The 72,089-nt window shown below is 38.2% G+C and overlaps 2 protein-coding genes across 2 annotated transcripts; one reads left to right on the top strand and one right to left on the bottom strand.

The window, feature by feature from the left end:
• The first annotated feature begins 14,464 nt into the window (after positions 1-14,464).
• On the top strand, positions 14,465-62,045 carry itga10 (integrin, alpha 10). The gene is made up of 31 exons (XM_052144163.1): positions 14,465-14,838; positions 15,309-15,546; positions 21,812-21,923; positions 22,231-22,340; positions 22,444-22,532; positions 26,205-26,319; positions 27,396-27,523; positions 31,674-31,822; positions 35,833-35,983; positions 42,788-42,953; positions 43,627-43,700; positions 43,777-43,921; positions 44,251-44,399; positions 44,787-44,930; positions 46,995-47,198; positions 47,664-47,794; positions 51,409-51,575; positions 51,737-51,879; positions 52,541-52,651; positions 52,757-52,842; positions 52,967-53,108; positions 53,404-53,496; positions 53,595-53,671; positions 56,460-56,549; positions 57,321-57,405; positions 57,500-57,613; positions 57,725-57,832; positions 60,203-60,316; positions 60,474-60,569; positions 61,567-61,680; positions 61,897-62,045. The coding sequence occupies exons 2-31, from the start codon at positions 15,495-15,497 to the stop codon at positions 61,951-61,953; spliced, it is 3,516 nt and encodes a 1,171-aa protein (XP_052000123.1). The 5' UTR covers positions 14,465-14,838; positions 15,309-15,494; the 3' UTR covers positions 61,954-62,045.
• Positions 62,046-62,990: 945 nt separating this feature from the next.
• Positions 62,991-71,168, bottom strand: polr3c (polymerase (RNA) III (DNA directed) polypeptide C). Its single transcript, XM_052144164.1, has 15 exons — positions 71,033-71,168; positions 69,761-69,907; positions 68,998-69,262; positions 68,631-68,834; positions 65,621-65,703; positions 65,432-65,533; positions 65,148-65,240; positions 64,914-64,994; positions 64,761-64,812; positions 64,464-64,524; positions 64,239-64,389; positions 63,772-63,873; positions 63,472-63,521; positions 63,240-63,389; positions 62,991-63,139 (listed from the first exon to the last, which is right to left on the bottom strand). The coding sequence occupies exons 1-15, from the start codon at positions 71,105-71,107 to the stop codon at positions 63,058-63,060; spliced, it is 1,698 nt and encodes a 565-aa protein (XP_052000124.1). The 5' UTR covers positions 71,108-71,168; the 3' UTR covers positions 62,991-63,057.
• Between the last annotated feature and the right edge of the window lie 921 nt (positions 71,169-72,089).

Raw genomic sequence — 72,089 nt, 5'->3', positions numbered from 1 at the left:
ACAGACCGAACACAGACCGTAAAACCACACGTATATACACACATACAAGCACTCACTTTCCATACTGGGCCCTAATGTGGCACAAACACTCACATATTTAATCATTCAGTTCAAAGGCACATAAACAGGTACCCTACCCTCTCACATACACGCACACACAAGCTCAATTTGCCCAGCAATGCACAGGGCAGGTATGTCTGGAATAACAATATTGATCACGTCATCCATGCGTACTTTTGACAAACACCTATCCTGTTTGCTGTTGTTTTGGCTGGCAGGAAATTTGACAGTATGAGCAGTCAGGCAACAGAGCACACACTTGCACATTCAAAAATACATTCAATGAAACCTAAAGGAATGGTTCAACTAACATTTTCTCATCATTTCCTCACCCTTAAACGTGTATGATTGTCCTTATGCGAAAACGTGAAAACATGCAAGCCACTGGGAACAAGCTTTTCTCATGCACTCATGACCATGCAATGGATGTCAATTTTTTCCACTAAACATTTACTTAAACTTGGATTGTTTCACATTAAAACCCACAAGTTGCATGGACCACTTTCATTATACCTTTGGAGTTTTTTAAGCTTTAAAATGAGTCACTATCAAATGCTATTGTATTGAAAAGATACAATTTAACTTATTGTACATGTCAAAAATGCTTAATAAATACACTAATTCATCTATTATACATTAAAACATAAAATGTCCTAATTGATGATTAACAGTATGTTACAATGCAGCAAAAATAGATTATAGTGAGATTAAAAAACTGGGATTATTTAGTTTCTCTAGAGTCCTGTTTGTGTTTATTAATTACTGTAGTGTTTTGACTCACTTGTTTTGTGACTTTCCTTGTCACGTTGATGTCAAAAGAATGGTGGTACCCCAAGTGGTGTCCCAACTGATCTAGTCCTAGATACCAAAGTCATGCTCGTAATCACAGCATATATCATATAATAAAGCACGAGGACCATTAAATACAGAACTATATGCACAAAGGTTACTAATGTTAAGTAAGTGTTATTAAACATTTACATATAACATATGAGGTAAAATGGCTCACTATTTGGCAAGCATTGCATGAAAATCACACTTTTTGTGCATGCTTATAGCAGCATATCAAAGACTTATAATGTTTCTGTAAAATAATTATTTGTCATTAAATGAATATTCCAGGTTCAATACAAGTTAAGCTCAATCAACAATATTTGAGGCATACTGGTGATTACCACAAACATTTATTTCAACTCATCTCTCCTTTTCTTTAAAAAAAGCCAAAATCTGGGTTCTAGTGAGGCACTTACAATGGAAGTTAATGAAAGTTAATTCTTCTGTGAAAACACATATTTGAACAGTAAATTTGTTTAAATCATAATTTTTACAGTAGTTTTAATGTTTTAGGGTTTGTTGACATTGCATCGTCATGGCAACAAACTTGTAAAATTGGCCTCAACTTTACAGAAAAGGTTAGAAAGTGATTTTATCAAACTAAAATCATTTTAACACTCATATTGTATGTTTTGTGTCTTTAATTTTGAAACTGTGAGTATTTTAATGTCCATTAACTTCCATTGTAAGTGCCTCACAGGAACACAGATTTTTTCTTTACTTTTTTAAATAAGATGCGCAAGTCAAAATTAATTTCTGTGGTTATCAGTATTATCTGACAAGTGCTGTCGATTGAGCTTAACTTGTATTGAACCTGGAATATTAATTTAATGAGCCCCTTTATAAACCCTTTAAGATAAGGGTTTCCAAACTGGGCTCCAGGGGTGCCTAGGGGTTCTAGGGGGTCTGTGGAAATTTTCAGAAAAAAAGTATTGTATTTTTGTATTATTGTATTTTATTTTTAAAGTATAAAATTTTACATTTATTAGTCAGAAATCATGAGATTATTCGCAAAATTAAAAGTTTCTCCTCACCACCATCATCTTTAGCTTGCTCACTAGGGGTTTTAAAACAATATACTCTGTAAAGCTGCTTTAAGAATAAAATAAAATTGTATTGAATTTAACATTTTTCTCATCAGGTATGTACAACAATAATAATGGGCAAATATTATATATATATATAATATTTACCCATTAATATAATATGCATTTATATATATTATAGTATATTTATTTAATTAAAATATATATTCTGTTTATAAATAATTTCTTTATATATTTATTATTAAATTATTACATATTATTATTATTATTATATATAAATTTATATGATTATTTTTATAATTATTATCATTATTATTATTATAAGCTAATGCCCATAAATATTTTTATATTTACAAAGAACACTAAACATAAAAAAATAAATAAATATTTTGTGTGACCACCTCATGCCTTTAAAACAGCACCAAATATCCTAGGAACACTTTCGCACAGTGAGTCTCAACTCATACTTGTCACAGTATGAAGTCTCAATTGCTTCTGTCTCTTCAAAATTCTTTTCAAAACAGCTTTCTGAAAACACCCCATCTGTCACTGATCAAACAAATAGATAGTCCCATCCCCAATGCCATTGGTCGAGTCAATGTTTTTGCCTCTTTTGAGACGGGTCGCTCAAAACAAACAGGAATTTTCATAGCACCGCAGAGACACAGTGTTTACAGTTTTCAAGAAAGTTAACCTATGAATGGCTTACTTTGAATGCTGCTTCTTATAACAATATTATTAGACACAGATTGCACACCTTGCTGAATAATGCACATGCCTGACAGAAACACAGGAAATAAGTTATGAAAAATATTGTTTTGTGGCTATTTGTGTCTTTGAGACTGATATTGTGTAAAGGATAGCTGAAACAGAGCTTGTCAAATCATTATGGATTTTCACGTTTTTTAAAGAATAATCTGCTGGGTAAGGAATTAAAACACCACAGTGGTCACTGAGTGACCATATGAGCAATTTATCTGGAAAATAATCAAACTATCTGTAAAGATCTCTGCTCTCTAAAAGGCATATGTTTATTCTTTACATTTGTTTACAAATATATATTTCGAGGTGTTGTGTTTATAGGCCCTATTTAAAATATGTAATTTTACTGTTACCCAGAAATTATCATACATGCAGTTTCCATGACCTCATATTAATTGAGACACTGGTTTATTTGTACTTCTAGAAAAAAGTTGAAAGGTGATCAAAATAAGGCAATAAAAATATGCATATTCCCTTATGCATGCATGTTAACCTAATATCTTCATATTGGGAAAATAAGCTATTGGACACATTATTTTTCATCTACAGAGCTATACAGTATAGTGCTTCTTTTTTAGTGCTTTCTATAAAAAATATCTGCTCCTCATGTTTGCAGTGATTCTATGGATATTTTAAAGTTATGACAATTTTCACACTGGGGGGCTCATTTTCATGATTTCACCTAGGGCCCCACAAACCCACAGGCCGGCCCTGAATCTAACAGTATGGTGTGATTCAGGATCAGATTATTCACAAGTAAATATATGGACAGCCAGTCGGCTGCACAAGACTTTGTGACGGACAGAAAGATTTATATTGCGTGTGTGTGTGTGTGTGTGTGTGTGTGTGTGTGTGTGCGTGCGTGCGTGCGTGTGTGTGTACATTTATACTACATTGTGGGGACCAAATTTCCCCACAAGGATAGTAAAACCTGAGATCACCTACCTTGTGGGGCCCAGCCACCCATGAGGGAAATGGTTTAGTAAATATTCTAAATCATGATTTTTTGAAAATGTAAAAATGCAAAAAGTTTTTTGTGAGGGGTAGGGTTATGGGATAGAAATTATCGTTAGATCTGTATCAAATCCATAAAATGCATGGAAGTCTATGGAGAGTCCTCACAATGATATAAAAACAAGTTTGTGTGTGTGTGTGTGTGTGTGTGCGTGCGTGCATGCATGTATGTGTGTGTGTGTGTGTGTGCGTGCGTGCGTGCGTGCGTGTTTGAGTGTGAGTGTGCCTAGGGCACTTGACATAACAGCGAGGCACTTGAGCGTCAAGAGTGGAAAAGAGGTTGTGTGAGTGTGTGTGTGTGTGTGTGTAAACTGTGTTGGTATTGAGTTTTCCAAGTGTGACAAGTACAAGTGTGTGTGTGTGTGTCATGCAGTTAATAGTGAGAAATGGCCTGGAGACAGCACACTCCAACAAGGCCCTTTGGGCTTAAAGCAAAGCATTATTGGTCAGACCTACCATTGTTCCCTGATTTTTGGACCACGCACCTGCATTTTGTGATTTGGCCCTGATCCACGAGCCCTAAGGGCAGTCTATGAGATACTTACACACATGCACAAAAGTAAACAGGGTTATGATTGACAAATTCACACCCATCACCCCAGACCTTTGAATGCACACTGCCAAAGAGGGCAGGGGGAAGTCAAACTCCATACCTACACACACACATACACACACACACACACACACACACACACTTGGGCATTTAATTCCAGCAGAAAAAAGCAAACTGTCTGATACATTTCTCACAGTGGTGCTGACTCAAAGTAAGCAGGCAAAAGAGATTCCAAGATTCCAGACATGCGGAAAGAGTGAGTCCCACACTAAGGTGTGGAGGGCAGAATCAAACGGAAACAGTCTCAGCTCATGGCAGCCCTCTGAGTCAACTGTGACAGATTCAGCCTCAGTATGGTTCTAGGAAGATAAAGGACAAATTAAAAACAGCATTGTTGCCCCTGAAGGGCACTGCAGGAAGGGGACGCTACTCATGGGGTCTTTCCAAATGAAAGGAAGCAACTGAATTCCTTCACACAAAACCCTTCATCAAAGCCATTAGCAAAGGGTTCATATGATGGTCAGGAAGTAATTGTGCAGTTTATGGTCACATGATTCAGGGTAGCATGTCATCATGATTCATTTTGAGACTTCAGATGATTTTTTTTATGTTACCTGGGATTTAAACAAAATCCCTTTTGGCAAGTCCGGTCATTCAGTGACCAGATGGGCAACAATTTTCTTTTCATACAAGTTCAGCTCCTTTCAACTTGAACTTGTGCTTTTTTTATTTAATTATTTATTTTTAGCTCAAATCATGCGAATATGCAATTTTTAAGGCTTGGCCAGCTAATGCGCATCTGCGTCCTTAAGAAACAGGAATTGTCTCTATCAAAAAGACTCTCTGAATCTATCTGGATTTAAACCCCTCAAAAGCCCTCAAACTGTCCCGGGCGATCAGAGAGGCAAAGCGCGCACACGCACAGAGATTCCACAGTCACTTCCAAGACAGCGGTGACACGCGGCGCATGTGGCAGGGCATCCAGGCCATCACCAACTACAGGAAAACATCAGTTGCCTGTGACAAAGATGCCTCCCTTCCAGATGCTCTGAACGACTTCTATGCTCGGTTTGAAGTGCAGAACGACGTGGTGGCGAGGAAGACCACCCCTCCTCCCAACGACCAGGTGCTCTGTCTTACCATGGCGGATGTGAGGGAAACTCTGCGTAGAGTCAACCCACGGAAGGCTGCTGGACCAGACAACATTCCTGGCAGAGTGCTCAGAGGATGTGCAGACCAGCTAGCAGATGTTCTTACCGACATCTTCAAGATCTCTCTGAGCAGCGCCGTCGTTCCAACGTGCATCAAGGCCACCACCATCATCCCCATGCCAAAGAAGTCTTCAGTGTCCTGTCTCAACGACTACCGCCCCGTTGCACTCACATGAAGTGCTTCGAGAGGCTTGTCATGAGGCACATTAAGACCCAGCTGCCCCCCTCACTAGACCCACTGCAGTTTGCGTATCGTCCAAACCGTTCAACGGACGACGCCATCGCCACAACCCTCCATCTGGCCCTCACCCACCTAGACAAAAAGGACTCATACGTTCGAATGCTGATCATAGATTTCAGCTCAGCATTCAACACGATAATTCCTCAGCACCTGATTGGAAAGCTGAACCTGCTGGGCCTGGACACCTCCCTCTGCAACTGGATCCTGGACTTCCTGACTGGGAGACCTCAGTCAGTCCGGATCGGGAACAGCATCTCCACCACCACCACACTGAGCACTGGGGCCCCCCAGGGCTGTGTGCTCAGTCCACTGCTGTTCACTCTGCTGACTCACGACTGTGCAGCAATGCACAGCTCGAACCACATCGTCAAGTTCGCCGATGACACGACCGTGGTGGGTCTCATCATCAAGAATGACGAGTCAGCATACAGAGAGGAGGTGCAGTGGCTAACGGACTGGTGTTGAGCCAACAACCTGTCCCTGAATGTCAACAAAACAAAAGAGATGGTTGTTGACTTTAGGAGAGCACAAGGTGAACACTCTCTGCTGAACATCGACGGCTCCTCTGTGGAGATCGTCAAGAGCACCAAATTCCTTGGTGTTCACCTGGCGGAGAACCTCACCTGGTCCCTCAACACCAGCTCTATCACCAAGAAAGCCCAGCAGCGTCTCTACTTTCTTCGAAGGCTGAGGAAAGCACATCTCCCACCCCCCATCCTCACTACATTCTATAGAGGGACTATTGAGAGCATCCTGAGCAGCTTCATCACTGCCTGGTTTGGGACTTGCACCGTTTGGGACCGCAAAGCCCTGCAGAGGATAGTGAGGACAGCTGAGAAAATCATCAGGGTCTCTCTTCCCTCCATCAAAGACATTTACAAAAAACACTGTATCCGCAAAGCAACCAGCATTGTGGATGACCCCACACACCCCTCACACAAACTCTTCACCCTCCTGCCGTCTGGCAAGAGGTACCAAAGCATTCGGGCCTCATGGCCAGACTGTGTAACAGCTTCTTCCCCCAAGCCATCAGACTCCTCAATACTCAGAGACTGGTTTGACAGACACACACACACACACACACGTGTCCTGAGTTGCTCTTTAATTACTGTCACTTTATAACTGTCTGCTACATCAATAACTGCTATGTGCATAGAACACTATCTCATAGTATGTAATGTTTACGTTTTTAGAAACTGTCATCTTTTTGCACTACTGTGTGCTGGTCGGCGCTGCACTGTCTCTTACTGTGCCTATAGTCGTGTTCATTGTCAGAAATTTCTTGTACTGTCCCGTACTTTTTGCACATGCACTTTATATAGGTATATATATATATATCAAGTCAAGTCAAGTCAAGTGGTTTTTATTGTCATTTCAACCATATACAGTTAGTACAGTACACAGCAAAACGAGACAACGTTCCTTCAGGACCATGGTGCTACATAAAAACAACAAAGGACCAAACATAGGACCACATGAGACTACACAACGAAATAAAATACCTATATAAACTACCTATATATACCTATATAAAGTGCACGTGCAAACATGTGCAAAAAGTACAGGACAGTACAACAAATTACTGACAATGAACAGGACAATAGACAGTGCAGCGCCGACCAGTACTCAGTAGTGCAAAAAGATGACAGTTTCTAAAAATGTAAACATAACATACTATGAGATAATGTTCTATGCACATAGCAGTTATTGAGGTAGCAGACAGTTATAAAGTGACAGTAATTAAAGTGCAACTCTGGACACGTGTGTGTCAAACCAGTCTCTGAGTATTGAGGAGTCTGATGGCTTGGGGAAGAAGCTGTTACACAGTCTGGCCGTGAGGGCCCGAATGCTTCGGTACCTCTTGCCAGACGGGAGGAGGGTAAAGAGTTTGTGTGAGGGTGTGTGGGGTCGTCCACAATGCTGGTTGCTTTACGGATACAGTGTTTTTTGTAAATGTCTTTGATGGAGGGAAGAGAGACCCCAATGATCTTCTCAGCTGTCTTCACTATCCTCTGCAGGGCTTTGCGGTCCGAAACGGTGCAAGTCCCAAACCAGGCAGTGATGCAGCTGCTCAGGATGCTCTCAATAGTCCCTCTATAGAATGTAGTGAGGATGGGGGATGGGAGATGTGCTTTCCTCAGCCTTCGAAGAAAGTAGAGACTCTGCTGGGCTTTCTTGGTGATAGAGCTGGTGTTGAGGGACCAGGTGAGGTTCTCCGCCAGGTGAACACCAAGGAATTTGGTGCTCTTGACGATCTCCACAGAGGAGCCGTCGATGTTCAGCGAGTGTGTTCACCTTGTGCTCTCCTAAAGTCAACAACCATCTCTTTTGTTTTGTCGACATTCAGGGACAGGTTGTTGGCTCTACACCAGTTCGTCAGCCGCTGCACCTCCTCTCTGTATGCTGACTCGTTGTTCTTGCTGATGAGACCCACCACGGTCGTGTCATCGGCGAACTTGATGATGTGATTCGAGCTGTGCATTGCTGCACAGTCGTGAGTCAGCAGAGTGAACAGCAGTGGACTGAGCACACAGCCCTGGGGGGCCCCAGTGCTCAGTGTGGTGGTGGTGGAGATGCTGTTCCCGATCCGGACTGACTGTTTCTCCCAGTCAGGAAGTCCAGGATCCAGTTGCAGAGGGAGGTGTCCAGGCCCAGCAGGTTCAGCTTTCCAATCAGGTGCTGGGGAATGATTGTGTTGAATGCTGAGCTGAAATTTATGAACAGCATTCGAACGTATGAGTCCTTATTGTCTAGGTGGGTGAGGGCCAGATGGAGGGTTGTGGTGATGGCATCGTCCGTTGAACGATTTGAACGATACGCAAACTGCAGTGGGTCTAGTGAGGGGGGCAGCTGGGTCTTAATCTGCCTCATGACGAGCCTCTCAAAGCACTTCATGATGATGGGTGTAAGTGCGACGGGACGGTAGTCGTTGAGGCAGGACACTGAAGACTTCTTTGGCATGGGGATGATGGTGGTGGCCTTGAAGCACGTTGGAACAACGGCGCTGCTCAGAGAGATGTTGAAGATGTCGGTAAGAACATCTGCTAGCTGGTCTGCACATCCTCTGAGCACTCTGCCAGGAATGTTGTCTGGTCCAGCAGCCTTCCGTGGGTTGACTCTACGTAGAGTTTTCCTCACATCTGCCGTGGTAAGACAGAGCACCTGGTCGCTGGGAGGAGGGTGGACTTCCTCGCCATCACGTCGTTCTGCACTTCAAACCGGCGTGAAGTCGTTCAGCGCATCTGGAAGGGAGGCATCTTTGTCACAGGCAACTGATGTTGTCCTGTAGTTGGTGATGGCCTGGATGCCCTGCCACATGCGCCGTGTCACCGCTGTCCTGGAAGTGACTGTGGATTCTCTGGGCGTAGGCGCTTTGCCTCTCTGATTGCCCGTGACAGTTTGGCCCTAGCTGTTCTTAGGGCTGCCTTATCGCCTGCTCTGAAGGCGGAGTCTCGGGACCTCAGCAGCGTGCGCACCTCCGCAGTCATCCGCGGCTTCTAGTTGGCGCGTGTGGTGATGGTCTTGGAGAAAGTGACAACATCAATGCACTTGCTGATGTAGCTGGTCACTGATGCTGTGTATTCCTCCAAGTTGGTAGAATCGCCATATGTTGCAGCCTCCCTGAACATGTGCCAGTCAGTACACTCAAAACAGTCCTGAAGAGCAGAGATAGCTCCAGCTGGCCAGGTTTTCACCTGCTTCTGAAGCGGTTTTGTGCGTCTGACGAGCGGTCTGTATGCTGGAATTAACATAACAGAGATGTGGTCTGAGTAGCCGAGGTGGGGGCGGGGCTCCGCCCGGTACGCGCCTGGGATGTTTGTGTAAACAAGATCAAGCGCGTTCGCCCCTCTCGTTGCAAAGTCCACATACTGATGGAATGAAACCATACTTCATGGTTGAAATCTCCGGCGACAATAAACAGTCCGTCGGGGTGAGCGTTCTGCAGTTCGCTCATAGCCCCATACAGTTCACAGAGCTTCCTTAGCGTTAGGCTGGGGAATGTAAACTCGGTTATGTAAACAGTGGTGAATTCCGTGGTAGATAAAAAGGTCTGCATCTAACAGTCACAAGCTACCTATATATATATATATATATATATATATATATATATATATATATATATATATAGGTATTTTAAATAGGTATTTTATTTAGTTGTGTAGTCTCATGTGGTTCTGTGTTTGTCCTATGTTGTTTTTATGTAGCACCATGGTCCTGGAGGAACGTTGTCTCGTTTCGCTGTGTACTGTACTAACTGTATATGGTTGAAACGACAATAAAAACTAGGGATGTCCCGATCAGGTTTTTTTGCCCTCGAGTCCGAGTCATTTGATTTTGAGTATCTACCGATACCGAGTCCCGATCCGATACTTCTATAATACATTAAAAAAAAAAGAATAAAGAAGAGCGAAAAAACAGATCCAGGATGTTCCTTATTTTTTATTGAATTCACCTTATTTTAACATTCAACAACTCTGTTAACAAACAGAGCACTTCTGTGAGGTAGCTTGAAAAATCAAGTAATAAATAACATAAATTCTTCACTTTTGGACTTTAGTGCAACAGTAAATATAAAAAAGTCTAACATAAAAACAAATAGCCCCTCAACTTAAAAAACCTGGCAGGCATGTAAACAAATAAAAAAATAAAAGTGCCACAGTGTTTGCAAACCAGTAATGTGCTTTTAGGAACTGCACTCCTAACTCTTACTGTCATCACAGTAGTAAGTTTCACAGAAGGAAATGTATGTTTCTCTTAATGAACATTTTCAGGTTTGAGCCTGTTTCTGTTCTCATCAAGGACGTTTGCAACGGCACTAAAAAGTCTCTCACTGTCCACAGAGCTGCAAGGGGGACTGAGATACTGGGTTGCAACATCAGCTAAAGAGGTAAACTGATTAGCATATTCTTTCCAGTACTGAAGTGGGTCGCTTTTCTTAGGGGTGTTTTTTTTTTTCAACTTTATAATATCTCCAGACCGCAGACATACTCGTGCTTTCCGCTTCAAGCTGCTTCCGTATTCTACTTCGCCTGCATTTAACCAATAGCGTCTCTGAAACAAAGTGATGTCATGCCACATGCGTTGCTGTTTCTGTGTGGAGTCAAAGGGTCTAACTCTAAAGGGTATAACTATAGATGTGTTAAAAAATAATGAGAATATATATACATATATATCCGAGTCCTGATCGGGAGGTAACGTCCGATTCCGATCGAGTCTGAAACCACGTGATCGGGCCCGATTTCCGATCACATGATCGGATCTGGACATCCCTAATAAAAACCACTTGACACTTGACTTGACTCATGCATCAAAGGACAAATATTCCTTCCAAATATTCATTTTTCATATTTATACACTGTGTATCAAATCAAACATTCAGAAAAACCATTACAATTTTTACCTGCTAATCACATATGACTCATGTGATATATTTCATGTTTTCTAAATTAATACGAAATGTTGTGTGGGTAACAGCCCTACAGACCAAAATTGCACATGTTGTCGGCCAATGACTGTGTTTTGAGACACAAAGTTTTATTCCTGCAGGGGGAGCTTGACGCTCTGAAACCCGAACCTTCGGATCCCATTTTTAAATCTCAGAACGTTATATATCCGTTTGGAGACATTTTATATTGAAAAGTTATTTTTAATATAAACTGATAATTGCAAGAATACTTACATGTGAATGGAAACCCACCTCAGCATTATCTATAAAAGTATATTTAAAAATCCTCATCCATTAATTATAAATGACTGTAATTGGCCCATCTTTGCCAGTGGCGAGAAAACTAACAGGTACCACGTGACACCGCCATTGCTAGAGGGGGATTGTGCGACACTATTTGGGCGATATGAAATCGTACAATGGAGATTAGACTACACCAATGGTTTGCATGTTTTTAATAAACTGCCACATGGAGAGATAGTACATATGTTGAAATTTTAACTGAAGACACAAAGATGCAATATTTGAAGCATTATTTGTTTCATTTGCCACAGTAATAAACAAGAATTTTGCTGCTATGTTATCAAGTTAATATTCAGATTCAAATTAAGTGGCTGTGACATATGTCTTCCTGTGGGGTGGTCCAAATAACATATGAGACAATATTGCACCCTTCCAAGTGTGCACTTCAAGTGCTCTCATTTGTGATGCTCAATTTCAAATAGAATTCGCCCAAAGAGATGTGCTGATATCTATTCACATGACTTGTAAAAGCATCCTTTTTGCAACATAACTTCAGGAGAGCACAGATCTCTCTGAGCAGTTGCATGAGTATTGCGTTAGGGAAATTATGGATGCCCAAAAGGGTAGATGAGATCAGCAGACATTACCAAAAGATCCCAGTGTTGAACTTAATGACTCACTGTGGTTTTTATAGGGTAAGATATCATTACATGAAACTCAACACACTGAGGGGGGAGAGTGCAGATCTGTGGTGTTTTCTTACAGAGAGTCACAAAGACATAAACAACATATCTTCACACATCCATCCATCACCACTCATACACTACTGAGTGGAGTCCCAATCTATAGGTTCCATGCAATGCTGTATTTCACTATAGTGTGTTGTATATCTGTGGGAGGCCACATGTCTTCAATTGCTGGTAGGCAGCTGAGGGTCAGTGGACTGCTGGGTACTGATTAGTGCAAAGAATTCCCGCAGAAGAAAAGAAACAGCCAAACAAGCCTGCTTCAGACAGCTTCCAACATCTGACCCTTTGTTAGAATATGTTTTGGCCTCAACGCTCACTCTTTAATTGTAGGAGTGTTTGTTTGTGTGTGTGTGTGTGTGTGTGTGTGTGTGTGTGTGCATGCGTGTATGTGTGATCGTGTATTTATCACTTTGTGGGGGACCAAATGTTCCCATAAGGATAGTAAAACCCAAAATGTTTAACGTTGTGGGGACAATTTGTCGGTCCCCATAAGGAAAACATTATACTTATAAATCATACTAAATTGTGTTTTTTGAAAATGTAAAAATGCAGAAAGTTTTCTGTGAGGGTTAGGCTTAGAGGTAGGGTTAGGGGATAGAATATAAAGTTTGTACAGTAAAAAAAACATTATGTCTATGGAAAGTCCCCATAATACATGGAAACCTAACATGCGTGCGTGTGTGTGTGTGTGTGTGTTACACCCTTGTAAGTTTTTTATTACATAAGAATGAGTCAGAGGTAAAATCCTGTTAGTCCAGCTAATACAATATAATTTTGATTGTAACATTTGCATGTTCTGTAGAGGACAAGTGTTTGCATGTGGGAATTTGGGTTACTGGTGTTTTGATAATATCACGCTTATTAAGAGAGAGAGAGAGAGACAGAGAGAGACAGAGAGAGAGAGAGAGAGAGAGAGAGAGAGAGAGAGAGAGAGAGAGAGAGAGAGAGACGTTAATAACAGGGCGTAATTGTATTTGTTTACACCCCCGCATAAATGTTACCTGTGTTTTGCTTAAGTGCTCCATCACAAATTCCCACAGGTGCATTACACAATTTTATGCGGTTACAAATATGTAGAAAACACTCTTGGCAACATCCTCGCAAACGGCCGACAATCACATGGTTGTTTCACACAGTTGATTATCAAGAAAAAAACAAATAAAGTCAAGAACTGTGAACCGTACGAAAAGCGCAACAGCACCACCTTGAGGATTCTTGCGGAAGCGTCTCAAAATCAGTGACATGACAAAAGGGTTACTGTGTCGCCCTCTGGTGGACAAATATTACCTGTACAAGCTCGACTGAAATTCACTGTCTTGCCTGTTACCATACTCAACCAAAGCTCTCGGGGGAAAAAAGACAGACAAGACAAATAGGACATAATATTAATACTAATATTGATATTGTAATACCATTCTGGAATATAACAGTATTTTTAATTCTTCGTTAATGAAGCATTTAAGCGCAGACTGTTACTGAATAATTGACAAATTAGCTAGTATGATCCACATCATAATTAATGGAAAGGGTTGCTTATATGTTAATTATTAACATGTTATTATAGGTATGAACAGGCAAATAATAATAATAATAATAATAATAATAATAATAATAATCCCAGATGTTATAGCATGATCCATCCCATTTCATTAAGTTTTTATAACAATGGATATGATTCTTCTTATTTTTGATGTCAGTGATGTACATTGGAGTGTTCTATGTTAAATTTGATGTGGTATATTTCATGTTTAAATTACATTATTTTAGTGTCACTCTGATGGTGTTTTGTGTGAGTTAGATGTGTCTCTACATGTATATTATTTATTAATTATCATTTAATAATATAAACGGTAGTGAACCATTTTATATATGTATATATATATAAAAATACAAATAAAAGTCTGAAACATGGTTAATGTATTTTTTTACTGGACATTTCTGGCAACCACAGCTGCCGGTATTTTACCGTCATTTTAACATATTTTGTCTTTGTAAAACTCCCCTATGACCTTTAAATAAATAAATAAAAAAACTCAATACAAACAACAATAAAATATACCGAAATAATATTTCATAACAACATCTCAAAACCTCTCTCTTCAGTGGGTTGGCATAAGACGCAAAAAAAACTGTAGGCCTATTATTCGTCAACTCGTAGTAAGTATCCACAGTCAATCCACTTTTTACACGCCCTTTTATCATATGTAGTGGATCGAACCCTCAAGGAGAGAGAGAGAGAGAGAGAGAGAGAGAGAGAGAGAGAGAGAGAGAGAGAGAGAGAGAGATTTGGGACATCTCAGAGTTTAGATCCAGTTGACTGAGGGAGACTGAGAGTGAATGTCTTCTTGCAGAATTAAGACTCCCTTTCATTTTTCCTTCTACATCTATTGGAGACCCGTTTCGGTCGAAAGGAAGCGGCAAGAAACTTGAGATAAATTATCACTTTACCTTTACCTCAGGACAGTTAGCTATAGATAACACGTTTGGTCATTTCCACATATTTAAAGCGTCTCGTTCATCATTGACAACTTTTTTTTTTTTGACAGAATATCATAGAACACAATCTTTTGTGATATTTTTGCGAATGTAGTTATTGTGGAAGCTGTTCATTTGTAATACAGCAGGTGTTGCGGCTGCGCAAACCTGGATTTTGAACGTTGTTTAGTTGGCGGAGACAAGGTAACTACAGTGTATCATTTATTTTGTTTAATATAATTTTGACTGATACGAATGAACTTCACATTTAATGTTTTATTAGTTTCTGTAATAAATAGCTGCTTGCAATTTCACATTGTTGTTGTTATTTGTCAAGTAGCCTAATTAATTATATAAATTAACGTTATGTGCAAATACACTGTAATGTCAAGCTGCCGTTCTCACCGAACGTGTCCGTCCGTGCTGACTCAGTGTTAAGTTCAAAAGAACAGTTAAAAAGCTTCTGAAGACAGGCTTTTTAGCTTTATTTCAGTCTAGCTTTTTAAACGCAAGGATGTGATTGATGTGAAAGGCCACTTAACCACAGCTAGGAAACGTGGTTGAACATGTTTAGCTAAAACTGGTAGCTGATTGGGCCAAAAACGTAAAAAGATTTTTTTTACAAACTTTTCTACCATGCCAGAATACTGTACAGTAATGTCTTTCACGCACAGGCAATGTAATAGTGGCCCGTGTGTACCGCACTCCAATATGATCGCGTGAGTTATGCCACTAGAAGAGAAGCTCCTCTCTACCTGAGAAAATACGCACACGCACGGATGTGTGCGCATGCTCACGTGCACGCGCTGCTCTTAAAGAGGGGAAAAGGACTAAATCACTTCGTTGAATAAAAGGAAAAAATGGAGATGCAGAAGTGCCTGCTGTTATTGAAGATCACAGTTCTTCTCAATGGTGAGTTTAACCTATTTTGTTCATGTGTCTAATTATTGTCATTCATTTGATTATTATTCATGCTTTCTGACTCCTTAATCACTGTTGTTTCTAGCAAAATAATACTTTGTTTTAAAAAAAATGAAATTATGCTGCGATTTATGGCATCTTTAATGTCATGAATCTAGGCATACACACAGTATTAATTTGCTTAGTTATAAACCCTTTCATACCAGAGATTCTGTTTGTATGATACAGTAATTAGTGATGTGTCTCAGTTAAGTTTAAGTACCCTCTATACTGTATATGATGAGATGAAATTCAAATGTAGTGCTTGAAAATTTAATTTTTTTGTTCTAATCATAACTACATCTCTTTCCTCCTCCTCTTTTTTTTTAATTGGAATTATTTGGGCTGTCACAAGCGTGACCTTCAGTGAGGTTTGCATTACAACTAGCCTCTAATAAGACTTCACAAAGACATCAACAGGTCAAGATAAGGAGGCTGTGAGGGAATCTTTTGTTCAAATTCAGGACTGTAAGAAGCTGTAAGATTTTAGATAAAATGTTGCCTACTTATCTTTGCACTACATAGTATTAAAACGTCACACGTCTGGACAAATTATGGTAAACGCTAAGTACTGCTTTAATGGACCACAACATTTTGGCGGTTGAAATATTTCCAGACTGTAGTCAAGTGTAACACCACAAGTTGTTTGCTAAGTATGACAGAATAAAAGTCCAAGATGTGTATGTGTTTATATGCATCTGTGTGAGTGCATACCAGTATCAGATTCAGGCATAGTATTATACTGTAGGTGTATGTTTTTGAGCATGTATGCTGCTGCTAATGGATTCTGCAGATTCTCTGTGATGAGCAAGCTCTCTTGTGTTTAGCAATGTTCTGCTGTGCTTTAGATGGAGAACACAGGTGTGGGCTTTGGGAATTCAACCCCCTTGCCCCCTTTATCTAAATGTTTCCCTGCATTTCTCACTCTCAAGCCTTCCGCCCCCACCACTTGGAGTTGATTGAGACAAAACATGTAAAATAGAAACATCATGAGGCAGAAATCTAAAACAGTTCATAGTGGAAACCCAATACAACTGGATTTAAAATGAAGCCAACACGTGTAGAAAAGATTGTGTTTTAGATTAGAGAGAAAGCAAAGGCTGACATGAGAAGTGAAATGGGGAAAAACAAGCAGATTTAATGTAGATGTGTGCCTGCTTGAACTCAATAGTGAAAATAGACTGACAGAAACAAAAGAGTTAGAGAAAATTAGAGTGAGAGAGAGATTAAGAATAACTATCTCAGATTAAATGTGTCATTTCTAACGTTATTGTCATAAAATTGTTTTCCATTTCATCGATCTTAGTAATATGTTTTCTCTCTCTGTAATATGTCCCATATGGTGCAGTATTTAAAGTTTAAACATTTAGGCATGGTTGAATTGTACATTTTCATGAAAAGACGTCCTTCCTTGGGTGAGTGAGAATGTCTGCATCTCAACATGGTGTGGGTATGCATTCATGTGTGTATTTATGTCTACAGTGTATTGGAGATTGTAGCCTATGTGTTTTTGTATGCATAGAGTGAGAGAATCTGGCTTGCTTCTCCACCACCAAGCTACATAAATGTTTACAGTTGTCATGACAAGGCCCTGGAGGCAGGGACCAAGAAAACACAGAGCTGAAACAGAGGACCAAGGATACTGTAGTTCTCACTTTCTCACAAACTGACATTAAAGAATGAGCGCAAAATACTAGTGTACATTAGAAGAGGGGAATATTTAGAGTGTACATTAGGATGAAGGTAATAGTTTGAGGGTGATATACACCAATAAGACACAACATTAAAACCATCTGCCTGATATTGTGTAGGTCCCCCTTGCGTCTCCAAAACAGTGCCAACCCACATCTCAGAATAGCATTCTGGTCTGAAAGACTTTACTAACTTCAAGACACCCTCCCCTAACACTGTAGGGAACCAACAACTGGCTGACGACTTAAATGTGTTTACTGTAGATTAGAAAATCCCAGTCTCACACCCCATACCCACTCTGACCTTCACTTCACACAAACATGAACACCTCTTGCAACCCCCCTCCTCCCCTCATCTGTTAGTCAACCTGCACTTAAGCTCTATGAAGAGCAGGTGTGCTGTGTCTTCCGGAAACAAAAGACAAGGAAAACACTGGGCCCAGACGGTGTTTCACCCACTTGTCTAAAATCTTGTGCTGGCCAGCTGGGACTAAATGTCACACAGATCTTCAATAACTCAATGGAGCAGTGTGAAGTTCCCTGCTGCTTAAAACGCTCCACCATTATTCCTGTCCCAAAGAAACCCAAAATCACAGGACTAAATGACTACAGACCCGTCGCTCTGTTGTATGTGGTCATGATGTAATTTGAGAGACTGGTGTTGGCCCTCCTGAAGGACATCCCTGGATCCCCCTCATTTTGTATATCGATCAAACAGGTCTGTGGATGATGCAGTCAACATGGGATTGCTTCATATCTTGCAACATCTGGACAGACCAGGGACATATGCAAGGATCCTTTTTGTGGACATCAGTTTGGCTTTCAACACCACCATACCAGCTGTTCTTTGGACTAAATTACACCAACTCTCTGTTTCCAGGTCTATCTGTCTGTGGAATACCAGCTTTCTGACGGACAGGCAGCAGCTAGTGAGAAAGGGGAAATTCACTTCCAGCACATATATGATCAGCACTGGTGCACCCAGGGTGTGTGCTCTTCCCACTACTCTTCTCCCTGTATACCAAAGACAGCACCGCCAAAAACCCCTCTGTCAAGCTCCTGTAGTTTGCAGACAACACTACTGTCATCAGCCTCATCCAAGATGGTTATGTGTCTGTATACAGAAAGGAGGTTAAACGGCTGGCTCACTGATGCAATCAAAACAACCTGGAGCTGAACACACTGAAAACGGTGGAGATGATTGTGGACTTTAGGAGGAACACCCCAACATTGGCCCCCTCACCATTCTAAACAGCACTGTGGCAACAGTGGAGTCGTTCAGTTTCCTGGGCACTACCATCTCACAGGACCTGAAGTGGGAGACACACATTGACTACATTGTAAAAAAAAGGTCCAGCAGAGGTTGTACTTCCTTCACCAGCTGAGGAAGTTCAACCTGCCACAGGCGCTGTTGATACAGATACACTCAGCAGTCGATGAGTCTGTCCTCTGAACTTTAATAACTGTCTGGTTTGGTTCAGCTACGAAATCGGACATCTGAAGACTACAAAGGACTGTTCGGACTGCTGAGAGGATTATTGGTTACCCCTGCCTTCCCTTCAAGAAATGTACACTTTCAGAGTGAGGAAAAAGGATGGAAAAATCACTCTGGACCCCACTCACCCAGCCCATTAACTTTTTGAACAGTTGCCTTCTGGACAGGACTACAAAGCACTGAGCACCAGAACCGTCAGGCACAGGAACAGTTTTTTACCTCAGGCTATCATCTCATGAACTGTCAAAACTTACTGAGCAATAATTATGTGCAATACACAGCTTGGTCTATTTATATTTATTCAACATATTAGGATGTTAAATCCCAGGAGATCAGCAGTTACAGAAATACTCAAACCAGCTCATCTGGCAACAACAATCATCAATGCAATTATCTTATCAGCTAATCATGTAGATACAGGTTTCACACACAACAGTCTCTAGAACTGACTCCGAATGGTGCCAAAAACCAAAAATTCTGGTGAGCAGAACACCTTGTTGATGAGAGAGATCAACAGAGAATAGCCAGACTGGTTTGAACTGACAAAGTCTAATGTAACTCAGATAACTGATCTGTACAATAGCGGTGAGAAGAATAGCATCTCACAATGCTATTCTGAGATGCGAGTTGGCGCTGTTTTGGCGGCACGAGGGAGACCTACACAAAATTATACAGGTGGTTTTAATGTTGTGGCTGATCGGTGTAAGAGTAATGGGGAATAGATTGAAGAATAATGGCAAGACAGCTGATGAGACTAACAAACACAGTGTAAAAATGAGATGGGTGCAGAGAGCAGGGGTGTAAAGTCAAAATTGTAAATTAACTTGATTACTATACTTAAGTTTTAAATTGGGGAATTTGTACTTTGAATAACTGAATGAATAACTGTTCTCTTAAGTACATTTCCAATTCACTTTGTTGAACAGATTGTCTATCCATCCCTCCGTCTATCTGTCTGTCTGTCTGTCCTCCCATCCATCCGTCCGTCCGTCTATCCATCACATAAGATGTTTCACAAAAGCATTTGGCTTAAGATGGTTATTTATATCTTCAGCTTTAGTGTGTCAGTAGGAAATATTAATGTTACTGTAGACTCACAAACATTACTTTTGCAAATATAAAAGATTAGAATAGAAGAACAGGGCGCTCTGCAACAGATAATGTTCAGTAGGGGGCCCCCACAAAGCCCCCTACTGAACATTGTGTCAGTCTGAATTTACATAAAGAGACAGAAGCATTTGAGACAGCCTAAATAGATAGAAGAACAATAGCAAATTCTCCAAGAAGATTGGAACATCTTATCTGCCAACAACCAAGACTGTGTCCAGGTGTACCTATGAGTATTGGTGCTGTTTTAAAGGCAAAGGTGGCCACACCAAATATTGATTTAGCTTTTTTATGTTTACTGGACTTTGTATTACATTAAGTGATAGATTAAAACTATTTATGTCATTATTTTTGAAGACATCCACACTATGCAACATTTTTCACAAATGTCTAAAACTTTTGCACAGTACTGCATATGTCTGTCTATCTATCTACCCATCCATCCGTCTGTCCCTCTGTCTCTCTGTCTGTCGGTCTATCTATCTATCTGTCCTTCTGTCCATTCGTCCATCAAATTTGCACACATTGATTTTACCTTTATGTGTTATGCTATTTTAACTTGAATCATTTAAAAGAAATTGGCTTTTTACCTTAAGTCAAAATTAAATGTAGAAATATGTACAATTTTACTCCGGTATTTTATTGGATATATTATTAAACAGAATGCATACTTAAACATTATGAAGAGTATAATTTCTCTAGACTTTTAACACCTCTGACAGAGAGAGATTTGTGGATAGGCAAGTTAGGTTTTGTGAACAGTTAGAGAAAAAAGGATAAATGAATGAATTACATTGCGTATCCCATTTCTTCTTTGATCCATTTGGATCCCCCAGTGTTCTCATTCCACTGGAAAGAGAGAGAGAGAGTGAGGATGTGAGATTGAGAGGGAGAATTGCAGGCACCCGATTTGAGGTCTGTGGGGTTTGGTTCTCTGCCTGCTCCCTTTCTGAAAGCCTATTACTTTATGTAGGTCTGCACTCTGGGTAAACAATCCGATGAAATCCACTCAGCACACAACTTCACCCAAAGTGAATAAGACTTCAGTGTACGTCTGGGTTTAAACCTGTATAACACTGTAGAGCTCACAAAACTGATAATTCCCCTCAGATAGGTTTCATTGATTTAAATGTTTTTTTTTTTGGTAGGAGTATGACTGACTGATCCTCTGTGTTGCTCAGTTTAGGCTATTTAGGTTGTTTTGATTTACATTTACCCCCCCCCCTCCCCTCTCTCTCTCAGTCATATAAAAGGCTGGTCTGTATGTCATAACAGGGAAGTACTATGTTTGGTAGTTATTACAACTGTCACCCTTTACTAACGTTTTGCCCCTCTTCCTCTCTTTTGCTCCCTAACTTTCATTTTCCTGTCTGTCACTCCATCTCTGTTTTTATTCATCGACTGCAGTGATCACTCTTCTTTATTGTTCTTACTCTGCAGTTTGTGACACTTGAGATCTTCACATAATCATTAGTTTGATGTCGGAATAAATCCATTTTGAGTTAATTCAAGGTTTAGAAGGTGTAGAAATCTGAAAATAGAAATGAACAGTCACTTCAAGACAGCAATCAAAATGTTTCCATTGTCACTGTTGAACTAGTATTCCGGTGGAAACTATTGTTACTAAGGCAAAGTTTGGTAAGGGAAGTACTGTGTTACATGTTGTACATTATGTGTGATGTATATTGAAAATAATATTTCTAAAACATATACATGTCTAAAAATGCATTACTGAACTATTGACTACCATATCTCAAATAATTTTATACAATAATCATTATTCTGACAGAAAACTAAATCAAAGACAGAAATTGTTGTGATGTAGCCATACTAATGAATTTACAAGCCATGTCTAGAATAGATTGTTTAGAAGCTGCATTAGACACATTACTCTGAACAGTAAGACACAATCTCTTTCTCTTAGGGTTGTGTGAGTGTTTTAACATTGATGCGAAGAGGCCACGGATCTTCAGTGGGCCTGAAGATGCTCTGTTCGGCTTCTCTGTGCTACAGCATGACGACAATGGAGAGAAATCGTGAGTATTTGTAAAAGCTGTACAGCACAGATAATGGGGTGATTTGATAATGATAGTCTCACACATTTAAAGGATACTGAAAATTATTAAGTACCATGTGAATTGTGAATATTGCCCTCAAAATTGTATAGTGCTGTTGTGATAAAGAACGTATTATTTTTCAAAGTGTGTATGTTTCATCATATTGTGGTGCAAACAGGTGATCGCAAACAATAACAAAATACAGTAAGTGCATAAACACAGATATGTTTTGAGTCTTCTTTAAAGGTCTTAAACTAGTTTGTATTACTTTTTTTTTGTGCTACAGAATTCTGGTTGGTGCTCCATGGGATGGACCATCCAAAAACAGAAAGGGAGATATTTACAAATGCATTGTGGGAGATGAGATAAATTCTAATTGCTCAAAAGTTCACTTAGGTACTTCCTAGCTATTGAAATTTTCATTCAATATTGGCTCTTTGGTGTACATGAATATTACAGTAAGTGTTCACAGCATATTCTTGTGTTATTTTGTGTAAAGGTGAAATTGCATTTCAGAATGTGTCTCGAAATCTAAAGAATTCTCATTTGGGGATGACGCTGACGCCAGCTGCTTCAGAAGGTTTCCTGGTGAGATTATATTTGAAACTATCTAGAGAGGGATTGTATTAAAGGTAAACAGATCGCACATTTGAACACTAAAGTCACAAAAATGTTTCTTAAGAATTATTCAGCCATGTTTATGTTTTTATATGTGTGAGTATGCATTTGAGGTATGAGTGGCTCTGAAATACCGCTAATGTCTCACCCAACCATCACCATCTGTTGTGACCACAGTTTATATGAACATAACAGCCTGCAATACAGACGGATACATATATATATACACTCACCTAAAGGATTATTAGGAACACCTGTTCAATTTCTCATTATTGCAATTATCTAATCAACCAATCACATGGCAGTTGCTTCAATGCATTTAGGGGTGTGGTCCTGGTCAAGACAATCTCCTGAACTCCAAACTGAATGTCAGAATGGGAAAGAAAGGTGATTTAAGCAATTTTGAGCGTGGCATGGTTGTTGGTGCCAGACGGGCCGGTCTGAGTATTTCACAATCTGCTCAGTTACTGGGATTTTCACGCACAACCATTTCTAGGGTTTACAAAGAATGCCGTGAAAAGGAAAAACATCCAGTATGCGGCAGTCCTGTGGGCTGAAAATGCCTTGTTGATGCTAGAGGTCAGAGGAGAATGGGCCGACTGATTCAAGCTGATAGAAGAGCAACTTTGCCTGAAATAACCACGCGTTACAACCGAGGTATGCAGCAAAGCATTTGTGAAGCCACAACACGCACAACCTTGAGGCGGATGGGCTACAACAGCAGAAGACCCCACCGGGTACCACTCATCTCCACTACAAATAGGAAAAAGAGGCTACAATTTGCAAGAGCTCACCAAAATTGGACAGTTGAAGACTGGAAAAATGTTGCCTGGTCTGATGAATCTCGATTTCTGTTGAGACATTCAGATGGTAGAGTCAGAATTTGGTGTAAACAGAATGAGAACATGGATCCATCATGCCTTGTTACCACTGTGCAGGCTGGTGGTGGTGGTGTAATGGTGTGGGGGATGTTTTCTTGGCACACTTTAGGCCCCTTAGTGCCAATTGGGCATCGTTTAAATGCCACGGCCTACCTGAGCATTGTTTCTGACCATGTCCATCCCTTTATGGCCACCATGTACCCATCCTCTGATGGCTACTTCCAGCAGGATAATGCACCATGTCACAAAGCTCAAATAATTTCAAATTGGTTTCTTGAACATGACAATGACTGAACTAAAATGGCCCCCACAGTCACCAGATCTCAACCCAATAGAGCATCTTTGGGATGTGGTGGAACGGGAGCTTCGTGCCCTGGATGTGCATCCCACAAATCTCCATCAACTGCAAGATGCTATCCTATCAATATGGGCCAACATTTCTAAAGAATGCTTTCAGCACCTTCTTGAATCAATGCCACGTAGAATTAAGGCAGTTCTGAAGGCGAAAGGGGGTCAAACACAGTATTAGTATGGTGTTCCTAATAATCCTTTAGGTGAGTGTATAGAGATAGAGAGATAGATTCAAATGTTCCGTTTTTTGGAGATAGAGTTTATTTTGTAAAAAATGTTGTATTTGTGCCATAAAATCTGTGAACATGCGGTAATTTAACGTTGTGCAAAATCTTCTGCCTTTTTCCAGTGGACTTTTTTTAATAATAGAATCAAATGGGTAGTTTCAATTCATATCAAGCTTTATTGGCAAGATAAACTGAAGTGTACTTTCCAAATTCATTATTAGACACTATACAGATATAAAACTAATTTTTAAATCTCAAACTATTATTTTCTCTAGCTACCGGTCTCTCTCATGTGGCTCCCTTTTTGACACTGGTTCAGATGACTGAGAGTGAGTGAGTGTTTTCCGCTAATACAAAGAGATACGACAGCTTGCATGTACACTGGTGGCCAAAAGTTTGGAATAATATACAGATTTTGCTGTTTTGGAAGGAAATTGGTACTTTATTTCACCAAAGTCATAGCTATTTGGTATCTCTCACCTGGCTCACCAATTGCGGGTGAAATCTCCATTCTCAGAACAGTAAATCTGTTCCATGCATTGCACAAGGCTTCACACAATCAAGACAGACAGACAGACAGACAGACAGACAGACAGACAGACAGACAGATAGATAGATAGATATAAAGACTTAGAATTAATACATGAATGGGTTTAATAAGTGAATGAAGTGAGTGCAACAGTCAAAAAACAAGGCGCAAGAATAACGAAAACCAACCTGACCCAGACACGACCGAAGTAGGCATTCCTATTTTTTAACGCATTCATAGTTTTAGCCTCTGAAATGATTTACCCACACATATTCTCTCACTTACACATACGCAAGTTTTTTTTTAACATTTTTTTGTGTTGAGCAGAACGCAATGAACCAGATCTGTCCAGTTCTGGGCCTGCTCCGCTGTGGGTTTGGTGGAATTACTGGGTGTCTATCGCCAGTAGTCAGACTTTTTATGTGACAGAGTGCATGATTTGCTGGATGGAGTCAGATATGTATGTTCAAACAACAACAAAAAATGTGTTTTTGTGTGTGTATGAGAGTTAAGCAGATATAGCAAGTGAGTGCTGCTTCTGAGACAGAGTCACACATAGTTCACTGTGGGACATGCCAACTAAAACTAGCAGTCACAGTGTGGACTTAATAAGCCCTACATTTCACATTCATTCAAAACCATTGAAAATCTAAGCAAATGTACCTGTTTGTGAGTCTGTCTATGTGCATATATGTGTGTGTGTTGGAATGATTGTTCCTTTGGTCAGCTGTATAACAAGATTGGAATGTGGCTCAAGGCCTTTGTAATGACAGGCTGGGGAAAAGCCATAGCACCTCTTCCATTGCACTTCAGCTCTCTCACACACACACACACTCATTCTAACCTTTTTTCCTTCTCTTTCTCCATCTTTCTGCTACAGGCCTTTGTAATAACAGGGTGTGGTGTCGCAGAACATTTCTCTCCTCATTTACCCCCCTTCAGTCTAACCAAACCCTTCTTTCTGTTGTCTCGATCTGAAGGGATCATTGTCCCTCTTTCATCTCTTGGTATGTTTTCATTCTCTCCGTCCATTCCCTTCTTCTTTCCCACACAGTGGTTTCACAGGCATATAAATGGTACGCTTTGAAGACATTAAAGTTTTTATGTGTTTTTTTGCCCCCCTCCCCCATTCTAACCAAGTAAGTTTAAATTGCTTCATTGCAGGGCAGCTTCAAACGGTGTTAAAATATTTATGACAAAAACCAACTCTTATCAACAATTATCATTCTTTCTGTGTCTCATGCCCCTTTTCCTCTTTCTGTGTTTGTTATGTCCTTTTCCTTTTCTTATTATTTCTTTTTTTTCTCTGTTTCTCCAGCTCTCTCCTACTTTCCCTGGTTCACTTCACCTCAGCAGATTTTATTGGTCTGACCAGTAGCCCTGACAGCACACAATTGTTTCCTCCTTCTTTTAAACTTTGCCATAAAAGGCCCAAATAACAGACTTAACATGCAATACTAACAGCATCTTATATTTATAACTCATAGCAAGCCACATTCTATGACTGTTGTTCACAACAAGCTTGTTTAAATTCAGGGACACCATAGAGCATAACAGTAACTGCCTTGACTAATTAATCAAGTGAATGGCATAATGTAAAGCTATATAGATTCTGGATGAGGCATATTTAGAGGAATCTCTGTGTTATATTCAGGCCTGCGCTCCACTGTGGTCCCAGGAATGTGGTACATCTCTGTTCAGCACAGGAATCTGTGCATCTGTCACCCATGACATGAAACCCAAGGACATCATTGCACCCACTGCCCAGAGTGAGATAAACATCCTCAGTGCATCAATCAAAAGCAGCATTAGGAATGAACTTGGAATGTTCAGGATTCAATACAAGTTAAGCTCAGACCACAGTATTTGTGGGATAATATTGATTACCACAAAAAATAATTTTGACTTGTCTGTCCTTTTATTTATTTATTTATTTATTCAAACATCTGGGTTCCAGTGAGGCACTTACAATGGAAGTGAATGGGGCCAATACATAAATGACACATGCCTTAACAAATACGTGTTAACATGATTTTAGTGTGATAAAATTGCTTACTAATATTTTCTTTGTTAAGTTATAGCAGATTTTACTACTTAATTGACATGACAATGTTATATCAACAAACCCTAAAAGGACTGTAAAAAGGCAGATTTAAACAACTTTACAGCTCAAATAATACATGAGTTTTAACAGAAGAATTAATGAAGTGCTTTTATAATATTATAAGATTCACATTTCTGCCTTTAAACCCTCTAACAATTAGCACCATTCACTTCCATTGTACAATTGCCTCACTGTAATCTTGATTTTTGCTTTTTCTGAGGAAAATAACAGATGAGTTGAAATATCTTTTTGTGGTAATAAATATTATGCCACAAATGCTGTCGATGGAGCTTAACTTTAATTGAACCTGGAATATTCCTCTAATGTTTGAAAACATAAGGATGGAGTTGTCAGTGTTTATGTTGTCAGGTTGATTATGTTTAGAGTTATTAAAATTAATAAAGAAAATGGTTGTTAAAAATGTATTTAATACATTTAAATATTGATTGTTAAATATTGACATTTTAATACATGTATTTAGAATAATGTATTTTTATTTACAATAATACATCGATTTAATATTAATTCATTAATTCATTAATTAGAAGGAAAAAAAATTGCCATTTTAATTGGTAAAAATACATTATTCGTTAAAGTAATCATGACTAAAACATTATTACAACAACAACAAAAAAAAAAAAAAAAAAAAAGATGAGCCAATATAAGCAGCATTAAATTTAACATATAAGACAATAATGACATTTAACCTTGCTTAATTTCTTGTGTGTGTTTGTCTCACAGGATGCACCACATATATGGATATAGTGATTGTCTTAGATGGATCCAATAGTATCTACCCCTGGTCCGAGGTGCAAAATTTCCTTAGCAACATCCTCAGCAAGTTCCACATAAGCCCTGAGCAAATGCAGGTATGTCTTTCTGTTTGAATATGATAATCTTTTTTTTTTTTTCAAATTGTTTAATTTTTGCATGTGAATTTTTTTAGATTTTTCATAAAAATCAAGTAGTCAAACAAAACTGTCACTGATTATCCTCTTTCCATATAATCCATAAACAATTATATTTTTTTGTGGCTGTAAATTATGCAATCTAACATCTCTTATTTCTGGAATTTAGATTTACGTTAAAAGAGGATCTGCCTCTGTCCTGTGTCAGCATGTGTTTTTATTAAAATAACTGTTATCTGACACTTTGACATATTCAACCATCAAATTTAATCACTTACTGAAATACAGGAAATGTTACCCTAAAAATGTGATGCATGTGGTTACATCGAAATTAATTGATTTGATTCAAGCAAAAATCTGTTTTTACTTATCTGATTAAGTATCTGAATCAACCTGATTACAGGTAGAAATAGCTCCTTAAGTCAACGATTGCAGATTACCAATTTTTACAGTGCTAGCAGAATCTGCTTCAGCTTTGTATGTATTTTCTCTCTGAAATGCTGATATCTAAAAATTTAGTAAACATTTGTTAAAGCTTTTTATAAAGACAAAAATGCCATATATGATTCAAACTGACATTGCTCTCACGGGCCTTCCAGAGCACAAAATCTTTACTCTCACACTGTGTCCTCTTATATAAGAAGCAGTGACTTGGATGAGACTGTGACAGTTGTGTAGACTTGCCTTCTAACCTTAAATGTTGTCAGCAGCCGCTCTAACACAGAACTAGTTGTGATGCATTGAGCTGGTATGAGTGAGTGTGTGTAACACAGCTGCAAGCCACTCCTCAGAGAGAACTGAGCCCAAAAAGAAACAGTACTGGCAGGCAGGGAAAAATAAATGGCAATATTAATGTGCACAGACAGAAGTTGTGGTTTCAAGTGGAGAAGGTTATATGGGACAGAGACGGAGTTAGAAACTTATGAATGCATGTTTAAGAGAGAGTATTTGTGTGAAACCAGAAGCGAGCGAGAGAGAGAGAGAGAGAGAGATCTACTGATGGATGTGTGGATAAATGGATGGATTGAGAGAGAGGATGAATAGATGAATGTGTGTATATAACTGAGTTCCTGTCGTGTCTTTCATTTATGTGAGTTATTTAAGATATAGGCAGGCTGAGGGCAACAGGAGGTAAAAGGAAATTCCTCTGGTTTGTGGAGCGTTTCTTGCTCTGGCAGCTTTGGACCTTCATGTGTTTTGTTGGTGTGGCAGAGCACATAGTGGAGATCCCAATCTCATCTCCGTCTAATTCTAGAGTTATTCACAAATTACTGCAACTGAATGGCCTCAAACATTTCCTTTACTTTTGCCTTTAAAAAGGTGAATTGTTATATTTCTGTGCCACTATTATTCATGAAATAGAATCACAAAAGTAAGAGCTTTTCACACTATATTTAACCCTGGATTTTCATCTTTTTAAACCCCTGCAGTGCTCAACGCTAAGGTTTTTTTTCTATTGGCCAGGTCAGGCCAGTGGTTCAGATTTTTGACTGGCCCTGCCAAAATTTTCTCTGGCCCCAAACAAAAATGAAAAATAGCTGCTTTTACCATCATAGCTTTAAAAAATGTGTCCAAAGCTATTTTTAATATATATTACATTTTAAGACAATTTCCCCCAAAATTTTATCAAATGTATAATTTGAAAGGTATGACTTACGCCTGATTAACCCCTTATATGCGTTTTACAGATATAAATTCATAAATACATCATATTAATCTCAGACGTCCTGCTATTTACATATGTTTTTTTAACTGTCAATTATTTTGATGCAGGACTAACAAATTAGTTAAGAGTTCTGTTGAGCAGATTATGGGTTTTAAGTGACCCGTTTAGTCATGCTGTCAACTTTTGGGCCATGTGTAGTGTTTTCACAACCAATCAAAGATTTAGTGACAGAGTTAAAGATTTTATTGTTTGCTTAATGGACCCTTTTCACAGACCTGTTATGAGGTGTTTCCGCTTTCTTTAACAACATAAATGTAGCAAACTTTTATATATTTCCAATTTTACAAATTTTTTGTGTAAAGTTATAACATTGTACTTTGTATTATATTACCATGGAATAAGTTTGAAAAAAGTTACCATAGCTGCGATGAGACTTTTAACACAGCTGCTGAGGGAGTGACAAATTATTTGGCCTGTTTCTCTCTTCTTACTGCTGTTATCCAGCGCTGTATATTTTCATCTTCTTTTGCAAAGTTGAGAAAGAGTTTTTTTTTTTTTGCTGTTGGAGCAAACAGGTATGCAAAAATGTAAGTTGCTGTGGTCCCACATTCACCACCAGTCAAGTTTAGCCAACTATAATGACTTCCGCATTTGTGAACGCAGATGTGTGAAAAGGGTCCAGGTATTAAACATATGAATCCATGAGAGAGGAGACTGTTTACTAAACATGCTACTGAATTGATTTGTAATGCTACTAAATTGATGTAATATACAGTAGGTAGATTTTAGGCCTTATCTATGAATTAAGAATGTGGATATAAACATGAAATTAGACAACCCAAACAAAACCAACACTGACTGATTCACAAAGCACAGAAATATAATACCTGTACAGTCCAGAAATGAGATATGTAACTGGTTTGTTATGAGGATGAAATGAAGTAGGCTAGAAAAGACTGTTTTAAAGGAACAGCTTTGAAAATAATAATAGGCATACTGATTTTGCCTCTTTTCATATCAAACGCCAGTAGCATGTCAAATTAATGTTTACATTTTGAAACATTGCCTAATTAAATGTCTACTTGTATTTTGGATACAGGCAGAGCAGCTCAGATTTCCAGCCATGTGCATAACTGGGTTTTATTTTTTTTTAAATGTATTTCTTTTCATTTAGTGCTTCATCTCTAAAGGTGAAATAATGAGAGAAAAATGTCCCTGACTCTGCTTTTGATATCCTGCCTTCTGGTCATTTATTTTTTATCTCTGGAGGGGATACATTTTATCGGTTTCACATACCTGACACTGATATATCACAACCCATAACTGACACTGATATATCTAATAATCATTCAGTTAATACTTGGAAACAACTGAGAACTTTATCTTTTACCTCTTTTTTTTATGTATTTATCCATGTGGTCATTGTTATTGTGGATATAAACTCATCATCCCGTGAGAGCTCAAACACTGTACATGCGCTGTAATAGTAGGTAGGCGATTAGTTGATCTTGTGATTGGCCGCTGCAGCTGCTGTAAACAATCATGGGATTAGTCGCTGTTGTAATTAATCAAGCTATATGGGTCTGTAGTCATTGTGCATTCAGTGAGAGTTTAGTCAGTTAGACATGAATAAGTATTACGATTAATAGCATTACTAAAGTAATACTATTTATATTTAATACATTTGGATATTTATGTTCTGATGGCAGATGGAGTGGCAATGCTGATTCTTAGGGTGGCATTTTGTGTGCCACCCCGGTAGATCCGCCCCTACCTTAATAAAAAGAAAACATGCTGGTTTGTTTCTCTTTTACATTGATGAATAAACACTTAATTGCATTAAATGCTTGAGAAAAATATACATCCGTCCATACGCAACAGCCAGCGTTATCTTAAATTGTGAGGCACGTCTTTTTTCTGGTATCTTCATGACCAACATCTTCAGACACAGAGAGAACATGAAAAACAACCATAATTAAAGCCATGAGCTCACAGACAGTTCAGATTCCCAAAATGTTAACCTTAATCTGGGATTAATTTACCGGGTGTTTCATAGAAGGTAAAGAACGCTGAAATCTTCATGACGGCGTGGCCGTGCTGGAACGGGAACAGATTGCTGATGATCAAATTTGTAATTTGTTTGCCCTGCAGCAAAATATTTGACAGCTAATCCTAATGTCTCCTGTTAATTGTTTAACATAATTGACAGTTAATAAAACAGTTAATTGTCAATACTGTTAATTATTTTGATTAATTTAGTTAAAATACTTATTTTCTGTGATTTTAGTCTACAGTTTAAAAATGTAAGACTGTTAAATGATATGATATGAATTAACCATCGTCTGAATTTCAACATAAAAATTTAAATGATGACATTCTCATTGACATTCCCCCCTCCCCCTTTGTTTTTTTTTAACAAATCGCACCCTGGCTGTGGGTGTGCAGGTGGGTGTCCTGCAGTACGGGGAAATCTCGGTCCATGAGTGGTCTCTCAGGGACTATCAGACAACACAGGATGTGGTGGAAGCGGCCAAGAATATCAGTCGTCAGGAGGGACGAGAGACACGTACTGCATACGCCATCCAAATGGCATGGTATGATGACCCAACACTCTCTCAAACTCAAAACAAATCTAGTTCAGCCCTCTCTCTCTTACTCTGTCTCACGTTAAAGTCTCTCTCCATCCTTTTTGAAAGGTTTTTTCTCAATATGAACATTTTACCCTTTCCTTGATCCCAACCACATTCGGAGATAATGTAAAGTGTGTAGCATACTTGAGTCCATCTGGTCAATAGTGCCTTTGTTTTTGTGTAAATGCTTTTGAAGGTGCTTCCTCAGAACTGTAATTCCATTCCCTCCTCAGAGACTTCAGTGTATGAGCAAAGATATGTTTAAAGAGACTCATTGCTCTCTGTGTCCCATTCACTCTCTGTCAGTTCCTGTAATGTATGCTTCTGTAATGCCAGTGTTCTTAACTGTTGTCTCAATACTAAATCCTTCCAACACACACACACACACACACACACACACACACACATATATATATATATATATATATATATAATGAGGGAAAAAAAAACTAAGTGCACCTTCAAAAGCTATATCATATTCAATTCTCTTTTGAAATAAAAGACAACACAAACCCCTTACCAAGTTCGCACAGATGTTTGTCATATTATAATCACATTATATTAGCATATTAATGGCAAGTCAACTTTAAACAGTGTTGAATCACATTGTGAACTATTACAGTATGCAGAGGTTAGGCAATAACAGAGGTTATTTACAGACAGAAGTCTTAAAAGTATAGTAGCAAAACAGCCTGGTTAAATTAAAGGGTCAAGTAAAGATCATTGTTCTGTAACAAAGTAATGTCAAAGTAAATATTCTATGGTTTTGGTCAAACACCCCTTTCAGTGACAAACACAAACACACAATTCTTCAAAATGTCGGCTCCAAAGTTGTTGATGGGGCTGGTGGGTTTCTTGGGCCTTTTTTGTTTCTATCAGGTCATTCTACTCAGTTTGAGTATTTTTTTTTTTTTATGAGCTTGTGGCGTGCCTTTGTTTTTAAGACTCATTTGAGACTTTCCATTCACTACACTATTTTAATGCACACAGTAGAAAGACTCTCTTTCACAGACATTTTCTTTACTTCTTTCCTTCTTTCTTTCTTTCTCTCTCTCTCTCTCTCTCTCTCACACACACACACACACACACACAACACACACTCTCTCTCTCTCTCTCTCTCTCTCTCTCTCTCTCACACACACATACACACACTTCCTCTCTCTCTTACTGTAGATTAAGTGTTAGCAGTAGTTGGGTGAGGCGAGGAAGGTTGTAATAACACTCAGGTTTGCTGATGTAGAGAGACACAGGGAGCTGGGTCAGCAGAGCTGCAGGTGTGGTTGCCATCCAGTAGACTTTGCCTTAGCCAGTGCAGCTGTGCAAACACACACTGGCATCTCAGTCATTTCTGACCATGTTCATACATTCACACACACAGATATACACAAACACTAATGTTACAGAATCCAAATACAGTAATTAATTCCAACACACAGTAAATTGAAAGACAGTGTGAGTTCAAAAACCACATAGCTCCACATGTAGCACTCAATAAAAGCAGAACAGCCTTTAAATAACACCAGGCCCCAGCAATTAACACTGAGTTATTTGCTCAATCACTTTCCCTGCAACTCTTCCTCTTTCTTTCTTTCTTCATATCACTAAAATCGCACTGTCAAGCATCTATGTCAATAATATCAGTAAATAAATATTCTGTATTTCTCTCTCCCCCATGTCATACTTTGTAATACATTTTTCACCCTCAAAACATTTTGTGTACAAACATTTTGCGTTTGCCGGCATGCTGTCTCACCCTCTCCTCACAGTCAGGGTGTTCTCATAGCATTTCAGTGTTACATCCTTGATTACTTTAGCAAATATTCTCATGGCCTCTTGATTAATGTGTTGATGGTCATAAAAGTGCTTATGAGTGATAAGATGATGATTTGCTATATGTACATTCAGCATGAGTGCACACACATCAGATATCTCTGCATTAATGCTATTGATGATGTTTTGTGGAACATTTCTGCAAGGCAGCGGTCTAGAGATGATGACTTTGGCACTGGTGTAGATTCCTCTAGCTGATTGCACCACGTTTTTGAGAGCTTTGGCTACAACCACTCTCCTGTGCTGTGGTCGTTTGTCCCAGTGTCCAGTATGATGTGTGATGGTGTTCCCAAAACATCCTCTCTCAGCAGCTTCAGAGCAGAGTGAGAGGTGGGACACCAGAGTTTAATCACAGTTCTCCTGGGGAACAGTCAGCTCTGGTCAAGGTGGTTGCCGTTAGCGTCACAGAGGATGATGATGTTGTGGTGTCTATTCTGTTCTCTGTTGGATGTTATGGTGGTCTGATGTCTTTTCTCTTGGAGTTCTGAGAAGCTTGAGAGACCTGAGAAAACTGCTGGGTTTCAGGGGATGGGATGGTGTGTGTTTGTGTGTTGACACTGCTGGTGTTAAGTTTTTTTGATATGTTCAGGAGGAAAGGTGTTGAGTGTTTCTATGCTGGTACACTGTTGCTGTTGTTCGGTGATTGTGTGCAGCTGTTGTCTCATCTCCTCCAGCTGTTTCTCCAGCATATTGCCGTGTTGATCTCTCTTGATCAGCTCCTCTCTCACCCTCCTCAGCTCCCCTCACAGCTCCTGGTTGTTCTCCTCCCGATGTCGGACAGCAGAGCAGAGCTGATGAAGTTGTTATGTGCTGAGGTGGCTGGTCTGGTTTTGGAGCTGCAGGTTGTTGGTAGTTTCCTCTTTAAAAAGGAAGTAGTCCGCTCCAGCTCAGCGATGTTGTCTCTCAAGGCCTTGATCTTTGGATATTGAGGAGAGACAGGGTGCCTGTATGCTTCAGGGGTGCTCAAGCAAAGGGCTCCATTTATGACTATTGTGGAGTAGGACTCTACACTGCTCGTCACCTCAGGATCTTGCTTTAACATCTGAACCTCCATTTTAATGTTCATGAAATTCTTCTGGAATTCATCAAGGCTGGGTTCTGACCCCTGGTCCATGACTACCATTGTTATACAAGTTTACAGTTAGCTTTGACCCTTTTTAACCTTCCAGATTGATGTGTCTACCTTTACTGATGCCACCTTTTCTGCTGCATTTCATGGCAGTACAAAGAGTGCTGTGCCAGGCTGATGGCTGATCAGTGAAGAAGAGCTGGTTTCACTGGGCTCTGTTGTGTTCTGGTCCACTGTAGTCAGACAGCATCATCTCTGGATTCTCTCTCAGGATCATCTCTTTCATCTTCTTCTTATCATTTTTTGGTTTAACTTCTGCTGCATATATTATCTCCAGCTTCTCTTAATTTTTACAAAAATGCTACTGCAGGCCAAAGCTGTGATCAACAGTTGTAACTGCCATGGGATGTGAGCTTGGCTAGTAGATAGCTTGATGTATTGATTATATGTAATTCTTTATGTGATCTTTAAAAATATTCTGCCTCTTTTGTTCTTAGTTTAGTTTCCAATCATTTAAGTAGTGTTTGAGTCATAAAAACATACATTCTCTGGCAAAAATTTAAGTTGCAGCAAGAGCTGATATTTATTACTGCCAACTGCCAGCAGAACTTTCAATTCTTTCTCTCCTCTTATTCTCCTCTCCTCTCCTCTCCTCTAAAGATTGCTTTCACTGGATTTGATTAGGCGGATGGCTGCTGGTTGTTTTTTAACTCTGCACTCTTGCGGGGAGCCACATAGTTATATTTAGCCAGAGTCTGGACAACCGCCTGAAAATCTCAAAGTTGACTAATGTTCGCTGTGCCACACAACTTACATATTTAAAAAAAAAACAGGTCACCCTCACACAAATAGCACAGAAACCTGCCCTGTGTATCTGGTGTTTTACACAGAGAAGAGAAAGAGGAGAGAAAGAATGATACGGTACTTTTAAATGTGTGTATCTGCTAAAGGTTCATTATGTCATCTTTTAGGAGTACACTAGTTGCTATAAACATGGACTAAAAGCCAAAAACTCCCATTTTGACTTCATGGAGTCTGTCAAAAGTTATTTTACTGAAAAGTTTTCTTTTTCTAGCACAGAGGCATTCAGTCCAGACAGAGGAGCGAGGGAAGGAGCTACTAAAGTGATGATAGTCGTGACAGATGGAGAATCCCATGATGGGGAAGACCTTCCTGAGGCACTGACTGAGTGTGAGAAACGCAACATTACCAGATATGCCATTGCTGTGAGTGCAAACACATATATTCATAGCATAATTCAACCTGACCCCTAATGTAAGCTGGAAAACCCTACAACCTCTCCTATGAAATCCAGCGAGCAGCAGAGTATATGTCTAAATATCACATCTCCACTTAAGCTGACCATAATTGGCGCTGCTCTATTTTCAGTGTTTCTGCTGAGCTCCACCCGGTTCTCTCACTCTCTGTCTGTTTGAATGATAAAGCTGTAAAAAAGACTTGAGCAGGACTCTTTAACATCAGAGAAGTGAACCACACCCTAAACTTTTCAACATCAACACTTTGCCCTGTGGGTGGGTCAGTGGGCGAGCTGCACTCCTTAACCACCTCCCTAAACCAATAACAGCACAAGACAAAGACAAAGACAAAGTAGAGCTGCAATCACAAGAGCCAAAATATGGAGTGTGGCAAACATTCACAGTTGCCATGCTCAGTTTCTATATCCATACACCCCACATCAAAGTGGGGCCAAATATCTGACTGAAAATAACATGAAGCTTTAAAATTGTAACAGCAATAAAACCTCAAAATTTATATTTGCTTACTTAAAAATAAAACTTGAAACCTGAGATTTGGTAAAAAAAAAAAAAAAAAAAAAAAGTACGAACTTGAAACTAAAAGAAATGAAAACAGAGCACTCTCATTTACATTAACATTTTTCAGGATTCAAACATTTTTAATCCCTAATTTGGCTCCATTAGGGTGTCAATGTAGCCAAAGTGGCTTCCCTATTCAATTCATTTTGATAAAAGGCAACAAGAATGTTTATAATTCTGTCTCTTTAAAATAAATGTAAAAAATTTAAAGGAATAGTTCACCCAAAAATGATCATTCTCTCATCATGTACTCACCCTTATGCCATCTCAAACTCATATGACTTTTCTTTATTCTGCATCATGATTTGAAGCTCTATTACACTTCCTCGGGCTTGACACCTGCACAAAGTGCGAGTACATGGGCAGAGCATGTGGACGTGCATGCGTCAAGCATGAGGAAGTGTAACTAGCTTCAAATCATGATCACGACTAGGAGACTGCAGACTTCTAAATTTATAGTGAAAAGGAGTTAAATTCTAAATAGTCTGTTCTCACCCAAAAACGATTGTATTATTTGGATTAAACCAAATTAGTTGAATGCATTAACTTTATACTGCCTTTATGTCCTTTTTGGAGCTCGGAAGTGTTTGACCCCATTGTACATTGTATTGCTAATATCGTCAAGGTTAGATTGCTGCAACTCTTTGTATACTGGACTGCTGCTAACTGCTTTGTCCTGGTCCAGAATGCAGCTGCTAGGCTCCTTACAGGGTCTAGAATGTTTGACCACATTACACCAGTATTAACATCCCTACACTGGCTCCCCATAAAATGAAGGATAGATTTAAAAATTCTGCTCTATGTATATAAAGCTCTATCTGGTCTCGCACCTCTATATCTCTGTGACCTTCTTGTCCCTTATTCTCCAACTAGAGCACTTAGCTCAGCTGACCAACGTCTGCTGAAAGTTCTTTGTTGTCGCTACAAATTGCTATTATAGGCTATTAACTCTGGAACAAGCTTCCACTTCATGTCTGGACAGATCCAAAATTCTGCCTTTTTAAATCTGCTTTAAAAACAAATATTTATTTGTTTGCTTTTGAATACATTTTAATTAGGGATATAGATTTTAGACTCAGGCATTTATTAGTATTTATATAAGGTATATTATGCATATTATGTTGTGACTGAATTATGTATTGTAATGCACTTTGGGTCAACTTCTGTTGTTATAAATGTGCTCTATAAATAAAGGTTGAGTTGAGTTGTCCTGCATGGATATAAACACATCATATATCAAAATATCTTAATTTGCGTTCCGCAGAAGAATGAATGTCATAGATTTAGATGGAATAAGGGTGAGTAAATTAAGAGAGAATTATAATGTTTGGATGAACTATTCCTTTAAGGGTATACCACCTCACTCCATGTTATGTTCCAGATTTTAGGGTTCCCTCATCTGGATATACATGTATGCATATGTAAACATGTGCACAAATATGCACATATATTCACACACAGTAAGTCTGTTCCAAAACTGAGCTGAGACTCGACTCACAACTGATTTCAATACTGATGACACAAGATAAATTATTTGATACTCTAATGAGCATAAATACTTAAAGTACACACACATTTTGGGTTATATTGTTAGATTTTTTTTTATGAAAGGTTTTAGTACTGATGGTAGTAGTTTACTCATGCAAAGAGAAGTATTGTTGTGGATTACATAAACCCATGTAAATGGATATACAATATAGCTAAACCACATGACAGAGTCCAATATTGAGAAAAGGTTTTTAATATGAACCAGAATAAATGACAGACAGAATTCTTGTTTGCTTTTCATTTGAACTATTTGAGTCTCCTCACTGCTCTCTTGAGTGTTTGTTCATTTCTACTGTTCTTTACTCTTTGGAACGGAGCACAGCACGTTAACCTGCCCCTGAATGAGCCCATGTTTTCCTCTTTTTAGACAAACAGTACCAGAATGGTGTCTGAATTTGCAGAGTCATCTGGGTAATGTGTGTTTTTGAGTTTCCTCAGGGGAACTGTGGAATAAAATTATGACAGCTGGTTTTAATGCCCCGCCAGCTAAAGCATAACGTTCATGTTTTGATGTATTTTATTTTCTCTCTCTCCCTTGGAGTAAGAAAAGCACTTGCAGGATAGGACATAAACTACCTCACAAGTATTTTAGCATTAGTTGTGTGGTGCAGCCAGGATATGTTTTAGGCATTACAGGACAGAGATACTGGGAATGTGAGCATTGTGGGTGTGTAAGGTGGTGGGGGTTCGTTGTAAGTGCCAAACTGTAACCCAGATTTTAAATTTTTTTAAGAAAAGGAGGGACGAGGAGGGATTGACCTTAACTTGTATTGAACCTGGAACATTCCTTTAACATTTAAAGGTAGCAAACACATATTTCTGTTTGATTTTATTATGCCATCGTTACCTGGATCTTTTTCGTTGTTCTTAAACATTTTGCAACAACATATAGAGATGAATTAATGAATTAATGTAGTGATAAATATTTTGCTGCTATCAACAACAAAGCCGTTTTGGCGTTATGAATGTTGTCATAGAAACAGAAACTTTCTGAGTTCCCAGGACATGGCTCCGAGGAGAACTTCAGAGCTGCCATCTCGTAATTACAGTAATTCTGACATGATGTGAATGTAGCATAAATGTTTAGGTTTCTGTTGTAACCTCCATTCCCTGATGGAGGGAACGAGATGTTGTGTCGAATGAAGTGACACTAGGGGACTTCTTTTATTTGCATGCCCCTCCCCCCCGTACATACAGGTATAAAAGGAGGGAATCATGCATCTGTCCATTCAGGTTTTGCACTGAGGAGTCAAGAGTAAGGTCGGGCCATAGCAGTGGCTCGGTTCAGCATCGTGGCCAGGGGGACACAACGTCTCGTTTCCTACATCAGGGAACTTAGGTTACAACGGTAACCTAGACGTTCCCCGTCTGTTGCTCACTTTGACATTGTGTCGAATGAAGCGACTCTAGGGGTCCCTATCCAATCATGCCATGCGCTGAACCATGTATGTGCTCTGCGACAGGCTGAAGACATGTATTGGGGAAGGCATTCTTTTCCAACTCTTATTCTTTCAGGGGGAAAAGACCCCGCAGATACCACCACCTTCCTAGGCTGGAGGGAGGTAAAGAGTGGCGAAATAAGTCACGGGTTTTCTTGGCACATATGGCACGGGGGACCGCCCAGGGGGGACACGGTTCCACCCGTAGGGGGACCATACTGCAGAAAATACACACGGGGGATTAATCCACACAAGGGTCCACCCTGTGGAGCACCTATTCCAATACAGAGTAATTTTAGTATCTGTAGCGGGTCTGGTCGGGGAATTCCTCCGCTGAATTCGTGGACCAGAGGGCTAGGGAGGAAGGACATCCAGGGAGCGTGAATCTAGTGGTCTCTCCTGGTGGAAAGAGCACACGTGATCACCTCAGTGGAGGGGAAAGGCACTATGTATAAGCAGAACACCCGGTCAGACGGGAGAGAACACGAGACGAGACCGACTCAACTCTGAGATTGTAAAATCTCGTAAAGGTATTGGGTGTTGCCCAGCCCACTGCTCTGCATATGTCTGCTAGGGAGGTGCCGTTGGCCAGTGCCCACGAGGATGCCACACTTCTTGTCGAGTGTGCTCGAACCAGTAAGGGGGCTGGCACGGCCTGGGTGTGATAGGCCAATGCGATGGCATCAACGACTCAGTGGGAGAGCCTCTGTTTTTAGACAGCGTTCCCTTTCCGCTGTCCATAAAGGAGAAAAAGAGCTGTTCAGAACATCTAAAGCTCTGCGTGCGGTCCACATAGGTATGCAAAGCACATACCAGACACAGCAACGAATAGGTTTGATTAGCTGAAAAGGCTGAATCGACTGATTCTAGCGGCTCGAAGGGGAACAGGCCTGACCTGGGAGGGTTCAACCTCCGGGCGCCTCTAAGGAACCTGATAATCAGATCGTGCTTCCCTAGGGACTTACCGTACATTGCATCGTAGTGAGCCGATATGGCGGCTACATAAACCTTCAAGGTGGAGGGGAACAGCCTCCCCTCCAGCCTCTTCTGCAGAAATGAGAGCACTGACCGACTGCACATCTTTGCGGGTCTTCAGATCGGGAAGAACACCAATTTGCGACTGCTCGTTGGTGAGGCGCGCTGTCATTGAGACTGAGTCTAACTCCACATAGTGACTGAGGAGGAGGTCCTGTGTAGGCGTTCTCTGGACTCGTCAGAACTGACCGGCTGGGGGGCAGCAGTTGTGGGTCCAGAGGCGAGAGGTCCACGTCCGGGGTACCGGGACTGCTGGAGTATGGCACCGGGTTGCCGTGAGAATGGCATTTGTGGGCCAGGTGACCCAGGGAAAGAGGAAATTGCTCTATTATTGAGAATGTGGGTACCGCATCCCGAAGGGAGTGCGGCAAAGAAAATAATTTCAACCAACCACAACGTTGCCATGGTAATGTTCTCGCAGTGAGAACACATACCATCCACAAACGCTGCCTCGGTGTGATCGCTGCCCAGACACACGAGGCAGCGCCTGTGACCATCAGGAGTGGAGAGAAATCGGCCACATCCAGGAACTACACAGGGGTGGAAGGGCATCGTTATAAAGACGTGTCCTGAAAAGGACATTCAACGCCAGCTGTGTATTGCTCTTTTAGAGAAAATAAACTCTTTTAGAGAAAATACTCTCTTTTAGCAGTGCTGTCGAAGCGCCCAGGGGTAAAGCTGCACTGCCGCGCAGAGAAGGAGAAAGCCGCTGATATGCACCATAGATCCAACAGCATACGCTCTACAGAGGTGAGTGGAACAGTAAGTGATCTCCGCTCGCTGATCGCACAAATGTTCGGCTCCGTAGAAGAAATCTGAATGGACAGAGGGATGATTCCCTTCTTTTAAACCCAATTGACCGGGAAAGGGACATGCAAATTCTGTCTGCCAATTCCTCATTGGCCTTTTCTCAAGTTCAGAGGTAACTGATGCCTTAAAAGAAGTCCCCTAGTGTCGCTTCATTCGACACAACGTTGAAGTGAGCAACAGATGGGGAACCAGGGGTATTATCACTTTTCAAACCCTGTTTTTCTAGTTTTTCATCTTTAATACATTTTTGGAACAATTGCCTTGTTTTTCATTTCTTGAATGTTAGGCAAAATGTGAAAATAATGCTGAACATTTTTTATTTCAGGCTGACTATTTCAAAGGTATATGATGATTTTCTATAGGCATTGTAGTTTCAGACCTTGGCAAACCAGACCTTGTTAATAAATATTAAGGATGATAAGCACATTGACTGGACAATCTAGAAATGTTTTATTGTGTTGACTTGTTGGACACATTCCAATCAACATATCTAGCAAACTGAAGTTTTTGGGTAAAGTTAAGCGATTTAGGGACATGTCAGTGGAGTCTGAACACTTGACCTGGCACATATCATTTTCAGGGCTTGCCATTAGTGTTGTTCTGCCAGTAGATGTACAGAGAGTGGGTGATATTCTCTTTGCTTCCTCTGCGTAGGTGTTTTGTCTCTAGGATGTGTTTCTTTGTTCCTGTGAGCCCTGTATTCCTTCTTAAATTGCTATCATCTGCTCTCATCCGAAACGTGTGAAGGAGGTGTTGGGTAAAACTCTGTTATTCCTCTCTCTCAGACATGACTTATGAACAAAAGTCTTTTTTAAATCTTATGAGTTTGAGAAATCAACATTTTGGACTCATTTTAGTTACTGTGTAAATAGTATACTGTATTCAGTGGGATGCAAAATCTGAGAACTGGAAATATATTCAAAAATAAGTTTTAGGAATTGGAAAAATTAAGTAAAAAAAAATGTATGACGTAAAATAAAGATGAGGTACTTAATATTTCAAATGCTATTTTGTGACACTGATTATTTTAAATCCATTGTACAAAAGGTCAGATTCTCTTGCTTCCAATGAAGTACATCCTGGAATAATATACTGTAGGTTATCAGGTTTTGCAAAAACTTCTGGCCGGCTTGAATGCATGTTCATACCAAATACAAAGAAATTCAGAAACTCAGTTTTTAATTTTTATAATATCATTTGTAATGCGACATTGTATTAAGTCATAACAATGCCAAATAGAATCAATAGCATTTCTACTTGTGGCATCAGACTTTTGGACCCCATTTTAAGTACACACACATAAGTATAGTTTAAACTATTTTCTATCCACCTCACACTCTCTCACACTCTTTTGCTCTCACAGGTATTAGGTCACTATATCCGAAGACAGCAGGATCCAGAGACATTTATCAATGAGATCAAGTACATTGCCAGTGACCCTGATGAGAAATACTTCTTCAATGTGACGGATGAGGCAGCACTGAATGACATTGTAGATGCACTGGGGGATCGTATTTTTAGTCTAGAGGGTAAGAGAAAGAACAAAAGAACAGCCATCCAAACTGAACAAGGAAAAAACAGAGTACCTTAAAAAGAACAGAAAAATCTGAAGATTTGCTGCAAAAGAAAGCAGAAATCTGGTACACTCAAAACGAATGGGAACCTTCTGTTTTAAGGAATGGTTATATAAGGCGAGATATGCAACTATTTGACAAAATAAAAAGAGGCCTCTAAAGGTAAGGCAAGGTAAAGGCAAGATGTCACTTCAGTTAAATCATTCCCGTAAGTCCAGGGTGTTACAGATACCATCTCGATTTCTGAGGAGAGGAAGGAAGGATGGAAGGGAGGAGAGGAATGACCTTAGAATTGGGCCCAGCTGGGGCACACACAGGATGCATAGGTTAGATGTACAGGAAGAATTACAACTAGCCATGGCTATGCATCTATTGGAATTCACATTGTATGGAATAAAATATAGTACAGACAAATATATTGGGTTACCTTCCCATATTGCTAAAGAGCTAAATGAGATTGTTTCTAGTACTGTTATAAGTAGACAAATCTCTTAAACCTTTGTTGTCAAGGCAATTAGTTTAAATGTAAATTACTGTTTTTTACAAGATTAAATTACTAGGCACTGTTAGTTCATTTACATAACTGTGTATTAATTTACCATATGTAATCATTTTTGTGCTGTTGCAGGGACCCTAGGATACAATGAAAGTGCCTTTCTTATGGAGATGTCTCAGATTGGTTTTTCGACACACAGATTGGATGTGAGTTTCATCATATCATATTGTAGTGTTGTGTATTACTTTGGACTCTATGACATTGTGTTGTGTTGAACTATAGGATGGCATCTTGTTTGGGATGGTGGGTGCGTATGACTGGGAGGGAGGGGTGCTGAAGGAGAGCTCAGAGGGGCAGCTCATTCCCTCACGAGAAGCGTTTGAAAAGGAATTCCCACTGGAGCTAAAGAACCATGCAGCCTACCTAGGTAATATCACTCTCAGTTCTTCATTAATTCAAACACCAAGTAACTTTTATTCATTGGTTCCAGTTTAATATTACATGCACAGTGGTGTATTATATACAATATGTTCTGCCCTACAGAGCCAAAACACAGTAACTTCACCAACACTGAAAAATGGCCTCAAGATTTCTTAACTGTCCAGACAAATGTGGATCATAAATTAGTCTCACTTAATCTTTTACCAGTAGAATAGTGTAACCATTTTTTTAATAATTCTTTAGCAATATAAGAGATATTTGTCTCTGTATAAGCACACTTATGCATGGGTTTGTATGTATATCCATCTGTTGCAGGTTACACAGTGTCATCAGTGATAGTAGGTGACTGGAGGAGGTTGTATGTTGCCGGTGCGCCCAGATTTAAACACAAAGGAAAGGTCATTCTGTTTGATCTCACCCCTAAGGGCGATGTCATCATCACACAGGCACTAAATGGAGAACAGGTGGAGAAATCTTTACTTTTTTATTATTTATTTATTTGTACTGACACAGAAACATATGTACCTTCCTCACAGACTATATCTCTGGTACAGCACAGATAAGATCGCCATTAAACCTTTGCATGATGTCAGATTCTTAGCATTTTGCATTACCCTGTTTTTCTGACTGCCCACTATTCAGTTGACCTTTTAATGCTTTTCCTCTCTTAGCCCTACTTTCACACTACATTCCTCCTCTCTCACAATTTCTCACAATTAATGAGTTTATTTTCCCATTAAACAAAAGCAAACTCGGTTTATTTTCTCAGACCCCTCCTATAATCAAAGTAGTACTCAAAACAAAATCTGGATTGCTCCATCTTTTTTTTTGCTCTCTCTATCTCTGTCCAGATTGGCTCATATTTTGGCAGTGAGGTGTGCGTGGTGGATGTGGATCAGGACGGAATAACAGATATCCTGCTCATAGCTGCTCCCATGTTCCTGGGAGCAGGAAACAAAGAAACAGGCAAAGTCTATATCTACTGTCTGGATGGGGTGAGAACCACAGAACCAGTACTATTTGTGTGAGCCATACAGAGAAATTTAAATTGTCAGGATGTACAGTGGCCCCCCAAAAATAGTTGGATATTTTTGGACACTTGAGTCACACTTTAGAATGTATGAATCTGCATAGATATTTAAAATACTATTAATGTGTTCCACTAATATGTGATGACCAGTAAGTATTTAAATACCTAGTTTTATATATGTAACCTAACAGTATTATTTTTGTGAAATGTTTAGCTTGAAACATGTGTTTGTGTTATTTTTCTTTAAAATCAAATGCAACTTTGTTTGATGTTTTGTCATGTAATTTTAAAGTGTGGCTTTACAAATACTTTTTGGGGCCAATGAGTACCATGGCAAACTCCTGTTTTGCTAAACAATCAATTAAATTTATGGCATTTCAGAGAATCTAATCTGAATCTGAAACCTACTTACCTGAAATCTTCTCTCTCTGCTATCTTTTGTTTTATATATACAGGTCCTTCTCAAAAAATTAGCATATTGTGATAAAGTTCATTATTTTCCATAATGTAATGATAAAAATTAAACTTTCATATATTTTAGATTCATTGCACACCAACTGAAATATTTCAGGTCTTTTATTGTTTTAATACTGATGATTTTGGCATACAGCTCATGAAAACCCAAAATTCCTATCTCAAAAAATTAGCATATATCTTCCGACCAATAAAAGAAGTGTTTTTAATACAAAAAAGTCAACCTTCAAATAATTATGTTCAGTTATGCACTCAATACTTGGTCGGGAATCCTTTTGCAGAAATGACTGCTTCAATGCGGCGTGGCATGGAGGCAATCAGCCTGTGGCACTGCTGAGGTGTTATGGAGGCTCAGGATGCTTCGATAGCGGCCTTAAGCTCATCCAGAGTGTTGGGTCTTGCGTCTCTCAACTTTCTCTTCACAATATCCCACAGATTCTCTATGGGGTTCAGGTCAGGAGAGTTGGCAGGCCAATTGAGCACAGTAATACCATGGTCAGTAAACCATTTACCAGTGGTTTTGGCACTGTGAGCAGGTGCCAGGTCGTGCTGAAAAATGAAATCTTCATCTCCATAAAGCTTTTCAGCAGATGGAAGCATGAAGTGCTCCAAAATCTCCTGATAGCTAGCTGCATTGACCCTGCCCTTGATAAAACACAGTGGACCAACACCAGCAGCTGACATGGCACCCCAGACCATCACTGACTGTGGGTACTTGACACTGGACTTCAGGCATTTTGGCATTTCCTTCTCCCCAGTCTTCCTCCAGACTCCGGCACCTTGATTTCCGAATGACATGCAAAATTTGCTTTCATCCGAAAAAAGTACTTTGGACTACTGAGCAACAGTCCAGTGCTGCTTCTCTGTAGCCCAGGTCAGGCGCTTCTGCCGCTGTTTCTGGTGCCTGTGCACAGTGGCTCTGGATGTTTCTACTCCAGACTCAGTCCACTGCTTCCGCGAGGTCCCCAAGGTCTGGAATCGGTCCTTCTCCACAATCTTCCTCAGGGTCCGGTCACCTCTTCTCGTTGTGCAGCGTTTTTTGCCACACTTTTTCCTTCCCACAGAGGTGCCTTGATACAGCACTCTGGGAACAGCCTATTTGTTCAGAAATTTCTTTCTGTGTCTTACCCTCTTGCTTGAGGGTGTCAATGATGGCCTTCTGGACAGCAGTCAGGTCGGCAGTCTTACCCATGATTGCGGTTTTGAGTAATGAAACAGGCTGGGAGTTTTTAAAAGCCTCAGGAATCTTTTGCAGGTGTTTAGAGTTAATTAGTTGATTCAGATGATTCGGTTAATAGCTCGTTTAGAGACCCTTTTCATGATATGCTAATTTTTTGAGATTTTGGGTTTTAATGAGCTGTATGCCAAAATCATCAGTATTAAAACAATAAAAGACCTGAAATATTTCAGTTGGTGTGCAATGAATCTAAAATATATGAAAGTTTAATTTTTATCATTACATTATGGAAAATAATGAACTTTATCACAATATGCTAATTTTTTGAGAAGGACCTGTATATATATATATATCTGTATCTGTATCTGTCTTTACCAGGATGGTTTTGCACCTAATGGTACCCTGCATTCTCAGAAGAAGGCGCAGGATGCACGGTTTGGTTATGCCATGGCTGAAGCTCCTGACATAAACCATGACGGATATGCCGACCTGCTTGTGGGAGCTCCACTAGAGGATGACCACCAGGGAGCTCTTTACATCTACCATGGCAATGAATACTACATCATTCCTCAATACAAACAAGTAAACATTGCACTAAGTAACGTGTACAATCATATGAACTTGCTTTCCTAATACAGTGGGGTCCAAACGTCTGAGACCACATAAAAAATCTGGTATTTCTTTTCATTTAAAACTGTAAATAAATAGAAAGTTTTAGGGACGGGAGTTCTGGTGGTCAGTTTTCCTTGCTTCCATTGAAGCGCATAGGATGACCTTTGGAACAAATCATTCAGGGATAAAATGGATCATAAAGTTCTGTACAAACTTGGTAGAGTTCATGTTTGTTCGAGTGCATGTTGGGGGTGGCGGGGTAATAAATTCTGAAATGCATGTAAATTATTCAGTTTAACTTTTACACAAATGTTATTCTAATAAAATTCTTTATAATGGAGTCATTTGTATTAAATTAGAAAGATGTTCATGTTCTTAATCTTTTGGACCCCACTATACAGTACCTGTAATTTATACTTCCATCTCTTTTTCTAGCGTATTTCTGGCTCCTCCCTCTCTGTGGGGCTGCAGTATTTCGGCCGTAGCTTGAGCGCTCTGTTAGATCTGGATGGGGATATGTTACTTGATCTGGCTGTGGGAGCACAGGGCACTGCAGTGCTGCTAAGGTACTCATAAAATTGCTGCTATCATACAAGTCACCAATATGTCACTTTAACTTGTGTGCCAAACAGCAGGAAAATTAGGTTTGATTTTTAACCATGGTCACCACCTATGCTGTACTCCCCTCCGGTGTTACTGTTGTTAATGAAAACTAAAATGAAAGTTTAATCATAAAATTTTTGTTAACTGTAATAAGAATTATATATATAAAAAAAAACATGTAATTGGAAAAACTGAAACTAAAATAAATTACATTTTCTTGAAATGAAATACAAATTGTTTTACTGGATAGTTTTTCAAACATTATGTAATTTTAGTTTTTTATATTAAAATTTGAAACCTTTACAACTCATTTTCTTTAAACATGAAAATACCAGTTTCTGAGGTACTGAGGAATTTAACGAAGTGAAACATATTTCTAACGTATTCACTTTGGCAGCCCTAAAATATTAAAACTAAAATGACAACTAAATTAACTGAAAACTAAACTACAAAACAGAGGTCAACCGATATTGGCTTTTGCCAATACCAATAACTGAAAATAGGCCGATAACCGATTAATCGGCTGATAGTTTTCAAAATCCAGTGTATGAATGAAAAATTTTCACTCAGTGTAAAATAGTTCTGAACTTTATATAAGAAAATAGCATTCCCCCATGCTGATTGTTTGACATTTTGCTTTCTTTGGCGATAATCCAATAAAGTACTCCCAAAATGGTACCAACTTCAAAGACTTTGCCATCTGAAATTAATAAAAATATTATTTATAATATTACAGGTTAAGTCTATTTGTTGTTCAGCAATAACATAAAACACTTTTTTGTCACTATATAAATGATGTACAAGAAAGGGAGAGAGAAAAGGGAATAGAAATCATATCTAATTAGGTCATCTTTTTCAAATGTAATTTTAGAATGGTCTTATATATTATATTATAAAGTATGTTCATGTGCCCTCACTTGCATATCACATATTTATTTTTTTAAATTTCAGATTTATATATTTTACTGAGCTCATACTTTTCTTTCACACTAGGGCTGGGATAAACTATTATTTTTTAAACGATTAATCTAGCGATTATTTTTTCGATGCATCGATTAATCTAACGATTCGTTTATTTCAGTCCGATTCGATTTCGATTCGATTAATCGACTTGTGACAACACTGGTAATACCAGGGTGGGGGTGTATAAAATGTAAAAAAAAAAAACATTTGCCGGGAGTTTGATTGACTGGCGATCTGATCAATCAATCATAATACGCCATTTTTGTCTGACAAAGTAGTCAGGAGAGAGAAGATTAACGTCGGTGGATTTGAATTTGAATAATGGATTGTAGGCTACTGTACTGACGTCTTTCCGCAGTTAAAACAACAGTCCTTCTGATGTAGGCTACATTCATGTTTAGCCTATTTGATGCTATAAATTAACCAAGGAAAAGATGATCGGTTCACGAGCAGCTTTAACTGAGGCAATCTGTCATGACACATTAAAGAGCCAAAAATAGTAGGCCTATTTATTGTTTAATTTTCTTTGAATTACCAAATTTGAAAGTTGAGACTTTATTAAATGTTACCTGCTTGGTCCTGTCTGTCAGCGCATTGTCAGTGTCCTCTATGTATTTTTCACGACATTCATAGCTATAGCTGAAAACTTTAGGTGTCGATAACGTATTATAGCCTACTCCAACATCGAGTGCAAAGTGGGGAGTTGAAAAAAAACTTACGGTGCTCTGTCATCTGCAGCTGCAACCGGGTGGCGCCTCTTAAGGTGCTGGTGCATTGCCGTGGTGCTAGAATGGAAGGCCATCTCCATTTTGCAAAGACGACATATTACGGAATTGTTTCCTTTTAAATTAATGAATTCCCATACTCTAGAGGAACGAGTGCATGCCGCCTTGCACTTCTGATAGTCTGAGGAGCCACTCGTGTTGCTACTACTTGCCGGCGCCGCCATCTTTGTTTTGGGTCCGACGAATCGACGCGCATATTTTGCGTCGACGCGTTGTCCCAGCCCTATTTCACACATAACTAAGGCCCTGTCCCAAATGACACACTCCGGACTTGTGGACTTCCTCAGAGTCCACACTTCGGTGACGTCATGTAGTGCAGACTTATAGGGCCCCTCGCGCAAGTCCACAAGGGCGCATTGAGAAGTATTTTTGGGACAGACTCGATCGTGAAGCGTGGTTATTGTTGGACAGGAGCTGCAGGTTCGGTTCGGGGAAATATGATGCCTATTGTTGTTGTTTTTACTATTGTGTTTGCGAGATGGCTTGCCATGCAGAGAAATCACATTTACATCCGACGTCGTAGAAGAGAAGATTATTTTTCATGCATACAAATGCTGATGTTATGCACGGAGGAAAGGGTAAGCAAGTAAATGTTATTGACTTTGTAGATAAACATATAACTTGTCAAAAGTCGTTAATGCATTAAGTCATTATTATTTGATTTACTGTTTAATTTTCTTTTTTCTTTATATACATATATATATATATAAGTATTTTATATTTTTTATGTGTACCTTGTTTTTTTTATGTCGTTTTTAATTTACAGGTTTAAATATCCATACTTCACTTACATGACTCAGTAAAGCCCTGCCATTTGGTTCTATATAATGAATCGTTATGCGATCAGCCTATTATTCAGCGCGCTATTACTATGTTTGAGACATCAACCACTGGTCGATGACCATAATGTTTGTATAAACTGTAGGTAACAACTGGTAAAATGTACACAGTCATAAAAACCATAATGATACTTACACTTAAATATTTTCTTCTCAGCCATGTTATCAATTGTCTGTGTCCGTGAGCAAAAGCGCTCTTCACACCAGTTGTCTGATTGGCCTTTCGCAAGGACTCCTGGGTACTTGAAGTGCGTGAAGCCTGGATCTATGCGGGCTTCGCGGAAGACCGCTTCAAGGGTACAAAGGGGGGCGCTGCTGAGCACACTTCAGAGCGTTAAAATGCTAAATGGGACGGCCTACGGACTCGTAGACTCAGCGAGCACGCGCAATTTAAGTCCATGAGACCGAAAGTCCGCATGAAGTGCGCCATTTGGGACAGGGCCTAAATCATAACACAGGAAGCTTGGGCAGAAGTTTATTTTGTCAGAATGGAGAAAAGTTTGGAAAACTTTATTGTCAAAAACATTAAAGAGAAAACGTACTTTTCCTGTGCATGTGAATTCACGCAATGTACTGTGCTCGCGCTTTGTCTTGTGAAGCAAGCGATCGGCAAAAGAAAAATGCAGGCATTATTGTTACATTAGGTTGTCATAAACATAAAATTATGATTTACTACAGATGATAAACTTAAATCTATGTAGTAGCAAAACATTTTTGCACTCATGTATATCACTTGATTGTAACAAATTGGATGCCCCTCAACCGCCCAAAAATAAAGATTCATCGCATCTGCACAAACTCATAAGTAAAAAATATTTTATTCAAAATGGCAAATTAAGATGCAAGATAAGCAGTTCCCATCCTTCGCTTTGTAACATTGTTCAACATTGTTGAAAAAAATCATGAAAACTAAACTGAATTGGAATGACAAATTTTAAATAAAATAGATATAACCCTGCTCTCCTCCTGACCTCTCTCTGCACTCTACAGATCACGCAGTATAGTCCAGATCAACGTGAGCTTGTCGTTCCAGCCACACTCCATAAATGTGATCCAGAAGAACTGCCACAGGGCTGGCCGAGACTCGGCATGCCTTAACGCCACAGTTTGCTTCTTGGCCCTTTCTCGCTCTCCTGGCTCTTATGGCACATATTTTGGTAAAACCTCATACAACCAACCAGCCTTTAACACTTGTAACATTTTACTCCTCTATTGCTGTACCCACAAATTAAACTCCTCACATATACAGTATGTCAACTCTATTCAAATTAACTATCTGATACTGCTCAAACTCTACAACTCAAGCTTATTTATATAGATTTGCAGATGGGGGCCATGTTGGATGACAGAAAGATCTTGGCTCGTGCTCTGTTTGACTACAACTCCCAAAGGCAGACCCTGATGGGCGTCACCGTTTGTGTTGGACAGCCCATGTGCTACACGTTACCATTTCATGTTTTTGTGAGTCTACAAATCATCATGACAAAAACTCATCCAGCATGAAATATTAAAGAAATGATTAAGGTCCTCTCAGCTGTCTTCTTGTCAAATGCAGAATCTTTCCTAATTGTTTTGGTAAATGTACACTGTAAAAAATGGCCAGTTGTAATATTTAACCATAATTTCTTACAATAAAATACTGTTTTCAATATTTTACTGTAAAATCAAAGCAGGCTAGGTCATTTTCCATCGCAACACAACAAATTACTGTGAAAAAGTACATTTAAATATCGCACTTCATTATGGGAAAATGACGTTTTGTTTGAAGTCACCATTAAGGTGTTTAGTGTTCCCTTTGGATGGGACCTTGTCTTATTTCTTTCTAATAAAATGTCTCCCAGTTGGTGCAATTGTGGTTAAGAACACAAGTAATTGTACTGTCATATATAGAGAAAACAGTCAAATTAGTGGTTGACTTTATGCCGGCCCATGATGTATATCTAAAACATATGATGCATTTGAAAAGAGAAATAGTAATTGTATCATTTTAATGAACAACGAGGAAGGGATGTTTGCAAAGCAAGCCTGAAAGTCATGCAACTAGTATCCAGAACATTTACTGTAAACTCACACCAAAATATTTTAGAGTGTGTACCTCTCTCTTTGTTTTTATCACTCCTAGGACACAGCTGATTACATTCGGCCAATCAGCTTCACCCTTCGCTTCAAAATCAATGACACAGAGAGTGGCCCAGTTTTAGACGAGGGCTGGCCAACAACAGTCAAGAAGTCTGTACGTACTGTGAAGCAGTACTGCTTCAGTTATTCCATGCTGAATAGAAGAATGCAAATGAATAAAAATATAAAGAATTAATGATTTGGATGGTCTCTATTTTAGATCACATTCTTTAAAGACTGTGGGGAGGACGACGTGTGTGTAACTGATCTAAATTTACAGGCTCACATGGACATTCGTGGAACAAGGTAACCCAATGCCTAGTTGTAACATTGCAGGAACTGAAGTTAATAATGAAATAATTCAGTTTGCAGTGTGAATGTTAAACAAATGTAAATGTTACATAAGTATTGCTTTTATCAATGCATACAGGCAGCAACCATATGTGATACGCACCCCTCGACAACGGCTCTCAGTAGAGGTGCAGCTTCAAAACCGGCTAGAAAATGCTTACAACACCAGTCTTACTCTTCATTACTCCAAAAACTTGCACTTCAGCAGCCTAAGTATACGGGTACCAACACAACCTTTCCCCTTATCAAACACACATGAAGGCATTTTGACACACACAAACACATGCCCAAACACACAACAGCCTTCACACATCAGCAATTGTCTTAAATCTGATGATATGACACACTCATGACAAATGAGCAATATATTAGACAATTTACTATTAAAGATAATTTACATAATAATTACAATATAATTGCCTGTGCAATGAATCACACACTCTCTTTCTTCTTAATTTTCTTTCTTTCATATCTTTGTCTTTCTTCTCCCCCTCTCTCCCCTTTTCACTCTTTTAGGAAGATGCCAACTTGAAGATTGAATGTACAGGCCTGAGCTCAAACAGTCACTCTTGTAATGTCAGTTACCCAGTTTTCCGCTCACAGTCAAAGGTAAGGAAAGTTTTCTGCCATTATGATTAATTTAAACAGCCACTGAGTCGTTTCTGTTCACTGATCAGTGACTCTCCCAACTGCCTCGCATTTTTTAGGTGAATTTCATGCTGGAATTTGAGTTCAGTTGTACATCTCTCATCAGTAAGGTCCAGATGAAGCTTGTTGCTTCCAGGTACACTCACACACAAACACTCACACGTAAGCAGATGGCACTACCAGTACACCAGCCTCTATATACAACATTTACAAATACACATTTACAGTTTGATATGCAAAAATGTTAATGCAGTACTGTGGCGTGGAGACTTGGTCATGTGTCGGTCTGCTGGAGAGAGAGAGCGGCAAGGCTTGTCACCTGGTTCATAATTAACCCTAACACCTGTCTCTCTCTCTTTGGACGCTCGGCGTGCCTTTTATGTCTCCCTCCGCATCACTATAACAAGAGACAGGTGTTAGGGTTAATTATGAACCAGGTGATAAGCCTTACCCCTCTCTCTCTCTCCCGCAGACCGACACATGACCACGTCCCCACGCCACAAGTACATGCGATTATTTAAAAAAACTTAAATGCAGGGGGCCTGGGTAGCTCAGCAAGTAAAGGCTCTGACTGCCACCCCTGGAGTCACGAGTTTGAATCCAGGGTGTGCTGAGTGACTCAAGCCAGGTCTCCAAATTGGCCCGGTTGCTAAGGTGGGTAGAGTCACATAGGGTAACCGCCTCGTTGTCGCTATAATGTGGTTCGCTCTCGGTGGGGCACGTGGTGAGTTGTGCATGGATGCCGCAGAGAATAGCGTGAAGCCTCCACGCGCGCTATGTCTCCACGGTAATGCGCTCAACAAGCCACATGATAATATGCGCGGATTGATGTCTCAGACGTTGAGGCAACTGAGATTCGTCCTCCGCCTCCCGGCATGTCACTACGCCACCACAAGGACTTGGAGCGCACTGGGAATTGGGCATGCCAAACTGGTGTGAAAAAGGGGAGGAAATTGAAAGATTTTTGAATCTTTCTTCTTGAAAAGAAGTTAAACACGTACATTTTTCTTAATCACAATTAACACATTTACTGTTAATAAAGCATAAACACGCTTTGGAGGGGCGGAACCTTTGTGTCCGCCCAGAGTTATTACACTGTAGCCCACTTCACAACACAAACAGCACTTCCGTGTTAGTGATAAATGTATGGAGATTAATAACATTCACACTAATATTTGTATTTTAATTGTGAAGATCTGTTTTGTATACCCAATCTGTACATTATATACAGTATGTATGTTTCTTGTGAAAACAAAAAAAAGACAAAATTATATAGAAAGGATCTCTTAAGACAACTGTTTGTTCAAAACAAGATCAGATGAGTTCAAAGCGGCATTTGATGCTGGTGTTGACACCCTGACACGAATCGTGAATGCAACTTCATGAGTACTGTAGCAAAGCGGATAGTCAAAGTCTGCCGGCCGATTAATATTGTGGAGGATGAGAGTTTAAGAGATTTAATGCCTATTGCAATGAATACCCAACCTATGTTCTTTCGATTAGTCAACTTCCCACTTAGAATTTTGGAAATGTTTAATGTTAGTTAAATTGGTACTATTTTAGTGCATTTATATATTTTGGAAGGCTTTTAATAAAGCATTATTAAGCAATTTATTACTTTCAAAATCTGTGACTTATCTCTACAATAAATTATGTGATTTATTATTATGAAAATTATACAAGAAGTTAGTTTTGGTCCTCTAATTTGATTGGACAAGTGTATATTTATTATCCACCTTTTTCCTGAGGCAGAAATGTTTCACGAATCATAACGGAAGCCTGTTTTTTTTATTATTATTGCAATTATACATCACAAAACAAAACAGGGAGCATTCAACAATGTAAGACACAGAACAAACTTAAAGGAACAAGGACAAGGAGCAAGATTCAAGACCGAATAGGATAGATTCATGTATATATATACATACACATACATATATACACACATATACATGCATACATATAAAAACACAAAACAAGGATGTACTAAAACAACAAATACTTTGACATAGCAAAACATAAAGATTCAATCTTTCTATTTTCTTTTTTAAAATATTTGAAGCTCTGGAATGATTTCAAAAATCATATAAAAACAAATTAAAGGAGGGCTTGCTTTTTTCCATTTACATGTATGAATATGATACTTTATAGAGTTGCGATGAAAGTTCTTTGACAGTGCCTGACATGGAATGAGGTTTATTACGTTGATATTATTAACTACTTGGAGTTGTTATGACAGCCAATATCTGCAGGTTGAGCCTAAACTAATGTTTTACTCCAACAAACATTTAAAATGGTTGTTGTTCTCCGTCTGAATCGCTCGTTTCGGTAGTTTTTTCATGGCCTCTTGTGGAGTCCGAAACCAGAAAACAGTCCAGCGACAATCAGAATTATCATGGCGCCATCTTGTGGTTGGTCAGGAAAACAGCATTGTTTGTATCACTCCGCTTGTTAATGTACGTTAACAGACAACAGTAGCCCTGTATGTATATATATAATTAATATAAACAGAATTGCTGGCCATGTTGAGCCTAAAATGCCAAACGTTGCTTGATATTAACTTCTTGTTTATAAAACTGTTGTATTAAAACAATATCACAAGAGCAAGAGTTCTATTGTACTTATGTCACATTATTGCTGTATCACAGCTGTGATGATTTAAGGTAATCTGTAATTGTTGGGTAATCAGAAGAACATGTTTCATGTGGTAACATCTAAATTAACTGGTTTTATTTTAGTAAAAAATGTTATTCAATCTAAAGAAATCAACTTGACAAATAAGGTTAAACCAACTAAACTCATTTAGGAAGGGTTGGATCAAGATGAAATAGATCCTTGAGGTTACCACTTTTTTAAGAGTACTCTTTTTGTGTGATATTGCTTAAATGTGCACTGAGTGTATGTTTATTTGTGTGTTGCCACAGTGAAAGTAAGGAGAGTGAAGACACACTGTCGGACAACAGTGTTCAGTTACAGAGTGTTGTTCAATATGAGCCTGATCTCTTTATCACAAGGTAAGTCATTTGCTTTTTTATCCAGTTCATATATCTTGACATCTAAGCATTTCTTCCAGTACAGCTGCTATCAGTCACCCTCTCTACCACAAATAATTCTGTTATGATTTTCCCTTTTATTAGTGCCAAACACTAAACCATCTTCTTTTTATGACTTCCTCTGTTATTCTATTACATGTTTCCCAATCTCAAAACTGGATGTATGTGTAAAATACAATATACATACAATGGGGTCCAAAAGTCTGAGACCACGTGGAAAAAGAGTTTGATTTCTTTCTTTTTTTTCTTCTTCTTCTTTTTTTTTTCATTTGAAGCTGGAAATAAACCAATAGTTTTAGTATTGTGCAAAGTTTAAAACAAAGAACAGTTGACATATCTAAATGCTGTTATATATTGAAGAATAAATATTTAAGGTTGTCCATTATAGGTCACTAATTATATAAGCACATTTATATGAAATGTTAGATTTCCTTGCTTCTTTTGACAAACACAAGATGCTTAAAGTCATGCTGGGATTTATACAAACTTGTGGAGTCCATTCCAGCTCAAGTGCATGCTGGCATTAAAGAAAAGGGGGGCATACTAAATACTGAGAAATGATGAAATGCACGTCAAGCTGTCAATTTAATTATTCACTCAAATGATTATGCTGTTAATGAATAAATCTTCCTTAAAATTATAAAATGCCAAATATAAGCATTTTCTCTAGTAGTCTCTGACTTTCCAACACCACTTTATGTGCTTTTCTTGTTTTGGTTCAATCCACTATAGTGACTCCAATTTAAACCGCTATGAGGTCCACCCATCCAGGACTGTGTCAGAGGGAACTGGGCCCGAGTTCTACACACATTTCAGGGTGAGTAAACCTGACAGATTCATTTGTTTTGTGTGGGTGTGAAACTAAGCAGAAAGCCACTGACTCCGTGCAAATATGTGTTTCTTGTTATCAGGTGCAGAATTTAGGTTGTTATGCGGTCCGTAATCTTGAACTTACCGTCAGTTTGCCATCAGTTGCTTCAGGAGACAGAGTTTTTGCAACTGTGGTTGATGCTTTCTCTCACAATGTTAGTATCACTTGTATCCCTGTGTATTGCACAGTCACACCAGTGTCTTAGTGTAATTCCTATGCATCTTTACTGTTCTTGTAAAGTTGACATGTATATGTGTTTGTGTAGGCTTCAGGTGTAAACTGTAGTGTTGTCAGTGTTCTCTCTAAGTTGAAGGCCAGTCAGAGAGATGTTCGTCCACTTCACCCAGAGGACATGAAGAAAACTGAACTATTGGTGAGAAAACACCCTCATAGGCCTATGAACACATGAGGCTCACAGGTGCTCAATACTATGTGAGCTTCTCCCCTATTTAAACTCTTTTGGACAGTCAATGTGTTTGTATTTAGTTTTGAAAAATACTTTTTTGTATTAACACACTATGCACAATTTAGTATGAGGAAAAATAAAAACTTGAGCCATAACTCCCTTAGACATTGTGGGGCCACCATAGAGCACCCCCACCCAAAATCAAATCAAATGACCTATAGTTATGTATCATGTACACGTATAATGATGTACTGATGAGTGAAAACGTTGGGTGGTGCATTGTCCACACATAAAAGAATGAATTTACACAATATAATTTATAACAATATAGGCCTACAGTATACACATAATTGCGATGTACTAAATGTACAAAAATAATAAACAGGTTATAAATGTGCAAGTTCAAATATTACAATGCGCAAGACCCCCCCACACACACACACACTAAATATGTGGTTACAGTCTGGCAAAGTACCAGTATGTTATTTATCATTACTTACTTTAAGCCTAACCCCCACTAACCTTGCAATGTGCTTCATGTGGTAATATCTAAATTAACTGGTTTTATTGAAGTAAAAAATATTTAAATCACTGAATCAACTTGCATAAATAAGGTTACACCACAAAAACTCATTTTAATGGTTTGATCAGATAGAAAAAGCTTCATAACCCTTAAATGCATGAGAATTTCACCGAACACTCATTACATATTCAGGTTTTTTCTTTAGAGACCTGGTATGTATATCAATGGATCTGCAAAATCCACAGGTAGTGTATAGTTTTCTAAATATTTTCAAGACAATAAGAAAATAAAAAATAAAATAAATGTTGATGTTTTATTTTTCATTTATCATAGAGATAATGCAACAAATCAGGAAAAATCTTGAACAGGATTCATTACTTTCACTCTGAAATTTCATGAGATGCAACTGGCTGTCAAACACATATTGGACTACACATAACACATTAGATACACATAACCTACACAGTTACACATATGTATCTTCTCAGGCACTTATTGAGTCTAAATAGATGCACAACTTACAAAATTTCAATAGTACACCCAAATAACAATAGTCATATCATACTGTTGTACTTGCTATAGTTTACCTCCATGTTGTTTCTTCATCATATAGCAATGTCAAATGTAAAGAAAGTAAATCACTGAAACAGCAGCGCCACCTTGAGTAAGAAACAGCATGTTCATTATGTATGTGTACACGCATATGGAAAACTGATAATTCACCACTGTTGCATAGAAAACCAATGTGATATATAGTATTTATACCGTATATATATATATATATATATATATATATATATATATATATATATATATATATATATATATAGTATTTATTTGTATATAAATAAAATAAATACTATATATAGCACTGTATACATACATACATGTATATTACATACATATACATATATATAGTATTTGTTTGTTTGTATATATATATATATATATATATATATATAGTATTTATTTGTATATAAATAAAATAAATACTATATATAGCACTGTATACATACATACATGTATATTACCTACATATACATATATATATATATAGTATTTGTTTGTTTGTATATATATACATATATATATATATATATATAGTATTTATTTGTATATAAATAAAATAAATACTATATATAGCACTGTATACATACATACATGTATATTACCTACATATTCATATACATATATATATATATAGTATTTGTTTGTTTGTATGTATATATATATATATATATATATATATATATATATATATATATATATATAGTATTTATTTGTATATAAATAAAATAAATACTATATATAGCACTATATACATACATACATGTATATTACCTACATATACATATATAGTGCTATATATAGTATTTGTTTGTATATATATATATATATATAGTGCTATTTATTTTGTAATAAACAAATAAATATCATGTCATAGTAAACTTTAAATAATAATTAAAAAAACAATTTATTGAAGTTCAAAGAAGAAAAAAAATCACACTATTACATACCTAGGGTCTCTAATTACCATATACACTTTTGGTACTTAAACCATTATATTATTTTGCTTGTTTTTGGCATTTATTTTTTGTTACATTATTTATAAGACATAGATTTAGGAATACTTAAAAGGTTTGGGCACAACTCCAAAATATTGATGAGATACAGGGGGTGAAATGAGGTCCTGGTTCACTAAAGACCCGAGTTTTACGTTTAAGGGTTGTCACGACAAACTTTACCTATCTAGTTATATATAATTTCTTAAAATTTCAGCACATGTTGGTTATTTGTTTTCGTTTCCATTTTAGAATTGCAGTTCCTCATGGTGTGTGGAGGTTGTGTGTCACCTGCACCAGCTACTAAAGGGAGAGACAGCTCTGATCCGTATCACGAGAAGAATACACGACAACTTCTTTAGACAGGTAAGTGTATAACTCTTTCACACACAGATTCACATGCACTTTATTACGCACAGGCAAATGGTAACAGTTTAAAATTGACAGTGCACACAAACATGCACAATGTCTTTACTGGGATGTATTTGTTCTTCAGTTGGTAACCCCTGTGTGTTTATGTCAGGCAAAGTTTAAAGCAGTCACAATTGTGGGCTCTTACCAGCTGTCTGCTCGGGAATCCAGTTTGATTACAATGGGAAATGCTGCTCTCTTGAGGGAGGTGAGAGAACTGAACAGCTATACATTCTTACACCACTGGAGAACTTTATACACTAACACTACAAGGACAAAAATATGTGAAAACTCACTTCTAATTATTGAGTTTGACTATTTAAGCTACAACTATTACTAACAGAATACAGACAAACATCTTCAGTAGAATGGGCCAAACCAAAGAGCTCATTGACTTTCAGTGTGACACTGGCTGTGTCTCGTTTCGAAGGCTGCGTGCTAGGTAGGACGCATCCTTTTAAGGCTTCAGTATACCGAGTGTCCTCCTTTAAACAAGCCTTGTTTAAACGAGACGGCCTTTGTAGGACAAACGGAAATGTAACGTAAAGTGGTTGCTATGACAGTACGCTACTCTTTTGTACTTTTAGTCTAATACTTTATTTTAATGATATATTAATATAATTATACATCTTATATATTCTGCACCCATTTACTGAGGTACTTCAACTTGGGAATTAACATTCCTTGCGTTTGAACATAATTTTTACGGGCAAAATGCCACTAGTAAATTATTTAGAGTTTGTTGTAGAAGAACTTGACTGGCCAGCACAAAGCTCAGACCTGAACCATACTGAACACCTTTTGGATAAATTTGAATGACAATTGCAAGACAGATCCCATTCCATCAGCCATGGCCCAACATCTAGTTTAAAGCCTCTCAGAAGAGTGGCAGCTGTTATGTAGGGAATGCCAACTCTGTATTAATTCCCATGGTTTTGAAATTAGTTCAACAAGCACATGAGTTTAGTGTCTTTAGTGTCAACATACTTTTGTCCATATAGTGTATATAGCATGCATAAATAATGAATAAACAGTATTAATTTATTTTCTGCAGTGTTTGCTGTGCTTTTTACTTTTTATCATTCAGTAATATCAAAAAAGATTAGGTTTGATGACACAAAAATCAATTCCTTACTTACAGCTCCATACAGCTTTGTACTTGCATACACCTGTCTCTCTCTCTCTCTCTCTCTCTCTCCGTGTAGACATCTTTGGAAGTGATGAAAGGGCGTTCAATCCCGATCTCTCTCTGGATTCTTACTGGCAGCATCATTGGAGGACTGCTGCTTCTTGCACTTTTAGTGTTTATCCTTTGGAAGGTACTGTACACAATTAAACATTACGCAAGGGCAGATGTAAATTTACAGCAAGATAAAATTTACTCTTCCTTCTGTCAGCATGACTTAACACAGTCAAACAGCACAAGTCATTAATTGTTGGTGTTATTACCTACATATACAGCAGATCTCCAAGTACTGTATCTTGTTGTATTATAAGCACTCAAAAGTTTTAACCCATGTGTTGTTTCTGCACAGTTGGGCTTTTTCATGAGGAAACAGAGGAAGGACGAGGATGAGAACGATGACAACTGAGCTCTAAAATCACTGCAGCACAGAGTGAACAGTTTCCTTTACAATCAGAAAATATTCCTTTACTTCCAGCGATTACTTCTTTGAGACATGACCCTTACTTCTGCTCCTGGATCACAAAAGATCCATTATCAGGCCAAGACCGAAATCTGTGGACTTTAACCTTTTCTGCACTGCTTTTGGGTGGAAAATCTGTAGAATGGTTTTAAACATGGACAATCTTATAATTTTATTGGTATCTGCGGGCAAAATCAAAATAGCCAAAATATGTAATTAATGAAGGGGTGGTGGACGTGTAGAACTTTTTGAATGACAGGTGTTTCAAATTTGTGGAAATTGACGAACCTCTGCAGACAGGCGCAGATTCCATTTGGGCTGTCTATTACAGTTTCATGCTCTATGGGGTCAAATAGGTCAGCTGATATGTCTCACACCTAGTGTGACCCAGCAACCTACAATCATTCAGGTTAATTTTTTCATTTTTATTTTTTTTTTGGCCAAAAAGCACTTGAATTGTGTCAATGAGAGAATGGTCTCTTTTGGGAAATTCTTTGGCTTGACAGCCAGATAATTTACAATTGCATTACATTAAATCAACAGGCAGAAGACAAGCAAATGCACTACTGGTGAAAATGAAAATTATGAAATGCATATTTAAGTTGTGAACAAGTGGTATAATTACAAGCAATCAGTTTATTTAAATTTTTTCCTGACAAAACTCACATTTTTTTTTCAGTCTTCATGGCCAATGTCATTTTTTTTGTACATTGTTTTTGCTTTTGACGTTCAGACAATAAATAAAGTTTCTAAATATTGGATAAAACCAAATTCCATCCTTATTTGTCCCTAATGTAAAAATTACATTTCATTCATAGCTACACAACATTGTTCCCTTTCGATGTCTACACTTATAGATCAATTTCTCATTTTTGCAAAAGAAGCAACAAGCTGATCGGTCCTTGAAAATATTGTTATCTCTCCAACTTCATTTTCATCTACCTTTTTTGTCCATCAATCATCTCTGCTCTCTTTCTTTAACCCCCTTTTCTTTTCACACAGACATGAGTATGTTTTCTTATACAAGCATGTAGGTTTCTAAAGAAACAATCAGTGAGAGGATGTTGTGGAGTTTATGTAGGATTCAAGAAGAAATATGGTCTCATCCACCTGGTTTTCACTGGAATCCAACCTGCCACCATAAACACAAGGCAGAGAGTGTTTAATGATTTTCTGTTCATGAATCTGATTGGTGTCTGTTTGCGTATAGTACAGTGTGGTCAATGTAGTACTTGTTAATGTGGTTTCGTAGGGACTCGAGCTGCTGTTTCTCTGGAACTGTGATCATCTCTTCCACCTCCGTTAGCTGTGCTGCCTCTGCCCCTGTCGCCTGCAAGGATGCCAGGATGGCCTCAATTCTCTGAGATTTTTCCAGAAGTCGCCTGTCAATCAATGAACACATTTATGACACAAACAAATACTTCTAAGTTGAAATGTTCTAATTGTCTAAAGAGAGGGACGTACTTGTTCTCTTTGGTCTCATACAGCCTTCTCGCGATCAGGTTTCCCACTGTCTGTATGGGGTCCACACATACACACAATGTGTATTACATCAACACATTTCAACAACATAAAAAAAAGAGCTTTTTTTATTCTTGCTAGCTCACAATTAGCATGTGGCACCAACCTCAGCCACCAGGTGCCACTATCATAGAGTATAAAATCTTATGCTTACAAAAAAATATATATTTTGCCCGAGAAAAAAAAAACATGTAGGACATAGGCTCAGGAAGGCACATAGTGGGCTTCCGTAGAGCTATATACCTTGTAGCAGTGTTGTAGCAGTAGCCTGGCCGTGGGAAGCTGATTAACAGTGTACAGATAGAAAGTGCGAGAGGGGGCGTGGTCTGGTGTTTTTGGGATTTCCTGCATAAACACAAAGAGACGTTCACATTTTGTGATTGGATCATTGAAACCAACATTGAGGTTCTTAGAAACACATTAGTGTAAACAACGATCTGTTGTAGTGAGTGATGTATATAGTCATGAAATCAGAATCACAAGAGGTCACAGGAGATGCATTTGAAACCCATGTCAATACCAAGTGTAAATGGTGATAGCTTGCCTCACCACTTGTCACTGTATAACTCGAGATGAATGTTAATACCTGGTGTAAACGTCGCCAGACAGGCAGACATAGAAAGTGAGATGAATGAAACTGAATTATTGTATGACTATAGTGTTGGATTACCATTTTCTGTTTATATAAACAATAACTGTAAGTGTGTTACCTGCAGCTGGACAAGGTTTTCAGACAGTAGTGTGTACAACATATCTTTTGCCTCCTTGGCAGGAATCATGGCAAAATCCTCCACCTGCTTCTGCTCCAGGTGCCTTTTTCGCAGTAACAGACGAAAGATACGAGCTGATCGAGAACCAAACCTGACACAAAACAAAGCATGAGAAAAACCAAACCATTAAACCTCAAGTTAAAATAAAACGTTGCGTGTACTAACCTCTCCTGGACAACAGACTCCAGGGTGGCCCTGGCCAGGTTAGCCAATGCACGGTGCAGATCTGACCAGAGAGTCAAGGCTCCACCATTGCTTTGTCTTTTCTACTTTTTTGTTATTGGATTAAATTAGACACAGATAACAGTAAAACCAGATGTTTTGCAGATATTTTCAGCTTGAGGCCATTCAGTTGCCTGCTTATTCTAAACGAAACATAATTCTCAAGTAAAATGATTTGCTATTAGATATGAAAAAGTTAATTTTTCCTTTAGGGAGTTTGTCTCTGTTTTAAAGGGATACTGAGAACAAACATTCCTCCTCCACTGTCACCTGTCTTTCCTACAAATTCCATCTAAAAGAAAGAGATACAACGAAAGCGACAATGTGAAAAAAAATCTTTTGGACTTGGAAAAATAGCAGATATAAAGTTGTATTTGTGTATGCATGCTTTACCGGATCATCAACCAGAAGAGTGAGGTATTGGTCTAAAATTGGCCTGCCAATGTTGTAAGTGGATGGAAGAGCTCGGAAAATCTAAAGGAAAATACAAAAAAAACGGAATCTAACAGAAGGCACAATAAAGCTCTATTCTAAAATAATAACACACTATATTAATAATCACTATAAAAGGTTTCTCAGCAAGGGGGTTACACAATAAAAACAAAAATGTGCATGTCCGTTTGTTACCTCATTGGCTGAAAGAGCTTGTGTGCAAGCAGCATTAGCCGGCGTTGTAACTTCACTCATGCGTAACATGGTTCTAACTATCTCACTGCTAGTCTACAGGGGAAGGAGAGAGAAAATTAGCTTATACAGAACTACATTTTACCCTCCCATTATTCCCTTGAGGACAAAATTCTCTCTCAGACACACCCAGTCCACAGTCTAATTATATATCACAGCACATCTTAATGATGGTATTGATGGGACTTGTCTGGTTATTTGATATACAGAGCAGTAGTTGTAGTCACCGGATCAAGTTTACTGGAAACAGCACTAATGATGGCCTGATCCCTGAAGTGCAGGTGAAACCGGTCAAAATTCACCTGCCAATAGATGCCTTCATCACCACACTGCAGAGAGCGAGAGAGAGAATTCATGTAGATGTAAAAAAAGGATTAACATACATGGGAGTGTTGTCATTATCATGACTGAAATACCTCAGTGTTGTCTGTCTTGGCTTTCTTTGCCACACTCTGTTCAGCTTCACCATCATCACTTGAGCGTCTGCGTTTTCCCTTACCTGAACAAACAAACAATCAAACCCTTAGTTTCAAGCTGAATAGGAGTTGAATATTTCTAGTTCAGAAAATAAAATCTAACAATGTGGATATGATGTTCAAATTAACATTCCTCATTTTATTTTCCAAATGAACAAAAATATTTCTGCAACTTAAGAAACGTATCTTTACACATATATTAGGTAAATATGTAATGTACACAAATGCTCATACTCTGATTATAAACTGTAAAACGTTTGGACACACCTAATCATTTATTTTTACTATTTTCTAAATTTTGCAGTAATAGTAAAATTATTTGAAACACAATAATAAAACAATAATAACAATAAGGTTCCATTTGTTTACATTTAGTCAACAACATTAGTTAAAGCTGAAGTTTGTAACTTTTTCACAGACATGTTCACAAGTCTCTGATGTAGAGTCTAAGTCAAGTCTCAAGTCTTTGGACACAAGTACAAGTCAAATCTTTTTTTTAAAGGATATTTAAATTTTGAAATATTAAAACTGACTACTTTAAGGGATTGCTTTGTTTAATTATTGAAATTGTCTAATGAAGTACATAAGGTTTAATTTAATCATGGGTTGTATTTTTATAGAGTAAACAATCATAAACTATAAAAAAAAAACAATTATATATATATATATATATATTTTTTATTTTTATTTTTTTTTGCATTTCATTAAAAGAGAACAGATTTTACACAGAAGGAAAACTATCTTTGTCCATAATCCTTTAAGTTTGTATAGCCCTTTATTCAATTTTGCATTTTCCCTTATGAAAATGAATCATAGTTGTTTTTGTTTTTTTATACAGTTTAAACAGTGGTATTTACAAGATCATGGTAACCTCAGGTAAAACCAAGCAAGGATAGTCACAACCATGGTAAAACGTTGGCATTTTTGTGAGAAAATAGTATCCTACACACATTTAAAACTATAAATACAAAGTATAAACCTTTATAAACTGCAATAGTTGTAACAAACCTTTATGATATTCCCTCTGCCTAATATACTACAGTTATTGTTACTATAGTAAATTCATGATAAAGGTGGTGATTTCTCAATGGTTTAGAGCTCGAGACCGGTCCGCGAGATGAGCGAACGCTCCTGCTCTGTGCTCATGCTGCCTTGACTATTGATTTGGGCAGTGAATAGTGCTGTTTCATTCCACTTTTGATGCTTTTGATGTTGGATATCGGATAACAGAAAACAGAGAGAGAGAGGGAGAGTTAGTCAACTCTCTAGTCGCACCTGGGGAAAACGGTCGCAAAATGACTTTTTTCATAGACTTTCACAAGTCTATGATTTCGAGTCCAAGTCAAGTCTCAAGTCAACTGTTTACAAGACTGTGTCAAGTCGTAAGTCATTTTTTTGCAACTTAAAGGAATATTCTGTGGTCAATACAAGTTAAGCTAAATTGAAAGCATTTGTAACAATGTTGATAACCACAAAAATATATTTCTTCTAGTCCCTCTTTTTCTTAAAAAAAAAAAAGGAAAAATCGAGGTTACAGTGTGGCCCTTACAATGGAAGTGATTGGGGACAATAAAAGTGAACGTGGCCAATTTTTGTAGGGTTTAAAAACTGAAATGTGAAGCTTATAATTTTATTAAAAAATCACTTGCATTAATTCTTCTGTTAAAACTTGTGTATGTTTGTCTAATTTTTACAGTTGTTTTAGGGTTTCTTGACATTACATCGTCATGGTAATGAAGTAAAATTGGCTATAACTTTACACACAGTCACACTATCACTAATAATTCACTTTTATCACACTAAACTCATCTTTACACCCATGTGCTTTATGTCTTGTGGCTATACTTTTGAAAAAGTGAGTATTTTAACATGAAAAAATTTGCCCCCATTCACTTTCATTGTAAGTGCCTCACTGTAACCCAGATGTAAAAATAAGGTGGGACGAGTCTAAATGTATTTTTGTGGTAGTCAACATTATGCCACAAATGCTGTCGATTCAGCTTAACTTGTATTGAATCCGGAACATTTTAATTTGAGTGGGAATGTGAGCGATCATTATTTCCGACATATATTGCAAAATTACAATTCATGTCTTTAAGAGTAACACTTTTTTAATGAGGAAAACATAAAAAAAACTGAGTGCACCTTTAATTGTGTTTAATGTTAATTTCAGCAACTAGTAATACATTTTTAATCAAAAGCTGTATATGTTAACATTAGTTAATGCATTATAAATTAACATGATATAACAATGATAAATTGTATTTGTATTAATTAATATAAAAAAGACTAATAAATGCTGTAAAAATATTTTCCGTTGTTAGTTCATGATACCTAATGCAATAACTAATGTTAACAAATGGAACTTTATTGTTAAGTGTTTCCAACTTCCATAAAGTAAAACAAATGGAAGTATGGCATTTATGCAGTGACCAAAAATGACAAAATAAATAAATAAATATTAATAAAACAAAGTAAAAAAAAATATAAATGTATATTTTCAAAACTAAAAACATAAACAAAATCATATTGTAGTTTCTTTAAGTATCCACCCTTTGCCTTGATGGCAGATTTGCACTCCTGACATTTTCTAAACCAACTTCATGAGCTAGCCACCAAGAATGCTTTTTAAACAGTTTTGAGTTCTTATACAGTATATGCTAAGCATTTATTCACTGCTTTTATTTTACTCACTGGTCTAACCCATTTTAACAAACAATTTATTTTAAAATAACATTTTAGTTTTGTAAAGAACTTAATTCACTGACACAGCATAGGCCTATACTTGTCTACAAAACCAAACATATAAGCATTAACTTTTAGAACAAAATGTCTTTAAGATCATGAAAAGCATGCAGTCAAAAAAAGTGTGTTCAAACTTTTGACTTGTACTCTACATTGGTCAACCACTAAAAAGTGCTTAATCAGTGTCTTGACTGAAGTTACTCACCAGTAAGTTTGATATAGGGAATTTTGTAGCAGTCTGGGTTGCTCTCTGGTTCAGAGGGTTGTGCTACTGCAGGTGGGGGACAGTCAGCTACAGCTGAGGTTGATGATCCTGATGAGGCTATTGGGGGACAGCGTTGCAGGAAATGTGTCTCCACCAATCTGGAGAATGCTGTGACCACCTCACAGTAGTCCATACTCTGACCCTCTGGTGCAAAGAGTTGAAATAGGTAAGTTTAAAACAAGAAATGATATCAATTGTATTATAATTTGAAACCAAATAAACTTCTTTTTGGCCTTCTTTATATGAATTAACCCTTCAGTCTGCTTGCTGTCATATTTTTTCCCAATTCAACAGCTCTATAACTCACCTGGCATATTGTGGGTCAGCCTGTCTGCAACAGTCCCGACTGTGCTGCTCATGGTCATCTGGCCTCTCTGCAATATTTCCTCAACAATGAGCTCACCTGTGTCCCCATAAAGACTCTTGGCCGTGTAAATGTAGCGTGGATACCGAAGCATGTGTAGAATGTGCTCACCGCTGATCCGGTATTCCACGGGTCCCCCTGGACCACGACGGCCTGCACCAAACGTACACATCCCATGCTGCACCAGAACACACAGAGATTTCTTGACCTAGTGGGAGAGTGTGTAAAAGAGGAAAATGTAAGAAAGAGCCAGAGAAAGAACAAGAAGATGGCTTATTAGGACTTGGGAGACATTTGTGATTAATTGGTTTTAACAATTAATCGGTGCAGATAGTTGCTTTTTTGGAACAATCAGTTATCGAACAAAATCTGTCGATATTTACAGATAGTTTTTTCATAATTCCTTCACTTCAAAATAAGAGTTAGAATAATAATATTCTTATTATAAGAATTATTTTTTTATACTTAAGAACAGTGTTATGCACCAAACTGTCATTATTAGGATTTTGGTTGAACTGCATCTGGGATTTTATTCATTTTGGAAAAATGTTCTTTGCCCACCATAGTAAAGAATGAATAAGAAATTGTTTTGACATTTTATAAATCGATTTTAAAAACTTTTGGCAAATTAATCGGTCTTTCCAAACACCTTAGTTATTGGTATCTGAAAAATCCACTATGGGTCGACCTCTATTTTTGACCATACCAAGTCAGGAGAAAGTTTGGTTTCAAGGGCGAGAGCTCGCAGGGTCAGAACTCCACTGCGGAGGAGATGAGTGCCAACTTTCTCCACCACCTCTCCAAAGTGTTCCTGCAGCAGCAGCCCACATAGACACACCTCCTGTGCAGTCATCTGCAGAAAGGAGAGGAACAACCAAAAAACATTTAGAGGAATAGCTTTTTTTCTTCAGTGGGACACCAAAGATTGTATGATAGTTTCAGTCCCCATTCACTTTCATTGCAAACTTTATTGAATACAATGAAAGAAAATGGTGACTAAGGCTTTTGTGTTCCACGGAAGAAGTGGTAACATGTCACAATAAGGTTGCATTTGTAAATGCATTAGGTATCATGAACTAACAACAAACAATGTACTATTACAGCATTTATTAATCTTGGTTAATGCTAAAAAAAATACAATGTTTTATTGTTAGTTCATAATGCAATGACTAATGCTGATGTATACAACTTTTAATTATTGTAAACTAATTAACTAATGTTAACAAATGGACCCTTGTTGGGGGTGAGCAGAAGATGACAAAATGTTCCTTTTTGGGTGAATTTCACATTTAAATAGCAGCTGTTCAAAATGCATATGTACTTGAATATTGTTTTAATTGACAATAGTAAATGATACAATAATTGATTTCCCTTTAGAAAATGTTGTTTCCTTAGAAAATAATTTTCACCAATCAAAATACCAGTACTATACACTGTCCTTCCAAACAGTTTTAAAAAAAACTTTAAGAATATTTCTGGGACTTTTAATTACAAAAAAGTCTGGCTAATACCAAAACTATGGCTATCATGGTAAATACTATTTTATTCAGTGTATTTATTGTACTTAATATTCGATATTTTTTTTTAAGTAACTACACCAACTGTAGTGAAATACTTAGTAGCACCATATATTGTTTCCTATCTGCCATGCATCACAACAAATACGTGACACATATCAGAAGACCCTGGCCAGAAACAAGCTGTCACATCTCACCATGTTGTAAGCTACAGCTAAAAGCACTCTCTTTTGGTAGCATTAGTTGCATAGAAGTATTATGACATTGCAAAGATGATGAGCATCGAGAGTTCACAGTATGTTCCAACTTTAAAAGAATGCTCATTCACGTTTAAATTCTTAAAGATACACAAAACCAATGCGCTTGAACGAAGCATACATTGCTGTCTGGCCTTTCTACAAATTACACATCCCATCTCTACTACACACATAGAAGATTCACATTCACAAAAATTAACCAACCTCTAAAAGTATCAAACAGTCCTTCTGAAATATTTTGGATGAATTTTGTAATCTCACATGTGTTCTGGTGATCATCAGAGAACAGTTTCCGTGCTATGATCATGTGGAGCTTCAGTGTGATCACGGATTCGCTAACGGATCGAGGTTTGAATAGATTCTTTTAAAGATTCGGTCAAACCGATTCGTACAGCGTTTGTGAATTATTCGAGTCCGGTAAAGTTGGAAATATTATCACAGATTCGAAATTCCCAGATCTATATCTAATTACAGAAAAGTTGTTAAAATACAAACGACAACTCTTTCCAACCGTAGTAATGTAGACAACGAGCTACCTCATTTTCATCAAAACGAGCCGTCCTCCGAGGTGGACAAATAACATTGATCTCTCAGCCGGCTGATATATAAGTACGCTGGGACCGTCTGTAAAGTGCAAAACCGAAAAGCGATACTACAAAAATATTCAATAACTTCACTATTACACATTGTAGTGTCACCAAATTCAGTTCACACATCAATGGTATTGAGCATGTTAGTGATTAAGGGTCCAAATGTATGTTTCAGGTGTATTTTGCTGAACAACAGAGAGTGTAACAAATGACATGGTAATTACAATTACATTACACAGCACATTGAGTCGTTTGCAGCAGTTCTCGAGTCAACACTGATTCGAGGACAACAGCTCTTGAGTCAACAAAACATGGAGGATACATTCTGCCAGAAACGTAAATGTATTATCAGTCCTGGTTACAGTGAATACAACTTGTATAATCCAAAAATGTCTAAAACTGACTATATGGTTGATTTCTGTGAGTTGTTCTGTAAAGGAATTTGTTATTCATTAGGTTCTCAGATGTTTTTGTCTTTATTAAAAATACTATTAAAAAATACAAATCCTGAAATATGGACTATCCTCAGCCAAATTTGAGCTACATCTTTCATTCTTTTTTAATGATAAAAACTGTTATTTAAAAAAAAAAAAAGAAAACCACATTTCACCATGAAACATTTCAGTCGAGAGATGTAATTTTTTTTTACTATTGAGTATTGTGCATGCAGA

The sequence above is a fragment of the Xyrauchen texanus genome, chromosome 15 (genome assembly GCF_025860055.1).
Source record: "Xyrauchen texanus isolate HMW12.3.18 chromosome 15, RBS_HiC_50CHRs, whole genome shotgun sequence".
Taxonomy (NCBI): domain Eukaryota; kingdom Metazoa; phylum Chordata; class Actinopteri; order Cypriniformes; family Catostomidae; genus Xyrauchen; species Xyrauchen texanus.
The sequence above is the reverse complement of the archived record's forward strand: the minus strand, read 5'-3'. Positions and strand labels throughout refer to the sequence as shown.

What these genes read in the sequence shown, in the direction of transcription:
- itga10 (XM_052144163.1), top strand. Translation starts at nt 15,495, where the DNA reads ATGGAGATGCAGAAGTGCCTGCTGTTATTGAAGATCACAGTTCTTCTC. An exon ending in TTTCGACACACAGATTGGAT is followed by an intron (nt 43,701 to 43,776) that starts GTGAGTTTCATC and finishes GTTGAACTATAG; the next exon opens with GATGGCATCTTGTTTGGGAT. An exon ending in TAGTGTTTATCCTTTGGAAG is followed by an intron (nt 61,681 to 61,896) that starts GTACTGTACACA and finishes GTTTCTGCACAG; the next exon opens with TTGGGCTTTTTCATGAGGAA.
- polr3c (XM_052144164.1), bottom strand. Translation starts at nt 71,107, where the DNA reads ATGATCACCAGAACACATGTGAGATTACAAAATTCATCCAAAATATTT. An exon ending in ACTGTTTGATACTTTTAGAG is followed by an intron (nt 69,908 to 71,032) that starts GTTGGTTAATTT and finishes TCCTTTCTGCAG; the next exon opens with ATGACTGCACAGGAGGTGTG. An exon ending in GCTGACCCACAATATGCCAG is followed by an intron (nt 68,835 to 68,997) that starts GTGAGTTATAGA and finishes TCTTTGCACCAG; the next exon opens with AGGGTCAGAGTATGGACTAC.